This window comes from Cyrtonyx montezumae, unplaced genomic scaffold (genome assembly GCF_038088225.1).
Source record: "Cyrtonyx montezumae isolate F1298 unplaced genomic scaffold, pur_monq_1.0 scaffold_3, whole genome shotgun sequence".
NCBI classification, from domain to species: Eukaryota; Metazoa; Chordata; class Aves; order Galliformes; family Odontophoridae; genus Cyrtonyx; species Cyrtonyx montezumae.
The window spans coordinates 90,332,208-90,393,155 of NW_027072034.1; the positions used below are offsets into that span (position 1 = coordinate 90,332,208).

General features: G+C 38.7%; 2 protein-coding genes across 4 annotated transcripts; one reads left to right on the plus strand and one right to left on the minus strand.

Moving 5' to 3' along the window:
- Positions 1 to 31,661: 31,661 nt before the first annotated feature.
- Positions 31,662 to 40,190, minus strand: KLHL42 (kelch like family member 42). Its single transcript, XM_065742299.1, has 3 exons — positions 39,302 to 40,190; positions 34,498 to 34,691; positions 31,662 to 32,284 (listed from the first exon to the last, which is right to left on the minus strand). Exons 1-3 carry the CDS (start codon positions 40,168 to 40,170, stop codon positions 31,842 to 31,844), a joined length of 1,506 nt encoding a protein of 501 aa, XP_065598371.1. The 5' UTR covers positions 40,171 to 40,190; the 3' UTR covers positions 31,662 to 31,841.
- Positions 40,191 to 52,324: 12,134 nt separating this feature from the next.
- Positions 52,325 to 59,318, plus strand: MANSC4 (MANSC domain containing 4). Of its 3 annotated transcripts, XM_065742301.1 has the most exons (4): positions 52,325 to 52,536; positions 52,648 to 52,738; positions 57,525 to 57,659; positions 58,492 to 59,318. In XM_065742301.1, the coding sequence occupies exons 1-4, from the start codon at positions 52,510 to 52,512 to the stop codon at positions 59,172 to 59,174; spliced, it is 936 nt and encodes a 311-aa protein (XP_065598373.1). In that variant the 5' UTR covers positions 52,325 to 52,509; the 3' UTR covers positions 59,175 to 59,318. The 3 variants fall into 3 exon arrangements, with proteins under 3 accessions (XP_065598373.1, XP_065598372.1, XP_065598374.1); XM_065742300.1 differs by having other exon boundaries at positions 52,325 to 52,738; XM_065742302.1 differs by lacking the exons at positions 52,325 to 52,536; positions 52,648 to 52,738 and adding an exon at positions 56,708 to 56,972.
- The last annotated feature ends 1,630 nt before the right edge of the window (positions 59,319 to 60,948 follow it).

Below are 60,948 nucleotides of genomic sequence, written 5' to 3' on the forward strand. Positions count from 1 at the left end.
TGAAGATAGCTACTGAGCCCTGAAAACATGACATCACTTTGAAACAAAACTAAGTCAGTGACAATAATAAAAAGAGGTTAAAAAGAGTTAAGTTCTTCCAAACCTGTATGTAACTTTAAACCAAATATTAACAGAAAAAACCTGGCATTGAATTTGGCACTTAGCTCTAGTTAATGAGGAGTTCAGATTTCCATTCTAACCCTCTTTTTCTGTTGCTTGTAATTTTCTCAAATAAACTCCATTTTAGGCTGAAATTTTCCATGCTTGAGATTTTTTTTTTTTTTGAAAGTTTATACAAAATTGGTTAAGCAGTTTATTTATGTTAGCACTGAAAATAAAAAAAAAGAGCCACACAAAAAGAATTCAGTATATGTTCTGATCAGACATTTTCTGCTCAATGGACTCAAAATCAGACACAGTAAAAATTTTGGTTGTATGCATCATTGATCTCAATGACTTTAGTAAAACAAATAAAGCAAAATAAAAACCTCATGCCAAATCTGGACATTGAAAAATCTAGTGTTATAAGTTTTAAATTTCATCTACAGGATTCAACTATAATAACTTAAGTCTTTGAAGATCTAGCTTGAAAATTTATAAATATTCAGAGTCATCAGCATTAGCACAACAATTGTCATAGGATCTGTTCATACAGTTCTAAAAAGCATTTTAAATAGTCTATTATCATAACATGCCTTACATCCTGCCTTTATGGATTGCATATTCTTTTCAAACAGTTTGCTTAAACTTACCTGAGAGCGCACTAACTAGTCTTGTTGACCTAGACAAAGGTAGGAGCTGTGCATCACTCTGTGAGCTATCTTCTAAGCCCATAAATCTACTTTCAATTATCTTAACATCACTGATTTCAGTGGAAAAATATGTGGTGCAGTAATGGAAGTTCTCATGGAAGTTCTCCATAGCTCTACTCACAGCAGCAGCAAGTCTTCTCATATGTCAGTAACTTCTCCTTGGTGTGAAACTGTAAGCAAAGTTAATGTACATAAAGTTCAGTGTGATCCTGTTGGAAGAAAAATAAATAAGTTATTATTTGTTCAATATATTCATCAAGATATTTAAATGTGTGCATAATGACATACGTATATATAATACATACATATAATTATACATAAGATATATATACTTGCAATATGTATAATTAAAATGGCTAATGTAACTCATTGGAAGCAGTCCTTTTCTCACTGAAATGAGAAGGATGCCAAGATATAGTCTAGCAGAGATTTTTGTACTGTAAACACAAGACAGCAGCTATGCAAAGCACTTCAAATATGTGTGACATTTCCTAATGTGAACAAACAACCAAAGCAAGATAAATCACTTTCCCCACTAAAAATGTGTAATATCCTTTGTTTTATTCACTACTAACAATTTTGTTATTAATGGCTGGATATATTCAGTATGCTTTTGAAGAATGTATTTTAATCCCTTTGATGAGTATCTAGACATGGACTAAATATCTTATTTCCACTGAGAAATCTTATTAGTTATTAAAAAAAAAAAGAGAGAAACAATAGGGGGAAAAAAGATGTCATTACTTAAAACTTTCAGTAGTCAGGAAAAGTTCACTTCCTTTGTGTTGTACTTTCTTAATGCAAATATTTTATTTCTGGAAAAAAGAAAAATCACAAGCATTTTTCTCATAAATGAAAAAAAAATTATTGAATTGTAGACAAGACTAAATGAAGTTTCTCTTTTTCGTTCATTTGCCCCATGATTAAAGCCTCACTTTATCAGTAGGAATATTGAACCAAAACATAACATTGGACAGAATTCACAGTGTTACTGCGTCACAGTTGCACAAAGTGAATCAGTGATAGTACTTCTGCTGTGTAAAACACAACCTTGGTGCTAGTTCAGCTAAATAATTAAGCACGTATGTAGTATAAGCACAGGCATTTTTGCTCAACTCTTCTACTCATGCTGATATTCTGTTGTTTTTAACTAGGAGTCCTATTACAGTATGTCTTTGAAGAGTTTGGACGAAAGCTACAGGGGAATGGTGCTTGCTGTCTTTCGGTAACCTGCTTTTACAGTGCTAGTAAATAAGTGATGTTTGGCAAGATGTGATGTGAGGGAAATATATTAAAACATAAAAAGCTCCTGTAAAAAAATCCATATCAACATATTTTGCTGCCTTTAGAGAAAAAAAAAAAGGAAGCAAAAGCAGGCAGACAGTCTGAACCACAGACTCCCCTCAGTCTCTGAAGCCCACAGACACACACTTTGTGCAAATATATGATCTTATATACAGACTTGCAGATACTTCTCTGCTTCCTCTTGCTGCCATACTTACTCAAAGAGGCTATATGTAGGCTTTACATAGTAAATACGGACATTATAACATATCTTGGCGCACACAATAGAACATTGGCACAGAAAAAAGATGAGGATGAATAGTGGTCCCTAATATCCCTGAAGCCAAGTAGTGAGTAATACGTGAAGAAAAAGGAGAAAAAGAAAAAGAAAAAAAAAACAACAAAACCCAGCAACCACTATATTCTCTTTATGTTAATACCACTTGACACTTCCAATGGGATCTCAAATCAAAGAAACCAAAACTTTCTCAAAGCACAATGAAAATTTCAAGACACTCATGTTTTCTTAATAAACACCATCAGTTCCACTGCACAAACAGGAAAATTGAGGAGCATGATAGTCAGGGTAATCAATTTCCCTCTCACTGCAAACAAGCAAATGTCAGGGCTGGAACTAGGGTATAGGATATTCTATGTTCAGTCTCATGCCTAGATGGTCTCCATGGTCCAATGGCTGCCTAAATGCAGGTTTGAATTACTGCAATACATGACAGTTGTCTTCTTGCGGCACAAGGTTCACTCAAGCAGGTGTTAAGTACACCATGGGCAGCAGTAAGTGCAGTGAGTAGGAGGGAAGAGGAATTTTGCCAATGGATTAGCCAATCTCTGAACCACAAAGCTTCCTTTCCTCTACAGTTCACCCCAACCTATGCCAGCCTCTAGCATGGACTGAATGGTAAGAGGAAATACCTCTTAAGAGATTGGAGGAAGCCCAAAGGAACTGGGAGAGAGACTGGGAAGGACGGCATCCCACATGTAGGGGCAATTTTGTTCAACTCTGCCCACCTAAACTGCACTGCTAGAGACCTACTAGATAGTAAGTTGTAAAGAGTAAAGTGTACTGTGTTCCTTCCCCACATACTCTAGAAAGCACAAGCTTCTGTTCACCCAGATTTCTTCTTAGCCTTGGTTTAAGGGAAGGTCATGGAGTGGATCACCTTAAATGCAATCATGTGGTATGTGTAGGACAATGGGATCAGGCCAAGCCACCACTATTCATGAAAGGCGTGTCCTGCTTGATCAGCGTTATGACAGGTGACTGACCTCATGGATGAGGAGAAGACTGTGGATTTAGTCTACCTAGACATTAGCAAAGCCTTTGACTCTGTTTCCCACAGTATTCTCCTAAAGAAGCTGGCAGCCTGTGGCTTGGACAGGTGTATTCTTCAATGGGTAAAAAAAAAAAAATTATCTGGATGGACAGGTCCAGAGAGTGGTGATGAATGGAGTTAAACCCAGCTGGCAATTGGTCCCTAGTGGTGCTCCTCAGGGGCCAGTCCAGGTCCAGCCCTGTGTAATATCTTTATTGATGATCAGGATTAGGGGACTGAGTGCAACCTCATTAAATCTGTAGATGTCACTAAGTTGGGAGAAAGTGTCAATTTGCTTGAGGATAGGAAAGACCAACAGAGAGATCTGGATAGGCTAGATCAAAGGGGTGAGGTCAGTTGTATGAGCTTCTACAAACCAAGAAACAGTGTAGCTAGCAGGACTAGGGAGGCAATTATCCTTCTGTACTTAGATGCACCTTAAATACTGAGTTCAGTTTTGGGCCCCTCACTACAAGAAAGACATAGAGGCCTTGAAGCATGCCCAAAGAAGGGTAGTGATGCTGGTGAAGGACCTGGAGTACAAGTCTTACAAGGAGCAGCTGAAGGAACTGGCATTGTTTAGTCTGAAGGAGAGGAGGCTCAAGAGAGACCTTATTGCTCTCCACAACTACATGAACAGAGGTTGTAGCAAGGTGAAGGTCATTCTTCAGTTGACTAGTGAGAGGACAAGAGGTAATGGCATTAAATGGTACCAATGAGGTCAGGTTGGATATTAGGAAACGTTTATTCTCAGAAAGAGTGGTCAAACACTGGCACAGGCTGCTCAGACAAGTGGTGGAGTCACTGTCTGAATGTTTTCAAGAGAAAGATAGATGTGGCACTCAGTGGCATGGTTTAGTGAGCATGGTGGTGAAGATTGACAGTTGGATTAGATGATCTTAAAGGTCTTTGACAACCTTAATGATTTTATGGTTTTATGTATGTTGAAAGACATGTCAATTTTGGTACCAGGTGAACAACATACAGTAATGACAAATTCAGGTATTAGTTGTTCTAACACTGTTACTAAGCAGCATCTTCCATCACCAACAAAAAAATTGGACCAATTTTTTTTCTCGATCAGATTTTTAATTCTATATCAAAACTTAAGAGTTGTAACATAGAGTATTACATTTAAATATGTTTTTAACGTTCCTTAGTGACCCACTGCAGTTCTTTTGTTCAACTCCCTTTCTGCCAAAGATTTTCTTCACTACAACTTGGATCAGGAGTGGGAGAGGCAGTATTGCCAGCTCAGAATTTACTACAACATCTTGGCAGAAACAATGTGCTGGTAGCAAAGATGATATTGCAACAAAGACAGTGAGCAAAGTATGAACAGTATGTTCTGATCAAAGTACGTTCTGATCTAGAAGATTGGAAGTTCAGGCAGAAGAAGCCTATTACTCATCATTGTAAACATTGCTTTGAGTTTCTCTGCACAATAAGAAATAAAAAATAAAAGTTAAGTTGATAAAAAATAAAAGTCAGATTGTAAAGTAACAAACTTGAGTAGATAATAATAAGTCATTCTGCTTCAGAGGAAGTAAGTTTTTTCCTTCCTCCATTCCCTTGTTGAGGAAAGTTTTACACACTGACCAACAGAATGGCTGTACATCAACTGCTAGAGGTGGTGATCTATTACTAAAACACAGTATCTGTACCACTTACTGATACATAAATGAAATCATTCTGGAGATAGGAATTGCTGCTTAACTCCGAGTATGCAAGTAGCCCAGAACAGAGAAGGTAAACCATCATACTGACACACAATTCCTGTGGTAGTTCTAGAAGCTATAGGATTGCTACCCACCTTTAGTCTGATATCTGGCCTAATTTAAAGGATTACATGTACATTTCAGTGTAAGGCAAGTCATAATTTAGGTACTGAGACAACAGTTCTCTTTATAACAGCAAATAATTGCTGTTATAAAATGATTGTATATCAGTGGGTTATATAGTACTTAAAAACTGAATAAGCCAGATATCATCTATAGCTCTAAACAAGATCAACAAGAAGTACACTGAGATCAGACATTACAAGCATCTAGTTTGTTAGTGTGTTTGTAGAGATGTAGAGCTAAGCACATGGCTAAGTCTTCAGGACTAGATCTAAGATGCTGCAATCTCATCAAAGCTGAGGGGTCAGCACAGGCCACATCAGAGTGTTACCATCTGAAGTCCAAGAACAATAAAGGCAAATCCTGCTATTTTGGGATCCCCACTGAAGTCTGTGCTCCAATGCAGTCAGATGAAAATTTTGCTCACAGGAGTCCTGTCACTGGGATGAGACTATGACTACTCAAACTTAAAATAGGCATTCTTGTGTGTGAGTCTATTTTGGTTTTAATTTGTTTGTTTGTTTATTTGTTTTTGTTAATTTTGTTTAATTTGTTTAAGGATGGAAATCCATAGTGTCACAGAGATCCTCAGTGTTCCTTGGTGTAACAGGCAGTTAACTCCATATTACAAGAAGTATGCTTGGAGACTTGGGGTCAACTTTCTTGTAAATGCTGAATGTTTAAGTTATGATTAAGTCATGTTTACCCATTAATTGTGTAGTAAATAAAGCTGTGGCCTTAACCTTCTAGTCACAGCATGGCAGAGTGTTAATTAGAACTGAGGGATTGGCAGCCTGCCAAAGCTGTGCTGTATGGGAGGTTGAGAGGTACAATTTTGTTATCAGTTAAGTTGACATGTGCTGAGCAGTATGTGGTCACACTGCATACCCAACAGATCTAGCACTAACTCTCCCAGTTATGAAAGGGCTGCTGTTTGAAATATTTGGCTCTCAGTCAAAGACTCCAAGTTTGAAGATCAAGAGTTTGTTGTTTTGTTGTTTTTGGTCTTTTTTCCCCCTCTCATTTCTATTAGATTTTATAGATCCACTTTTCCACTTAGAAGGGGGGGGGGATTTGGGGAGGTTGCACAGGGAAAAATAGATTGACTCATATGGCAACAGTGCATGAAGCAAGACTGTGGGGAGAGGGAAAAATAGAGTACAAAGCCTTGACTTGCAGTTCTGTATCTATTTGCCCTTTTCCCACTACTGCTAACCTCAGACATTTAACATATTTGCTGCAAAGTCCTAAGATGGGCCTTGAAACTTTCCCACGAGTTGAACCTACTTGGATTTGGAAATCTGTTCATGAATCACTTACCAAAGCCATCTACTTTCAAGGTCCAGAGATGTTCCTTGGACTTTGTTTAGAAATACAGTATAGAGACATGGAAGGGACAGATAATCAGGAAGCATGGGGAAGACAAAGATGTGAAAAACAAAGTTGGTTGTTCATAGGAACATGCCTGAAAAAAAATTCCATCAAGGCAGGAGAAATCTGACAATTCTTGTGCAAATTCTGTTGTTTGCATTTATATTTTAAATTTCTTCAATTTCTGCAAGCTAGCAACTTTTCTCTGCACTTCCATCCACACAGAACAGCATTTTTCTTGTGAACTTAACAGCATGCTAACACATAGCAATACTGTCATCTGTTAGAGTAGCAAGGCAGTTACTGAGTTCAGATCAGAAACTTCAAATCTAAGGAATTTTTGAAAGAAAAAGGAATAATTAAATATTTCCTTGGTAATGAAGTTTTTTTAGAAGCAACAACAGCTGAGGTAATGCAGTCCTGAAAACACACTCAAGAAAAACAAATTTGTTTTTCTCTTCTGATGCCTTATGTAAATTCCTGCCTGTTGTCCTCATTCTCAATATTGTTAGAGAATCACAGAATGTTAGGGATCAGAAGGGACCTCAGAAGATCATTTAGTCCAATCCCCCTGCAGGAACACCGACACCAGTAATATACAGGAATGCATCCAGGCAAGTTTTGAATGTCTCCAGAGAAGGAGAGCTCGCAACCTCTCTGGACAGCCTGTTGCAGTGTCCTGTTACCCTTACTGTGAAGTTTTTTCCTCATATTTATGTGGAACCTCCTATGTTCCAGCTTGCACCTGTTGCCCCTTGTCCTATCACTTGATGTCACCGAGAAGAGCCTGGCACCATCATCCTGACACTCACCCTTCACATGTTTGTAAACATTAATTAGGTCACCCCTCAGTCTCCTCCTCCAAGCTAAACAAATCCACTCCCTCAGCTTTTCCTTGTAAGTAAGATGCTCCACTCCCTTAATCAACTTTGTTGCTCTGTGCTGGACTCTCTCAAGCAGTTCCGTGTCCTTGAACTGAGGGTACCAGAGCAGGACACAATATTCCAGATGCGGCCTCACCAGGGCAGAGTAGAGGAGAAGAGCCTCTCTTGACCTACTAACCACACCCTTTCCAATACACTCCAGGATGTCATTGGCCTTCTTGGCCACAAGGGCATAGTGTTGGCTCAGTCATCCTGCTGTTCACCAGGATCCCCAGGTCCTTTTCCTCTATGCTGCTCTCCAACAGGTCATTACCCTGACCTATTGTTACAAACATTGTAACAGTATTTGTTACAATGACTATCAATATTACATAAATTTATTGAAGCACAGATTATCACATTATACTGTTCACAGAATATGAACAGTATGAAAACATTAAATCCAACTGTCCATTTTTCCATAAACACATAATTTCTGTCAGAAAAAAAAAAAAACAAACAACTAATCTATTCTCTACTTATGTGAAAGACATTTGCTTTCTTGTTCTTCCAAAGGCAAATTACCAAATACTCCACACTATTTGTGGAGTAAAGAATGGGAGTCTATACAGTTGATCCTAAAGCAACAACAAAAATGTATATAACTCATTCTAGCATAAAAATCATGTTTCTTGTAAGAGGTTATTATCAAAGCCTATTCTCCAAAAACTTACAGAATTAACATAAAAATGCTAACTGTGCCATTCAGATGAGAACATCCGTATTAGGTGTGTGGCAATATCAACAGTAGAAATAGAATTCATACAAAGTTCAAATCAGCAAAGGGAGCATTCAACACCTTGCCTGATCACGCAATGAGGCTATTGACTTAGATTAATTAGAATAGAATGTTCTCTAGTTCGTTTATCTGTTCTTAATCCATTCAGTCCTGTTGGCCCAGAAACTGCAAACTGGATATTTTTTAATTTATTACTTTTTAAATCAGTCATAATAGGGATATTTTGGTCTCTTTCAAGATAAAGCATGAAAACAACAAGAAGTTCTCTTTTTATTGTTTATCTGTCAAGAATATAATTTTTGTAGGACAAATTCCATGGACTGCTTTTTGAATTACCATGGGATCTATGCAAAGACTGAAAATCGATTTCTCATCCCCCAGGTGCATCTCCATACATGAGTTCACTAAATTAAAAGGCTTGAGGTGAAAGTTCTCTTTTACTTCATCTGAGTACACCTCTCATTATTTGAAAGATATTTTGAAATATCTCATGTTTACATGCAGTTGCGCATGAGAGGTGTAGACACTACTTTAATTGGCCCCCAGGACCTTGCTTTGAAATATTTACTCACAAGGAGTATTACGTTGAGCCAACTGTGCCATAAAAATGTTAAGTGTGGCTTAAAACAGTAAAGGTTTTATTATCCTGTTCACTTCCTGTCATGAAGCATTGCATTAAATTGTACTGTTAAGGGATTAATGACCTATTTGCTTTATTCCATGCTGCATTTGTGGTTATGAAAGTTATTAAATGCTGTGTTATCAACACCAGTTTTAATGAAGATATTGGAATAGCAGTCAAACACAAATATATTTTAATCCATTGCATTAATCCAATTCCTTTCCTCAGGAGAATTTTATTATTCCTTGATGACCTTGCAGCATTGTAGCTATTTTGTGGGCACAGTCAGGAAAGTTAAATGTTTGAGAGAGGGAAAACAGGGAAGCAAAAAACTGAGTGGATGTGATGCAAGCCTAAAACTCTCCCACTTCCCATACAGAAGCATAGAAAATATATCAACATAGACAACAAATAGCGTGATGTGTCACTGCCACAGACAAAAATAAATTCTAGAATATGAGAAGCATTAAAGATTTTTATTTTCCTTGTTTTAAACAGGCACACTAATAGACTTAAAACTACTCACAGACAGGACTACATAATCTGTTCTGCAAAATAATGACAAATTCTTACTGATTTTGCTTTTAAATAAAACCAAGTAGGTTGATTTCTTTTTTTATTATTATTATTTTTTTATTTTTTGGACAAATAGCTTATTCACAGAATAATGTAGTTCTGGGAAGGCTAAAACCAGTTCAGGAGATTGTGCTGAATTTCACAAATATTTTTGACTAAACAAGAAAAATCTTGGAAAACTGCAATGTTTTGCTCTGACACTAAATGAAACATTTCAAACTTTTATTTCAAAATCATACTTTTTACTTTTAGGCAGAAATTGTAAAGAGAAGTTAGACATTTCAGGAAGATCAGAAACTGCATTACTTTTAGTAGTAATCACAAATAAACTGAGAAATCCACTGCTTATATATCTTGTTAGCACATTTTTTTTTCTTTTTACAATTTTTTAACACTATCTAGAATGCCTTATGCTGATGTTCAGATTCTTTACAGTTCTGAACAAATAGACTGATGAAACATTACTTAAAATCACTCTTCATTTAACACCAACAGAAGACATGCAATAGTGGAAAAGTGGACAAGGAGGATTAAAAAAAGAAACACCCTCCCCCTCCAAAAGCAGATTAAGTCCTGCCTTGCAATACAGGAGGAAGGTGATTTAGCTCCCAACTCCCTCTTTATTTGGTTATTTTTACCTCTGCACCCTGACATTCTTTCCTGGAGGGGGATTGTCACCAATGTGGGTTCTGAGGCTCGATAATTTTCTTAAGCCCACATGGCTGCTCAGAAGGAGAAGGTACATGAGAAATCAGCTCAGGCAGTTCCCAGTCTGCTCACTCATCAATGGATCTATTACCTATACAATGCAGTTTTTAACAGCTTATATGAAAGACGCATACATATTAATACACATGGCACACTATTTATTTACCTCAGAAAGGTGAAGAGATTCAAAAATTCTGACTAGTAAGTAATTTGTGCCAAAGTAAGGAAACAAATGTGAGCTTTTCATCCTTCTAGGTTATCTTGTTACTTCTCCTGATAGCACGTATCGTTAATGACAAGAAAACTTAAAAGCAACTCTGCAAAATGTCAAAAAAAAAAAAACCCAAACCAAAACAAAAAAAAAAAACCTAGCTGAATTGTAAAAAGAGACATCTCTAATAAAAAGTTTATGATTAATAGATCATTCCTTACACATCGTAAAAGCTCTGGGGTTGCAGAGCTGACAGGCTGCATTGTACGACAAGTTTTCCACCGTATTTCCTGTTTTGTGGAGAAACCAAGCATGGCCTAATCTCAGTGGGCCTGAATAACCAGGGCAGGACAAGCATCCACATAGTAACCCCTGCGCTTCCCTTGAGGGCACCCATATTGTGGAGTGTCAAGGGTGTTTCTACCTCCAGGCTGGCCGCTTTCATCATACAAACAACCTGGCTATCCCAACACATGCTACAGCTGACCTTCAGAATCAGTAGGAATTGAAAACATCTGCTCCTCAGCCATCACTCTCATAGTCCTCACTCTTCTGTCTTGGTAAGTTTCTATTACCTTCCAGCAAAATTGACACCTCTAATTCAGAAGAGAATTATAATACGCAAAGAGAGCTACATCCTCAATAATCTGCAATTTAGAAAGAGTGGTTCTGTCAGATATGATATTTGCTAGCCAAATTAGTTACAGTGAACCAGAGCAAGGCTTCTGAACTGTGGGCTGTACATACATGTTTGATCAATTTTACTCCACGGGTAATGGTCATAGGCTATTTAAGGAAACCTGCACAGGCTCAAAACTTTGTTTAATATTCCATTAGCACAAAAAAAAAAAAAAAAAAAAAAAAAAAAGTGAGAAGAATTTACTGCTCCCAAGGTTAACAGTGGTGCAATTTACAATCACCTTTGTGTGGCTTAAAAACAGATTGATACTGAAGAATATTATAAGCAGCAGTATATTCATTAACTGAACTAGCTCCTCAGGTTTGTACATTCTCTTTATTTCTCCATTTCTTTCTATCTATTTTTTTCTCTTCTCATACCCTCTTTTTTTTAAATAATAATTTTTAGTTTATTTCATTTTTTGTCTTTTCTTGATAACTTTTATTCTCTCCCTACTGCACAGTTATTGCTCCCTCTTCCTTAGTTTATTCAGACCAATAAGTCTGGGATATACAAGTTCTTCATTAGGCAATTGCATGCATAGGAAGCACTGACTACCAGTGAAGAACAAATTTCAATAGACAGAACACCAAAAGCAGACACCATTCCCATTTCCAAAGGTTGGATGTAGACTGTCCAACAAATGATACCAAGCTTTACTGACATAAATATTGATACAGGTTGTCAGTAATTTGCCAGAAGTTTTAGCTCTGTATAATATGAGTTGACTAAACACAAATTTGAAAACTATTGGAAACAGAAACCTATATATGCATTACACATTTAAAAACAAACACAATAGTTTATGAGGGAATGCTCTGCAATTGGAAGCTTTCAGAGATGTTATTAGACAAAGGCTTTTGCCTCAAATTTCTAGGGTAATCCTAGGGATATATTTTTCAATACACTCTTTTTTATAAATTCTGTATGTTATATCCTCTAAAGATCCTAAGCAATCATGAATTTCTCAGGTTTTCAGTCAAGATGGAAGTGGGAAAAAGAGACATAAAATACATGCCCACAGCCACAGAAAATCTTTGGGAAACGCATATAGAGCATAAACCATAGCACTAAAAAATTCCTACCAGATCAGCTCATCTAGTATCAATTAAACTAAAGCAACTCAAGATTTATTATTTAATTACAAGCACTTAGGGGGATGTTTCTGCATCTGATACTGTATTTCTCAATCACTCTCATACATTTAATATATATATAAAAATGAAATAATTTCACGAACAGGAAGAACAAGGGTAAATACAAACTGATTTAATACTGGCTGTTGATTCTGATTGACTGTTGTGAAGTAAGGCCACATAAAGAGGTTGAAGTTTAAAAGGATTTTAAAATTAGAAGTAGTGTTTCTGAGCGTAGCACAGAAAAACCCTGACATTTGCAGTGGAAGGAGCAGGCTATGAGAGGGATTTCTATCCTGGTTTCCCACCCAGAAGAATATATTTACTCTTCAAACATTTTGAGGCAGGCACCCATGGAAATCAACGGGAATTCTGCCATTGGTTTTAATGGGAGCAGAATCTGTCCCTGTGTGTAAATATGCAGCAGTACTTTTTTACTCTGACTGTTAAAAACCACCATCATAACTGGATGGAACCTGGTTTAAACACTCAGACATGGGGCCTCTTTACTGCAGGAGTCCCCAATGATGTCCATCCTTAACACTACACCAGCTGCCAGTTGAAGGTTCTGAAATGCTGATTTTAATCAAAATCTTTCCTTTCAAATCTAGCTTACAGTTTACTCATAGTGCAAAAGTGCTTCTCAGCACTGGAATTTCCAGGATGCGATGTTGAGCCAAATACTGCAGGCACAGCTTGCTCATAAGACAGCAATCTTGTGGCCCACCTTGGAGGCTGTAATAGGGCTACTGTACTCAGCCTCCCACCCTTGGTGAAGCCCTCTAATAACATCTGTTTTATAGCATTCACTCCTGCAACCTGCTAGCTCCTTGGCTCTCCCGCTGTCATAGAGAGGATGTGCTTTACTATGCTGCAGGTCTGGTGGAAATTTGTCAGACTTCAAGCCAAATGTAAAAGCAGCCAGTGCTGAATAAATGACTTGAAGTGCTTTCTCCAGGGACCCCTTCCAGGTCCCAGATAGGCAGATTTGGCCGGTGTTTGTAGACAGTCTTGCTCAGAGGCAAATTAAAAACCAAAATACAGACACTGTTTGAAAAACATCGAAAGCTAGACTCAAACATCCAACATGTATTAAGACATTCTTATATAAAAATAACCACAAGGTTGCAAATTCATATTTTCCTACTTGGTGAGACCAACTGTAACCAGGAATAAACCTGGAAATGTGTGGGGCGGACTGCGGCACTGCCATAAGAGAAAGCATAAAACTGGAGGCTGAAAGCTGGAGGGATTAAAATAAGGCACAGTGAGACAGGCAATGGAAGGAGCAGTGGGTGGCATGGGGACAGGCCCCCACCTGCACCAGCCACATGAGATGCCCTGCTCAGGCAATGGAAGCCAAATGAATGCCTAGGCTTTAGCAGTTTAAGCCCAGTATGAAGGGGTAGGGCAGCACAGGGGGAGTGCAGAAGAGTTGATTGAGACAAGGGGGGAGGAGAAAAAACTTCAAGCCAGTTTTACTACCAGATTTTATCTCAAAGAGCAGCAGCCTCAGATAAAATAGGGTAGCCATCTCCCAAACCCCCTAGCCCTCTTTTTTTGTAAAAGATTTTCTGATCTTTGCAGCATTGCTAAACAAGTGTCTTTTCAGCACAACTAAGCACAAAGTGAGATGTGGCACAGAGGCTGGAATGTGCAGAAAAGTCACAAGCCAGAACACCAATGTCTTGACAATAACAGACCTCAAGCTGTGGCTCTACGCACAATTTTGACAGCAACTCTGTCTTCTCCAGACCACACTCTCAAGTGCTCAGTCATTCCCTAGTAACACGCAGCCTGACACTTCTTAAATCCACACCAACTCATGCCAACATGAGAACAGTGGTAGTCAGGGATGGTTCAAAGAAATCGTGTAATTCTCACCTTATAGTATGTTTACAGCTACCACTTCCTGCAACACAAAGAAATAAGTTCAGCAAATAGCTTTATGAATCTCCTTTTACATTCTTCTATTCCCCTTTACTGCTCATCTTGACCTACATCAGGATCAGATGGCACAAGACATTTCTCTTCTAGTGTACTATGTTATCACTGCAAATATTTAGCAACTCAGAAATTACTGTCTCTTCATGTTACCCTAGTTGCTACTTGGGACAAACATTCTTCAAGAAAGCTAACTGCCTTGGCAGTATTCAGATTCAGACAATGTTGGCTCACAAAAGAAGTGTCAGAAGAGCTTAACTATATCAACTGCAAAAAAAATGGCAGCAACAACAAAATGAGAAACAGAAATATTTCACAAGCAGGAATATGCCCACTGTACAGTTAATCTTACATCTCAATGCACAGGCTTTGTAAGCAATGTTATGCAAAGCAATACATTCTTGTGCTGAGCATGACATGGGTAACAGTGTACTTACTGCAAGATACTTTGGCAAAATGCTCTGTCAGGAGTCTTTGATAATCGGGAAGCATGCAATTAAAATGAGATTGGGATTACAATATTCACACCCAAACAAGTTTAAATACAAAACCTTGACTGTGAAAAGAATTATCTAACTGCTCTTTGAAGTAGATTTTACTGCTTCTGTTGAAACCTGGAACTCCAAGCCCAAAAGCTTGCCTACTTCTTCCAGCTACGTTAAATAATGGAAGATATCCACACCTATGAATTCTGTTTCCATAATTTCTACAGGGCTTTTTCACTCCCTTGAACCCTTTCTTTCATTATTCTCCATAATTTTTCCAAAAGTTCCATAGCATCCTGATGGAGCACTTTCATTTTTACCTTCCTTTTCCATTCCTAGCTTAGATACCAGTGTGTTATTTACCCTTTTACATTCAGACTTTTCAAATCACAGTAGTTAGTGCTCTTAATTATTGGCATAACAATCTTGCTCAAGAGCTCTTCTCTGGGAAGGACCCACTTTAAAAGCCTGTTGAATTGAAGGAAGCAGTCCATGCATGCATTGCATAATGATTACTCACAGAAGATTGGTTTGTTTTGCCTTAAGCAGAACTGAACATCATACAGAATTACCAGAGCAGCAGAACCAAATAGAATGTTGGTTCTCCAGTCCCTGAAGAAATAAATTCTCAAGTTTCCTTCACCAAAATGGACAATATTGCATGGAGAATAACTTGATTCTTTTTTAAGATTTCTATGGACATCCAACTACCTGTTTCTGACATGGAGAACAGAAAACTTTGTCAAAAATTCTGATTTAAAGTAATATTGAAGTACTAATGAGATCCCCTTTCTGAATATAGCAAGAGACTGCAAACTTCCGATCACAATGTATACATTTCTTCACACTTGAACTGATCCTGATTGTTAGATTATCTAGTAGAAAATTATTTGTTTGTTTCATTCTTGGCTACGCATATTTCCTTACAGAAGGATCAGCAGAATACACTTTTCAGCACAATATTTATATTATATATAATATATATATATATATATATATATATATATATATATATATATATATATATATATATATATATATATACATAATATAATATAATTATTATAGACCTGCTTGCTCTCACCCTCATGCTCTTCATTCTTGCTTCTACTGTCAGAATAGCTTCTGGGACACAAATTTTGCAAAATATTCCAGCTTAATTTAACTTTCTTACTGCTGCTAGCATTTACTCTTTGTATATAGTCTCCATTACAAGAGCTGGAATTATTCTGAAACCCAGGAGTTTCCAAAGTTCTACTACTGCCTTGTTGCTGAATGTGGTTTGCACATTAATTTTGGTCATCAGCTTATCATTACAAACCTATGGCACAGTCACAGCAAATGTCACAAAGAAAATCTTCTGCCAGCCACCTCCTGACCAGCAACACCATCTGCTTCTTCTTACTCAGATCATTTTCTCCTATATGATCCCAGTCATGGTGATTACATTCGGTTATATCTGGTTAGTTCGTTCCCTGTACAGAAGTCCCATGATATTTTTGCTGAGTTACAGAAACACAGAGAGCCTCTTTAATGATACTTCATGCCACTGCTACCTTCTCAGTATGGCATCTTCTGCTGAATATCCTAGAGCTATGTATCTACTTGAGAAACTGTTATCATGATGATGTTTGGGATACCTTTCATTTCGTCTTCACTCTTCTTCACTATTTTCATCCATGCACCAATCCTATTTTGTACATCCCAGTGACACAGAACTAGCAAAACAAAGAGGATCCTATGCCTCCATACCTTAACAGAATCTCTAAAACACTTAACACCTCAAAGTTAAAATCTTAGATAGATTTTTACAGAGTGTATTGCTTGTACAATTATTATAAGTGTTCTCCCATTACCTAGATTTGGGAATAATTTGAAATGTGCCATAAATGTTACTGAGGAAAAAAAATATCTGCTAAGCAGAGAGGAAAAGATCAGAATGTTGGTCATGTTTCCAAATTGATATTTAATATAATCTTCAGTCGACTCACATCTCCCACTGAGACAGTATTTGTGTAAATTGCTTGCTATCAAATGGAAAGTTAAATTCTGACCTACAACATCACAGCTTCACTACGATGTAGTGGTTGCAGGAGAGTTAATCCGCAACAACAAATAATCCATCAAAATGTGATACCTTTATCTTTCTTAAAAAGACTTTTCCAAATTGTAACAAAAAATAAAAAAAAGCTTCTCAAACCCTTAGCTCATAAAAAAGTTTGCAAGCAATCACAGACGCAAGGAGGATTTCTTCATATGCTCATTCAAGGAGAAATTGCTTAAAAGGTTACAGATGAAAGTCCTTTCTTCAAGAAAGTGATTGAGGCTATAGTCAACTCTGGGATCCCTTTATTGTTGAAAAGAACTACTGATGTTTACTACTGCACATCTAATTTGTTGTCACAATCAGTTCAAAACCATGCAATTATGTTCACATTAAAACAAGCTAGTAAGGAGGTAAGAAAAATTGAATGACAAGGATGTCAGAGCTCAGGGATTTGTACCTGACTCATTGGGAACATTTTCAAATTGCACAGCATCAGAGAGAACAAGTTCTGTAGGCAAAAGCATAAATTGGAATAAGCATAAGAGTTAAACAGAGTATGACCACACCTGTGTGCATTATTTTGTATCTTAAAGGAGCACTGTTATCACAAGTCCCTAATCACATCGTGATAAAGTTGCAAGTAAACACATCATATTTTTGCAAGTGATCAATGAGTTTGTCTCTGGAATATTTTGACTGTAGGGGAAAAGCAAAGTCACTCTCCCATCTTTGACAGCTAAGAAGAGATGACCTCTGAATTTCCTTCAAAGACTCTACAGTCCATAAATAAATAAATTTCATGAAATGCTTGTACCTTTAGCTGAGGAAAATCAAATTCCTCATTTTAAGAGGTGGTATAGAAACACAGGGCAGGGAGAGTAGAGATATAGCAGAATACAGCCACAAAGTAGATAACACGAGTACCAAAACACCAACAATGTATTGGCTTGAGAACGTAAGATTTGAGATGCCACATTTTACTCTGTACCTTGCAACTAGCAGCATATTTTAGTGCAGCTACTATCTCCTTGCACAGAGCATCCTTACAACTACTGCAAGGCCTAAGGAAAGATATCTCCATCATGATCAAGAGCTGCACAGACACACAATTGAAATAAGATCACCAAAGCTTTTTATTTCATAAATAACCAGAAATAACCTTTTAACTAAGGCAAAACCACATATTTATTCTAGATAACAGGCTCTTTCAGCAATGAGGCACCACTACTGCAAAAGCAGTAGCAACATCTAGCATCAACTTCCCCCTTACCCCTGGGGAAGTCTACATCTGTGTTGGAATAAGTTATATGACTAAATATTTACTGAAGGAAATGTATTATATGACAAATGTTTATAGAATACAAAGTATGCTTTTTCAAAACTAGTACAGTTAAATCGTGGAATAGGTGCATAGGGTTTATCCTAAGTGCATGAGTTTTATTTCTGGAAATGTTCCTAAGCAACACAGAATATGACTTTTTATAACACCTGATAGATTAGAGATTCTGTTAAAACTACATGTAGAGTTGAAAGCTCATGTGAGACAGACAATGAGGAAATAATGTCTCCCATTTTCTTGTGTTGGTCCACAATGCCAGAGGTGGATGTTGGTGGTATGGCAGCAGATAATCCCACTGACATTCTGTTACATTTTTTTTTTTTTTTGCTGTACAACAAGTGGCAGAAGAGGTGAAGTCTGGTGAAATAATATCTGACATGTAAGTGGGTACAAAGCAAAGGTGTGGAACTGAATATATACATGAGGAAAAAATTTACACTCATTGACATTCACTGACATTTGCTGAACATTTATGGAGTCCAAATGGTGGATGTGAGCACAGTGAGGTGGTGAGTGGTGCCTTTCAGCAGTGGTGACAGTGATGTGAAAGACAAGCCATGTTCCAGACAACTATGCAGATTTTTACAAGCATGGCATGCAGGCTTTTGTTCATCACTGGCAAAAATGCACACTTAAATGTGGTAACTATGTTGAAAACAAAAGTTACGTAGTTGAGAATTTGCTCTATCAAATAGTGTTGTACTCTTTGTATCTGTTGTAATTTCCATGGAAATAAATAGGGGGCATTACTTTTGGAGTGACCTACATACATATATCACTAAGAAATCATTAAACCCATCTTACCTAGAGTGCAGAACCATATAAAATTTGCTAATTTAACTTTTCATTTTTCAAATAATTAGATTATTTTAGCTTCTCTGCATTTTTACATGCTGAAACTGTTAAGTTTGTAATTAGGCATTCAAAGTCAGAACAAGTCAGAGTGGCTTTTTGGAAAAGGAAGTTCCAGATCTCTTTTAGAATAAATTTCTCCTAAATTTAAAGTAAAAGCTTTGCAGAGATAACAGTGTAAGAAAGATTTCTGGAGTAACAACCTGCCTCAATGTGTATAAAAGCTCGTTTGTATACATATATACAGACCAAATTAACCAGCAATGAATTACAACCTTCCTTCAGACCATCAACAGCCGTACAGATTAAGCTCTGACAGATTCTGCCACAAACTGTACTTTGGCACCATGGCCAAGCAGAGCTGGCTGAAACTCATGCAGAAAAGAGGAGTTTCACTCTTAGCTTCAGTTTGCTGTTACCACTAACAAAGAGTAAGTCCTTTCTGAGCTTGGAGAGTAACTTTCTTTTTTCTTTTAAACAAAGAAAAGAATGCTACTCAGGATAGATTATCAGCTACCCAGAACAAGCCCACTGTGACACACTGACAGAGTTGTAGGAATGGAAAACATATTTGCCTCTTTCATCTAGCCACTTTCTACTGCTTTAGGAATTCCATGGCATAAATGAATAATTCACAAAGAGACTTCTGCTGTGAAGTTCTTGCTGTCTCTTAAATCATATCCCTGCACAACATGGAGACCTGTAATGATTTTTCCAAGATCACGAAAAAATACTTCGTATTAATCGGCAACCTCCTCTTGATAGCAAACCATCAGCTAAATAAATTTTACAATTGGCAATTCTGAGAATCCAAGAGTCTTATACTTCATGACATTAGAACTGATATTAGCTCTACAAATCTGATACAAAAACAAACAGATTTTTCTTCCAACAGAATCTTATATTTTACATGACTGACAGTTAAATGTGCAGTAAAGAAACTGGGTCCTAACTATTCCCTATCAGTTGCAGCTGTCAGAAAATATTGGAGAGACGGAAGTGCAAGGCTGCCCCCTCTTCCAAAAATCATCTACAGCATGCACAAAATTTCCCTGCCACAGAAAACATAAGGGGATGGAAAAGGAAAGGGTTAGGAAAGGAAAGAAATCTGTTAAAATCAGATAAAAGAAACTATAGTTTATTATTTAAACTTCTTTGTTAAAAATAAAGAAACTGACCAACAGAGAACCAGACTCAGAGGACACAGCATTAACAAAAATCATTTGAATACTGTAATAGCTGAAGAAGATTTAGAGAAAACCAACAAAAAAAAATGTGCATCTAAAAACAAAAGCTTGCTTATTATAGTATTTTTCAGATAATTTCCAGCTACTTCTGTTTCTATGCCTGTCCTGTCACCTAAGTACGAACTCCCTTTGTTGCTTAGCTTAATGCTTAACTACATCAATGTTGAGCAGTTTTCCTACGTCATACTATTCATACAGTACTTGTTTACTGATTACTGTTCCATAGCTCTTAATATACACATACAATATATTTTGCAATCTCTTATCTAGAATACATTGCACAGAAACTGGAGATTTGGTCCGGAAGAATTTTTCTTCCACACTGGAAGTGAGGCAAGTTCCCCACTGTTTCTGTCCAGATAATGTGACTTGAGGGAGACTACACAACTGAATATTTTTCACTGAGCAAATAGGTGTTTTACCAACAGTGTTTTGCATGTTGTAAAGCATTCATGAGAGAATGAAAATGAGAAATCTTGAGTAAAATTTACAAAACAGGCTCAGAGTCATTGACTATGAATTCTAACATACTGAAAGACCTCTACACATTTTTCCTAATTCTATGTATATCTGTGTCAATTGAGCTGTATCTACATGTGAACCCAAAGATAATGACATACTCTGTACCCCAATTCATATCTTCTTGGCACCAAAACACATCTTGGATCTCTGACTTCATTTGATTTTAAAGTAAAAGTGCATTCTAATTCTGACAAAAAGTTAAATTTTACTACTGCTTTTTACCGCCCATGCTTGTTATAGAGACTGGAACTCAAATCCCAAACTTGCTTCCTCTGAAAAAAAACTCCCACAGAAATCAGGAAAGAATTAATGGGCTGCTGAGTTCCTAATATATCTTACCCTATGGCACCTGAAGGAAGCCATTGCTAGATCAACAGAGAACATCTTGACAGAGTGAGTACCCAGCCTTAGTAGAAAGTCCAGAAGCCAAGAGAGACTGTACCCTATTAAAATCCCCCTGTAGGGAAGAAAGCCTGACAGAAAACAAGTGATTTTTCTGGCTCTTAGTGACTTAGAGTCCTTGCTCCCAGGTGGGAGGGAAGTATTACCTATTTTGTTTATTTCATAGGTTCATAGGTTCATTAGGTTGGAAAGGACCTACAAGATCATCTAGTCCAACCATCCTCCTATCACCATCCCTACCCACTGAACTACTAAATCAAATCCCCTGATTGGTAAATGGTAAATATTTGACTTCTATTTACCATTGGAGGAGAGTCAGCAGAATGCTGGACCCAGAAGGAGTGAAAGAGTCTATGTTCCTCTAAGTTTATTTTGGACTTCAGGGGCCATACAGAGCGTGGAACTTCTCATGAAAACCTGCTAGCAGAACATGACTGCTGAATTGAAGATGCTTGAAGATAAATTGATCAGTTGAAAATCCACAAGGGAACAATGTCAGAGTACCTCCTCCATTACAAGTGGTGTTCCACAGGGTTCTACCCTGGGACAAACATGATGGGATTCAGTGCACCCTCAGCAAGTTTGCTGATTACACCAAGTTGAGTCATGCAGTTGATACAGCAAAAGGAATGGATGCTATCCAGAGGGACCTTGATAAATTTGAAAGGTGGGCCCTTGTGAGCCTAACGAAGTTTAACGAAACAAAGTGCGAGGTTGTGTTTGGGTTAAGGTAATCTCAGATACAGAATCATAGAATCACCAAGGTCGGAAAAGACTTACAAGATCATCCAGTCCAATCGTCCACCTGTCACCAATAGCTCTCACTAAACCATGTTCCTCAACATTATGTCTAAATGTGTCTTGAATAACTCCAGTGTTGGTGACTCCATCACCTCTCTGGGTAGCCCATTCCAGCATTTGACCACTCTTTCAGAGAAATGTTTCCAAACATCCAGTCTGAATCTCCCCTGGAGCAACTTGAAGCCATTCCCTCTCATCTTATTACTAGTTACAAGAGAGAGGCTGATCCCTAGCTCACTACAACCACCCTTCAGGTAGTTGTAGAGAGCAATAAGGTCTCCCCTGAGCCTCCTCTTCTCCAGACTGAACAATTCCAGCTCTCTCATAAGGCCTGTGCTCCAGACCCCTTGCTAGCTTTGTTGCCCTTCTCATATGCCTCAGGGCATTGATATCTTTCTTGCAGTGAGGGGCCCAAAAACATAGTACTTGAGGTGTGGCCTCACCAGTGCTGAGTACAGGGCAACAATTACTTCTCTGTTCCTGCTGGCAACACTATTTCTGATACAAGCCAGGATGCCATTGGCCTTCTTGGCCACCTGGGCACCCTGCTGGTTCATGTTCAGCTGAGCGTTGTTGTGGCCCAAGAGCAGGGCACAGCACTTGGCTTTGTTGAACCTCATCCCATTGGCTTCAGCCCAGCAACCCAGCCTGTCCAGATCCCTCAGTAGGGCCTCATTACACCCAGGTAGATCATCCAGCTAACCTGGTGTCATCTGCAAACATACTGAGGGTGCACTTAATGCCTTCATCCAGGTCACCAATAAAGATATTGAACAGGGCAGGCCCCAGTACCAACCTGGGGAACACCACTTGTGAGTGGTTGCCAGCTGGATTTAACTCCATTCACCACCATCCTCTGGGCCCAGCCCTCCAGCCAGTTCTTTACCCAGGAGAGTGTACCTGTACAAGCCAGGGACTGACAGCTTCTGCAGAAGAATGCTGTGGGAGACAGTGTCAAAGGCTTTGCTAAAGTCTAGGTAGATGACATCAACAGCCTTTCCCTCTTCCACCAGAGTGGTCACTAGACCATAGAAGGAGTTGGTTGGCTCATCAAGCAGGACTTGCCCTTCATGAACCCATGCTGGCTAGGCCTGATCCCCCAGTTGTCCTGCACATGCCATCTGATCTCTCTTGAGACAATTTACTCCATAACCTTCCCTGGCACTAAGGTAAGACTGACAGGTCTTAGTAGTTGGCCTGTAGTTCCCCTGATCCTCCTTGTAGATGGGAGTCACATTGGCAAGACTCTAGACTTCTGGGACCTCACCAGTCAACCAGGAGTGCTGACAGATGATGGAAAGTGGCTTTGCTATCACCTCCACCAGCTCCCTCAGCACTCTCAGATGAATCTCATCTGGCCCCATAGACTTGTGGCAGTCCAGCTGGAGTAGTAGGTCTCTGACTATTTACTCCTGAATCGTGGTGTCTTTATTCTGCTCCCCAACCAAGACTTCCAGGTCTGAGAGTGGATAACTGGTCTGGCTTTTGAAGACAGACATAAAGAAGGCATTGAGAACCTCAGCCTTTTCCTTATCCTCAGTGGTAACGTTTCCAGCCTTTACATTTACAGTAAAGAATGGAGATTCTCCTTGATCCTCCTCTTACTGTTGATATATTTGTAAAAGTTTCTTATTCCCTTTTACCCCAGTGGTCAGACTGAGTTCAAGCTGGGCATTTGCCTTTCTATTTTTTTTCTTCTCTGTACTCTTTCCAAGTTGCCCATCCCTCCTTCCACAGAAGGTAGATTTTCTTTCTCTTCTGAAGCCTCAATAAAACCTCCCTGTTCATCCATGCTGGTCTTCTTCCCCACTGGCTCATTTTGCAGCTCTGGGGGACTGCCTGCTCCTGAGCCTTTAAGACTTCCTTCTTGAAGAGCAGCCAGCTGTCCTGGACCCCTTTGCTCTTCAAGACTGAATCCCAGGGGACCCTCCCTACTAGTCTGAACAACTCAAAGTCTTCCCTCCAGAAGTCCAAGGTAGCAGTTTTGCTGTCCCCCATCCTGGCTCTACTGAGAATCAAGACCTCTACCATTTCATGGCCACTCTGTCCAAGCCAGTCCCTGACCTCCATATCTCCCACCAGACCTCTGTTTGTGAACAGCAGGTCCAGAAAGACAACTCCTCTGGTAGGCTCCCTCTTCAGCTGCAGAAGGAAGTTATCTTCCATACACTCTAGAAACCTCCTGCACTGTTGCTTCTGTGCTATATTATATTCCCAGCATACAAACTGGGAGAACTCCTTGAGAGTAGCCCTGTTGAGAAGGACTTAGGGGTCCAGATTGATTAAAAACTTCACTTGAGCTAACAGTGTGCACCTGTAACCCAGAAGGCCAATGGTATCCTGGGCTGCATCAGAAGATAAGTAGCTAGAAGGGTGAGGCAGGAAATAATCCTCTCTACTCTGCCGTCATGAGGCCCCAGCTGGGGTACTGTGTCCAAGTCCTCCAACACAGGAAAGTTTTTTACTGAGAGGGTGGTGAGGTGCTGGAAAAGGTTGCCCAGATAGGTTGTGGATGCCCCATCCCTGAAGGTGTTTAAGTCCAACTTGGATGGAGTCCTAGGCAACCTGATCTAATACAGCAGCTAGAAACCCTGTCTTTGGCAAAGAGGTTAAAACATGATGATCTTTGAGGTCCCATCCAACCCAAGACATTCTATGATTATGCTACTCAGAAAAGGGATATTCTAGAGGCATCATGGCTACACTGGTTAACAACAATCATTCCTTAACAGTGAAAATAGGCTCTACAACTTATCTTGAATAGCAAGTTCCACAATTTGACCAACTTTCCTTAATAAAACAACACTTCCAGTAAAGCTCATGCCCAGTTCCTCGCCAATAGATATCAATAGAGCAGCTTGTAGGACAGAGGGAGATACGTTTGTTTCATGAGTTGACTGGTAAAAGCATGTCACTGAAGTGAGTTGCTCTCAAACTTTTCATGGAACTGTTTCACCTTACATGGTTTTCTGCCAAAGTTCCAATCCTTCTGCAAATAATTTTTTTGTATTACTGACAACGTAAATCAAAAATGATGGGTCTCTGTTCCAGTCTATATTTTATGGTGTATGGAAGAACTGTAGCACATGACAGATCCAACTACTTATATACAAGACTTTTTTCCATTTATTTTAACAAATAGACATTGTAGAAAGGAAAAAAAACCACAATCTCATAGCACTGTAATCTAAAACAAAACATGTTCACCAGATATGCCCAGGAAAAATACTTCTCCTGAATATTTAGAACCAGTATATTTGAAAGACTTGTGTTAACAGAGATAAGATAAGACACAGTGTAGATGGGGGATATCAGAAATCACACTGTAAGAAAACTCTCCAAGCCTTCAGTCTATATCTCTTCTTTTATCAGCCAATTGCACAATTAGCATCTTTTCAGATTCTTTCACAATTAATTAATTCACTGAAATATATGCCAAAGTAAAAGCTGGTTATGTTTTATTATCATCAAAAGGCTTTGGATCCAACCCTATTAAAAATGAAATAAAAAAGCCTCTCTACAAGTCCATTGTGCATTCACTCCTAAAAATACAATAGGGCTACTGTGATTCCTCTCTTTGCCACATCTATACTTATTACACCTGTTAGGAGATAATATGTCATGAAGAAGTCATAAATATCACTCGAATAGATACACTGAAGCTGAAATTAGGTTTCTGAGCCTACCAAGCAGCAGATCCAGTTCTGATCACATTCCCAAGAGCAGTGCATTCTTACCTCATCACTAACATTTTCTTCCAAATGTACAGATGCCTTACCACAAATTATTGTGGTTGCAGGGGAGAAAGGGGAAGAGTGAAATGGGAGTTGTTATTTTAAAAGCATTCAAAACTTCTTCTACTTGCTTCCACATTAAAAAATTGCTTATGCCTAGAATTTAGAGAATGGCTATTCCTAAGCATCTGTTTTCTGACTTCATATTTATCCCCACCACCTGAAATCATGTTTTTATGGGCTTCAGAGCAGCTATGAATTGTTAATTTATAACAGCAAAACACACATTTCAGATGACAAAGCACTAGCCTTCACAATAAATCAAGGCCCTACCTGTTTAAGGGCAAAATTTCCCTTACAATTGACGAAAAAGGCAATAGAATGCTATACCAGTCATATGTAGTAAACCCAGTAGAAAAAGAAAACTACAATAAAAATTTCCAAAGATGAAAACAGAGTCTCTCCGATATTACTTCCAAATGGCTGTTTGGCAATAAATTTTCTAATCTCAGTAAATGGTGTAAATATTGAAATTACACTAAGTTGCAAAGGAGGATAAGTAACATCACTTTTTTACATTTCAAACCATATGTAACTGAAGCCTTCTTCTTGTAGAACCACAGATAAGATCCTACTATCTTTACTCTGCATAAATCCCTTCTATACTATGACCATTCAGTAAGTATAATAACATATTCAGGATTCTACATAATTGTGTTTCAAAGCATGACAAATAACCTATAAACTTTCTGGTTATCTTGTTAGTCATTTTGAAAATGTTAGAACATTTAAGTTAGGAAGATTCCTGGAAGGAGGATTTTAGATTAAACCAAAACCTGTATAGTATTTATGAGTAAGATTCACAAGAACTTCCGACAGCAGTGGTATTTTTAATCACTTGATTCTCTCATACTTACAGAAATCTTGAACAGAAGGGCTAGAAATAACTCAAAATGAGACAGCAGCTAACAGCATATAGAAAGTTGACAACTTCATAAGAAATCTTATGTCAGCAGTGATTTGTGGACCAACAGTATCTCTTAACTCAATGTTGAGTATTATAGGATAGCACTGAATATAAGGTTTACCCTGGTAAAGTATTTATCCAGCCACAAAGGCTGGGTAAAAATCTTCTTAGGCCAAAACTGGTGGGTAGAGTAAACTACTTTAAATTTGAAAAATTATTTATAAAGGGTGTCTTATCATAAGGCACACCCTTAGAAACATTTGGAAAATATCAAACAGTGGAAAATCAACAACAGATCAAATAATCATAGATTTCAAACAGAAAATGAAGTGAGGGAGTGAGGGAATGAGGATTCAGAGTTTGCATTTATTCTACCATTATTTGATTTAACAAATGCCATCAAATAGAAAATGCTCAAGAGCTGAAATCTCTCCTATCAAAGCTTATATTACTTGAAAATGTACAGAATATAATATAACTGAATATTCTAAAATGGGATATTGTCTAATCTGCCTTCCACTAGAAGGAGACAGTAATTGCAGTGACTCATTTTCTTTCTATAAAAGATAAACAGTCTGTACTTCAGAAATGAAAACTTTCTACTTATAATAAAGGAACTGAAGATTACTTTAGAAAATACTGATATGCTTAGGACATAAGACATGTTATTGGTAATGTCAATTGGCTTTAGAAAAAAAAATCATAAAGAAAATATAATTGGGATAGCAAGTTTAAAGATGTGGATGAATTGGAAGGCATTACCTAAGTAGTTCACAAAATCCAGACTCCTTATCCAAACTCCACCCTTCTTTCAGTGAAAACAAGACATTATTACACTAAAACAGACTGCAAGTTGATGAGAGGAAACACACACTGAGAATCCTAGTACTGTAGAGAAAACTGTTTGACCTTTCTTTATCTCATATCTTTTACTCTGGTTCATATGTAGGTATAGGGAGCCACCCTTTGGTCATTATTGTAAATGCAAAATCAACTATACATCCTATGGATGCTGACAGTTTCTGCTCTGAAAGAACTTTTGGTAAATGCTTCTAAGTTCACTGGTAACACTGACAGGATTCGCGGGGATTGTCACTGGTTTAACATCATTTACAGTATGTACCTTATCCTACAGGGATGACTGTGGTGATAAATCTCTGCTCTTACAGGTCTTTGAGCATGTTGTATGCTAAATTTTATCACTGTACTCTGTGCCTTCTGTTCTCTCACATTACTGATACAGGGGAATTTCCAGAAACTCTGAATCAGTAGCATCATTTCTCATTTCTCTAGAATGAGGATTAAGTGAAAAAAAATGTAGCTTAGTACACTTAATTTTCGAAAGCTAAGAACTGAATAAATGAAATAATACTTGAATTACACATTACTTTTTCATCTCAGTCTTTTCAACTCAGACTATCACTGATAGTCACAGACCAGTGAAAAAGAGACTAGCAAAAAGAAAAGGCCAACAAAGTCTTAGCACATGATTTCATCCAAATAGCCTGGACACTGATGTAGGACAAAGCTCTCACAGAACGGAAAAAAATATTCAGGCAAAGAAAGTTCAGCTGACGGGGCAGAAAGAAAAATTTATGGAAATTGGCCAGGGAGATTAAACTTAAGCTCCACATAACTCTTATTTCACATTGAAAACCACAAACCATTCCTGGAAAGGAAGAAACTATTATGCTCTCTCTTAGGCTTGATGTGAGCAACCTTTCTAAACACTTCTGTATTTTATGGGAAGGGACTAAATTTCCCAGAGTTTTCCATTTACTTCTCCCTCAGGACTTCAGAGGCTGTTGTTCTTCCTGTTGTTCCTTCTTTCAACTTGGGATTATCCTCTACTATGATCAGCTTTTACTGGCTAGTATCAAGCAGACTCAGTCCACGAAGATAAAAAGTGGATATGCAAGCACTGGATAACCAAGACATGGCAGGAAAGCAGCAGTTCTAAATTTGGATACAGACTTGAGAACACCAACACTAAAATCTAGGCAAACTGTAAGCTTGTAGGTGACAGAAACAAAAGAAAAAGATAGGAAGTAGCCACCAGTTCAAAATGAAGACAACTAGTAATCCCATTTTGGTCTCTGCTAATTGTCTTCTATCTTGCCACTTTCCATCAAGCAATTTTAATAACCAAGTGAATAGTTACAAGAAGAATATTTGTTCTTCAGGCTTTCAAGAGATCTCACAAATACTGCCACATCAGAAAAACCATTTGTGACCCTGAACAAACAGCATTCCTACTCGTGTTGTCTCAGGGAATAAAGACACAAGCAGGTAGACTGATCTCTCCAAGGCCATGTAATAACTTAGAATGTGGATATCACTATCAAGATAACACTGAAAAATTTTGTAGCTAGTAAGATAACAAGGACCATTGCTCTAAACTCCGTCATTGTTTGAAAGAAGCTTTTCTGTCCACAATATGTTTTTCCCAACCAAGAAAGGAAGCACAGCACACTGAATCACTGAGCAACATTTCCAATAGCTAAAAAAAGCAGCTTTTAAATTACTCACCGCTTGTGACTCTCAACCAGTTTTCCTTGTCAGAAGGGCAAAAACTGCTCAGCAGCATCTTATGCAGAAGATTAACATGTTGGAGAAAAAATAAGGGCAAAGGACAGTCATTACAGGTTGTAGGAATTTTTTTTCTTTTTTGCACACAACACCATGTTAGGAGAGAGTGTTCATCTGCCAGTGACTGTAGTGATTCTAAATCACTACACAGGGAAATGGATAGACTGGACCGATGGGCTGAGGTAAACTGCATGAATTTCAATAGGGCTAAGTGTCCAGTCCTGCATTTTGTCACAACAACCCCAGCAACCCTACAGGCTTGGGGAGCAGTGGCTAGAAAGCTGCCTGACAGAAAAGGACTTTGGTGTACTGATGGACAGTTGGCTGAATATGAGTCAGCGGTGTACCCAAGTGGCCAAGAAGGCCAATGGCATCCTGGCTTGTATCAGGAACTGTGTGGTAAGCATGACTAAGGAAGTAATCCTCCCTCTGTACTCTGCACTGGTGAGGTCCCACCTTGAGTACTGTGCACAGTGTGCACAGATCTCAAAACAGAAAGGACACTGAGGTGCTGGAGCAGGTCCAAAGAAGGGTAACGCTGGTGAAGGGCCTGGGGGATATGCCCTATGAGGAGCAAGTGAAGGAGCTGGGGCTGTTTAGTTTGGGAAGAGGAGGATGAGGGAGAAACCTTACTGCTCTCTTCAAATACCTGAAAGGTGATTGCAGTGAGAGTGGGATTGGTCTCTTCTCACGGGAGACGGGACAACTGGAAATGGCCTCAAGCTGCAACAGGGGAGGTTGGATATGAGGAATAAACTTCTTCACAGAAAAGGTTGTTAAATGCTGGAATAAGCTCCCCAGGGAGGTGGTTAAGTCACCATCCCGAAGTGTGTTTAAAATCCATTTGGATGTGGTACTCGGGGACATGATTTAGCATGGGTTTGTTAGAGTTAGGGTACTATGGTTAGATTGGACTTGATCATCTTGAAGGTTTTTTCCAACCTGAGCAATTCTGTGATTCTAAGATTCCTGATTTACAAAGAAAATCCATTGCATATTTTTTCTGCAATTAATTTTGCTTATAAAACTATATTTATTTCAGCCTTAGTTATACAGTTAGTATAGTTAATTCAGTTAGCTTAGTTTCACACTACTTAATACAACATCAGTTTTAAACTGAGACTGCAGCACTGTTAACTGTCGTTACTGATAAATTTGCTCCACAGATTGACAAAGGAGTCTGATTGCATTTACAATCTGAGCTGTTTTCTCTTCTACATTGGAGCAGGTTCTCCACATTTCTACACGGTCACCTGACAACCAGAAGCTGAAACCAACACATATATAATTCCAATTCACAAGGGCCTCTCATAAAAAAGATCACATTTTTAACAGCAACAGGACCAACACAACAAGACAGTGTTACAAAGAAGGCAGTCATCCCTTAAATGAGGTCTAAGAAGGGTTGAGCCAGGCTCCACCCCTTCTAGTCACACAGGTGAATTGTTTTCATCTGTGCTCCCAGGGCTGACAGGGTCTGTTCTCCAGGTGCTCAATCAGTGGTTCAGGCTGTAACTCAGCAGTTACCATATAACATTAAAAGCATTGAAAAAACATTGAAATGAGATACACTAAATTCAAAATCTGGAAATGTGAGTTCTTAACAGTTAATTTGCCAGGTGAGAGAATGCTACAACTCATAGATATCATTTCCTCCACCAGTATTAATCTGTGTTAATTAATGGAGAAACTAACAACTTTAACTAGCAAACTGGTAAGGAAGTTGTTTACACAAATGAGCCCCCCCACATTAAGAAGGGATTCAGCCTCCTCTTTCACCCTAGATGACTGTTAAAAAGCAGCAAGCGCCTGATGCAGAATCACCACAGTGTGTACTCATTTATATCTTCCTACAACGTAGCATCTGGTTGTTTCTATAATTTGATTTTTAATATTCAGTACTGGAGAAAACAACAGGATAACTAAAATTGAAAACCTTCTGCAAGATGAGTAAACTTCTCAACTTGAATTTGCAGTATTTTATCTCTATCACAATGGCAACCATAAATACTGCTAACTGCCATTACAGCAGCCATATCCAGCCAGAAACTTTCAGCCTCCAGGTAATTGTTTCCAGTCTCTCGTGAAGCATTCTATGACACATAATTCAGGGGAATACACGTTTTTGGTGATATCTAATTGCTGGCACCCTTGAAACTCTCACTTGTGACTGTAGAAGAGAAAATAACGTTAAGAGTGTAAGCAATTTTAAACACTATACATTTGACAGAACACAGTTTGTGTGAAAATTATATTTTAAAGAATCATTCCTTTTGTGATTTCTCTTAGACATATTATTTATTTTATTGAATTATATTCATTATCACCATGTACACTCTATCACTTCTATGTTTTCTATAATGATGGAGAATAAAATGAGAATAATTAGTTTTGTCTTTGGAACTCTACCCTTCACTGGTTACCAACATAAAAATTTATGTTTAAGTTGTAAACAATATCTGGTGAAACTCAATACAAAATAAAAGAAAATGAAACTGTTTCTAGAACCATTTCTCTTAATATTGGATTTTGAGACTTAAAAAAAAACAGAAAAGGATCAGTATTTTATGCCTATGTTACGCAACTACATTATATTCAGAAACTGGAATTACTTGGAGTAATATTTCTTTTGAGAATGATTAATGAGCTGCAAAGAAAAACCTGATGCCATTACACATCTCACAAATCAGGCAAATACATTGAACAGATCAGCATGTTTTGTCCAAAGGCTGGAAAGCGTCTTAGTGATTCCCAACTGTCTGTAAATATATTATACTTCAGAAAAACACGGTGCTCCAAACTCGTAGATAAAGTAATATCCCTACTCAATATATAAACTCCATCATTGTGTAGAGTGCAAGTCAAGTTAAGACCTGACTTCGATGTGTTCTCTTTGAGGTAGAGCCATTCTTTGGTAGCAATGTTGTAAGACTGCACAGTTAACACATCCTCACTTTGGCTGGATTTTTGGTTTGGTCCAAGTTCATGAATACAACCTCCTACTAGATAGATTGTTTCTTCAACAGAGACCATCTGTTGCTTACGAACATGGACATCACAGAGTTCAAAGTTGGTCCAGGAATCAGAAGTAGGACAGTACTGCAAGATGTTCATATTCCTATCTGAAACAGAGAAGAGAGAGTTACAACTAAATGGCACTCATGGAGGAGTATTCTTTCTACGAACTTTATTAGGCATTATTACATATGGTGCAAAAGTATAGCAGATAGGAAGGACATATTGATGGCTGAGAACTTTTGAGTTTTTGCCCTGATGATACACCTAGAACACTTTATTCAGGAACAGCAGGAACAATTAATGTGCTCCTGTCCTATTAAATGATAAACTGTTTACATGGGTTGATAGTGATAGGACAAGGGAGAATGGCTTTAAGCTATAAAAGGCAGGGGAGATTCAGGACAGATGATAGGAGGAAGTTTTCCACTCAGAGAGAAGTAACACACTGGAACAGGTTGCCCAGAGAGGTTCTTGATGCGCCAACCCTAGAGGCATTCAAGGCAAGGCTGGATGTGGCTCTGGGCAGCCTGGTCTAGTGGTTGGCAACTCTGCCCATTGCAGGGCGTTGAAGACAGATGATCTTCGAGGCCCTTTTCAAACCAGGCCATTCTATGATTCTATGATATGATGCAATTGGTCTGGGAATGTAGATTTTAGCAGCATAATTCCTACCTATTACTTAATAATTTTAATTGTGTTTCTGATACATGCAAGGTATTTTTTTATGAAAAGGTGAATTGCACAATGTTCGTTTTTCAATGTTGATCACAGATAAATTGAATTATCATGAACACAGTGTGCTTCCTTAATGGCTGTCAAGTGATGATTTATCATCCAAGCTTAACTTTGCATTTCACTCCACAAATCAAAACTTCAGGGAATAAAATTCATAGAGCCAGTTACATTGCAGCAAGTGGCATGGATGACCTAAGAGTACACGTTCAGTACCTCATAAAGAGATAAATACACAAGGTCAAACTCATTTAAACATCAGAAAATCCATGCAACAGCACTAAATAAGAGATATAAAGAAAACCTGAAGCCCTATCTATGCTTCAGCTCCAACTCAGTGGATGCAGGTTATTTGCAACACTGTCACTCTGTGAAACTGTTACACTATCTCCCTGTGTTATGGTGCAGATCCTTCCCCTGTGAAAGCTTCACTAAATAAACAAAGAATGCACATAAGTTTTTAGTTAGTAAATTAAGTTTCAACTTCTGGAGACCAGAGCTTAAATACAAACCCAAGTGACAAGTGGTAACAGGCTTGCAGACTCCAGTTTGGTCTTTCAATAAAATCTGCTCTATATTACAAGTCTACTCTGCATGATGATCTCCAGATGAACTCTCAAGTGCAACAGCAGATGGTGACAAACTAAAAAAGTTATGTCAGAGCACAGGTATAGATAGCCATAAATATAACTGAACTGACATAAATGAAGTGCACAGCAGCGTGGCTTTTGTAATGACTCACTGTAATGACTTTTGGTCATTGCTTATTACTCAGTGTCATTTTCCTGTACACTTAATCCACATTAAATAAAGAAAAAAATAGGAAACACATTTGCAATGCTGTATAAAAATGCTAATCAAAACTCCACATATAAAAGATCTTTGCCTATAAAAAAAAATGAACAATTACCTGACTCACTAGGGGGAAAAGAATCCCAATGTTCATAGAAACATTAAGTTTCTATATCCTACCTTAGGAGTAACCTTCTAAGGAAAAAATAAGAGACAAGGCATTTGAAATGGAAGTCTGTTGTGATGTAGCTCTCATTTTCTCAGTAAAAAGCCCTTTTATATATATATATGAAGAGGAAAAAAACAAAAGCACAACCTGCAATAACTTATATGAACTACAACATATATGAAAAACACGATATAGACTGACTTTTCAATAATTTTCCACAAAGGTCTACCTGCTGAGGCCTTTCTTTCTACCATATGACCAAAATTTAAGAGGAAGAGGACTAAATCTGATTCTGAAGTACCCACTTGTCTATTTCATCAGAACAGCAGAGCTGCAGGTCCAAATACCAGTTAATCATATGGGAAGTTACAGACAACTATCTAGTTTTCAAGAGACTAAGTTCAGCAGGCAGAATTAGAGACCCTAGGTATAAGTTCTGAAAGAAAAAAAAAAAAAAAGACACAACCTGATGCCAGAATGACAGACCTAATTTTATTTCATTTCATGGTTTTCTTTCATCAAATCAACTGAAAATATTCCTGAAAAATAAAATGATCTGGTCCTGAGAAACAAATAAGGAAGGGGGAAGGGAGGGGAAATAAAAAATAAAGAAAAGTTTTCTACCTCGTGTAGTGTATCCTCCAATAACATAGATCTTGCCCTTGCACTCGCAAGCTGAGAATTCTGCAAGAGGATTTGGCATGGATGCTACAAAATTCCACCAGTCATTTTCAGGGTTATAACACTCCACGTTGGAAAGTGATTGACCACCAATGGCATAGAGCTTTCCATTTACAGCCAACAGCTTAAAATTTGATCTGAAAGACAAAGATTGCAGCACTGAAACAGGTTAAATAAATGTACAGAAAAACATAGGAAAGAAACATCTTCCTAATAAAGTGCCAACTTATTCATCATCACTTCGTACCAGTTCATAAATTAAAGAATCTGAAGTCTTCGGTGCATGTTCAAAATTCCATAATTACACTTTAATTATTCAGGACAGCATTGGTGACATTCTGATATAAATGATGCTGATACTCAGACTGATTAATATTTTATTTTGGATTTCACTCTATGGCAGTTTGAGCTGTAATTGTTCAATTAATTCATCTATTTGGTAGGTGTCTCATTTTTATTAGGTTTTACTGAAGTACCTTCAGTACAGACAAAATATGCATGCACAGTCAAGGAGATTATTTCAGTTAAAATTACAGAAATTTCTAACAAGACTATCAAGTCTAGCAATGTGTACACATCCTAGTCTGTTACATGGTTTCTTTAATAACCTTAATAAATAGAAATTTAAAGAGGTACACACTGAATTACATTCTACATTAGAGAGACAAGAGAAATTCCTGTACCTTATTTAGCATTAATTTAGGTACTCTCCATCCAAATGAAGCAAGATGCATCTGTAACTTAATGTTCCATTCACAGCTGAACAAGATACACTGCACTCCATAGACAATGGTCTGCTCTTTTATTTCTTATTCTACTCAATTATGTTGTTATATTTTATACATCACAAAGGGTAACTTCCCAATTACTGAAGTACAAGAACCCTTACATCTTACAGTTTTAAGGCTGTTTAGAAATGAATAGTCTGTGAATATTAGAGTACAAGTGTGGAGGGTCTGAAGTTGAATCTATTCCTCCTGGCAATGGAATGTGGTCTAATAGGGTCTCCCTCTCTTCAGAAACAGTCCTACAAGTCTATGCAATCACCGAAGCAAGATTATTCCTTCTGTACTGCCCATTTCAAGCCAAATCTATGAGATTTTACCACACAGTATCCTGATTAACTAAGTGTGTGAAAGTCATTGGTGTGCAACGGATCAGCATAAAAACAAATGGGAAATTGCATTATAACTGTAAAACTGAAGTGGTGCTTTAGCATTGCATTGGCCTGCTGGGCTGTAAAGAAAATTTTATTCTGCATGAATCCGAGATTAAAAACTTACCACCAGACAGCTCTGCAGGATTTTGTTTCAACAAAAGAACCTTATCTATCTGCAGACTGTTCCACAATTTCTTTTCATTAAATGTATTCAGTAAAAAAAAATAAATTGTTTCCACTTGGAATCAATTTGTTCTAATCACACAGATAAAGCTTTGAAAACTAAAATGCTCCTTTGAAGAAATTAACTGCTTTTTATTTTACTTTTTTTTTTAACTGACATTTACAATTTGGTCACACTGTTCATCTCCTCTGTACAGCAATTGTTTTCCATACTAGAGAATAAACATGGTGATCAATAGTGGGTGTGAAATAAGGATAATTACTTGAAAAACATTATTATTTTCTAAGTATCTCTTGTAAAACTTATGCAAGAAAAAAAAAAAGTCCATAAATTAGCAGATATAAAAGAACAACAAACAAACCAACAACAACAAAAAAACAAAAACTCAAACCACAGTACAACTTCATTTTCCAAGCATACTAAAATTGACATTAGAATGCCCACAACATTGTGTTTATGATGGAGACGGTACAGGATTGTAGATAAAATGAGTTCATATGCACAAAGACATTTGTGCATATTTATTATATAATATTATCTGTGCAGATTTATTAACACAAAATCTTCTAGTAACCTTTAATATAGAAGCTGCTCCAAAAATAATGCCTCCTGCTTATTTCTTTGGAATTATAACAGATGAAAAGAACACAATAACACGATACAGCAAATTCTCAGCTACCGAATACTGTTTTTCAATACACTCACCACCATTAACTATGCACTTGACATATGAACAGGACCATGCATGCTGCATGTATAAAAATCTGCGCCAAAAGAGGTGACACTGCTGCTAACAACACTGCTGAAATGTACCACTCACTGCCTCACTGGGATAATATCCATTGTTTGGTCTCCATATGTTCAGTAAGCATTAATGAATGTCAAGTGGTGTCTTTTTCTTCCATGTGGAAGAATTCAGTTTCACACCATCGTGTCATAGGCACTTCCATGTCAGATGCCACTCTGTCAGACTGCTCCCCTACTGCCAACTGCCACGTGGCAACAAAATGTAATGGCATATCAGCAGGAATGTTCAACCTCTACTGCCATACCACCAACATTTGCCTCTGATGTTGCGGGCCAACATAACAAAATATGAGACATTGCTTTCAGAGTAGCACTTGCACACGCTATAAGTTCTGGTATAGAAGGCACAAAAAAAAAAACAAGAATGGAGTGTCCAACCACAAAAGATTTCACATTTCCTGATTGACACTTGCTTCTCTAGTAAGCCAATAATTTTAACTTCTGGTTGAGTCATTTAACCACTTCCAACATTCATTAAAATGGATGACAAATCAGTATCTCAGATTTATGGGATATGTCACTCAAAACTGCAACAAGTATCCATTAGCACACTTTATGTGAATGTTCAGACAACGGCTCAATAGATTATGAAAAACTTCTCCCATTCACCTTTCCACATCAGTAACAGCAGGTGTATTTATGGAGAGTGGATATTAGGAAATATTTAGTGTATTTTTTACAATCTTAATGTGTCAAAGCTGCTGGAAACAACAAAAACAAACATGGAGCAACCGGCCAGCTCTCCACAACTAACAACTGTTCCATTGACTACAGTTTGGAAACAACAGATCTTTAAGCATTTGTCAAATTCAGCTGTGGGCGGTAGCTCCACTCAGTTATGTGAGTTACCTAAACTTGGGGATCTGAAGTACTTTAGAAGCACTAGGCCTAGCGCTGGCCAGTGCCTATCCCTTCTTGTCGGAATATGGCTTTGTTTTCTGGTCCATCTGGCACCAAAGAGTTGAAATGTTAGGTTAAAAAAAAGTTAAACTTCAGAACAGAAACTATGAAGATGTTGAAGTCAACAAAAAGTTTTAAGATGGTATTAGCTGAGTGGAAAAAACTTCCCCTACTCATTATTCACAGAGCCATATACTCATTAGCTGCCTTCCCAGACTAGAAGAAGGCTGGTCTCAGCCTGCCACTGAAATGTAAGACTTCTGACTACTTCCAAAATATCTATTTGCATGCTCCTTTTCTGGCATAAATTGCCAACATGAAATCCCATGCGAAGTAACACCTTGCCATCAGTTGTTGTGGGCTTGAAGACTCTGTTAGTAAGGTAGTGCAGATGAGAACACTAGTAAAAGGAGAAAATAATCATTTATTTATTTCATATATAATGACTATGTATCCTAGGAAAAATGATAAAGTGTGGAAGTATGAGGCTCATCTAGAACTTGAACAGTGAGGGAATGGTGGAAAAAAAAAAAGGGGCTTAAGAATGGATTTTTAAAACCCCTCTCAATTTCCATGCTGCAATTATTTCACATCTCTACCTTGCTATGGATGTAACACAAACCAATACCAAACTTCAAAATTTGATCAAAATTGGACTTCTACAGTAGAAACTGATTGGTTTGATCTGTCATTCTTTTCTACTGATGCCAGTGTGCTCTCAGCCATTTTGAGAGGCAACACTGCATAAGCCAGGCCTGTCAAAACAGCTCAGTCCTCAAAGGTGCCTCTAGACTACCAACAGGCTGCAAGAAATATACACACTAAGAGAGGTATTCACAGTGCTCAAAAGCTAAACAATTTATAGAGGTATTCTGTAGTGCCTTTCCAGAAGAATTTTTAGGCTGAGCGCTAACTAGGTCCAAATATTCTCATGAACTGACAAATTTCTAACAACCTTCCTGCTATTTTTCCAGTAAAGATTTCACCAAAACACAGGCCTACAAAATATTTGGATTTTTATAAGAGTACAAACCAATAAAAAAACTTTTCAGCAATCTCTAGCTCTGATAGACTGAACATCTTCACTGTGATTAGTAAAACTTCTTATTACAGAGTACTGGAGTTAAAACTTATAAAAAAATAGTAAAAAGACCTTTTGTTGTTCTTGAGTTTTTTGTTTTTTTTGTTTTTATTTTAAAAAGAATTTCAACTATCAGTACTGACAGCTGTTTGGAGAGACTGGCTTTATAGACTTTCTAGAACACTATGATTTAAAAGAAAAATGGGAACCCACCACAACTTTACACAGAAGTGAATGACCGCATCTGGCAGAGGTCAATAGCACAGTCCTCTGCTGGTGCCTAGCTCCCAATTTTGCAGAGATGTGGCCTTAATCATCTGCATTTGCTTCTTCTCCTCACCCTTCCTACAGCAGCTCCCTGTGCCACACTCTGGGGCCACCAAGAAACAGAGAGGCTGTAGGGCTGCGCCACAGGTGGGGGGCTACTGCTAGCAAAGCCAAAGCCTTTAGGCTGCCATGCTACTACCAAGCACTTCAGTCCCTCCCATCACATGGTCCAAGAGACAGCTCTGAATCATTTCTTGTAACGTTGTGTCCATTCAACTCCAAGTGACTCAGCAGGCTCTGTTTTGAAAACAGACAGGGACAGGCATGCACATCAGGAAGTAGAGGTTACCTCTTCTGGTTCATTGAAGCCAGCTGACTCCACTCATTTAGACAAGGGTTGTAACAATGGGCAGCTGAGATCTCCTGACTGGTGGTGATCCGGTACCCCCCAGTGATGAAGAGGTAGTTGTCCAGCATGGCTGACCCGTAGCCTCGCACCTTCACCAGATCTGGAGGGAGGTTGTTGGCCAGGGGTAGCCACTGCTCTGCTTCTTCATTGTACCTCAGCATGGACCACGGGGCCTCTGCTTGTGGGTGACAGCCCAGGGATGAGGTGCCCACAAAGTCCCCAATAGCCACCAGAGTGGCAGTGCCTCTCATCCGCCTCTCCTTCAGGTGCTGCTGGAGAGCATGGGGCAGGTGGAGGTGCCAGTGGGTATCAGGCCTGCGCAACACCTGGTGGTAATGGGAGGCCATGAAGTCCAAGCAGGCATCGTGCAGGTCCTGCAGGCCGTAGACCTGGGCCAGGTGGTGCAGCTCCAGGCAGTTGCCCAGCCGCACCTGGGACAGCAGAAGGCGCAGTAAGGGAGTGACCTGCAGGTAGGAGGCGGCCTCCACCAGCTCCTCCAGCAGCGGGGGCTCCTCCTCACCCTCCTGCTCCAGCCAAGCTATGCAGGAGGTGTTGATGAAGTCCAGCACCAGCTCTAATCCCAGCGCACTCAGCCCGCCGCGTAACAGCTGTTCCTCCTGACCCTGCCCTGCCTCTCGCATGCCCGATCGGTACAGGGCTCGGAAATAGTCGCTCTGCTCGATCAGCTTCCTCTTGCACACCGGGTAGCACTTGTCCCCCAGACGGATCTGAACCACTTCCTCCCCGCCGCCGGCCCCAGACCCTTCCCCCTCCTCTTCTTCCATTCGCTGCCGCTCCGCAAAGGACATCGCAACCCTCGCGACCCAGACAGCTCCGCCCCTGCCCCGGGGATCGCTGCCGGGTAGGAGGAGCCGAGCTGGGAGGAAAAAAAAAAAAAAGTTAAAAAAAAAAGCCCTAAAAAGGGAAGGCTGCGGAGCTCGGCTGTCTTGTTCCGCCCTAGCGGCGGTTTGAGGGTGCGTGGCGGGGGTGGGGAGCGGCTGCCCAGTTCTTCTTCCTCCTCGCGCTGCCCGAATTGGGCTGGTGGTGCGGCCCCAGCCCGCTGCCGTAAATGTCCCTGTGAAGTCCCGCAGCGGGGAATGTTCTGGAACGTGGGAAGAAATGTGTGTGACCCTGAACAGCTAGAGGGAGGCGGCAGCGCGGTTCCCTGCCGTTCCGTGTAACGAACACAACGAAACGGAGTGTCTTTCACGTCTAGCACCGGGGATCAATAACTCCTACTATGATTCCTTCTTCCTCTTGTGCATGTACCAGCTCCCCATTTGCTATATACAGATACTAATACCCTTTCTGCTACTCTCTCTTGTATTTTAACTAAGTTCCGGGAATAGGAAATAAATGTTATTCATCAGAGTAATCTACGTAATGGGACCCTGATTTTATTTGGCACAAGTAAGTAACCGTGGAGTTAATAGGTGAGCATCTAGCTTCATGTTCAATGTGGCTGCCCTGGTGATGGATTTGCTGCATAATGGAAGCACGATGGAAGTGTTTTGTTTTTCTTTTTTAAACTGAAACAGATGATGCTGTTATACGTACTCTTACAAATGACAATTGTTATAAAATATGCAACATAAAGACTTTAACACCCTCTCCTTTTTAATTTTCACTCAGACTACAGAATATTTTTTCCCCTTCAATGTTAACGTGATTCAGCTCCACTTAACTGCAGATTGTGTAGTTTTCAGATAAATCCCTACTTCTCCTGCTAATTTCCCCCAGTTAATAGAACTCATCTTAATGTCCAGGTTTTGATTGGTTGATTGATTTTGGAGAGTGTTGTGTTTGTTTTATTTGTTTTAGAAAAACAGTTGTTTTCTTTTTAGAGTCTCCTTTGGGAAATAAGCCTCTCACGTGAATATATACATATGGAAATTTATATATATATATATATTATATATCTGCAGCTTTTTTATTGTAGTCCATACAGATGATATCAATGCCAGTCTCAGAGTTAACTTGTTATTTTCTGACAACTTTTACAAAAGCATGTGTTGAGGGAGTGTAGTTTTCTCTCCATTTTTGTTTTCCAGCTCACTTCCAAAGTAGATGATGCAAGTGCTTTAAAGGGCCCATTTTGTGTTATGAAATCCTTTTAGTTCTAAAGCAGTTTCAGCAGCTTCAATGATATCATGCACAACAAGCTAAGGTCCTAGCTGTGCTAACTCCCAGAGCCAGACCTTTCACATTGTTGTATTGTTTACAGAGAGCTCATGCTTGTTATGGACATTAAGATTCCCACTGGAATACGGTGTGACTGCCAACATGTTGGTATGTTTGCCATCTTTAGACATCTGGTTTGGAATCTCGTATGTTTGATGTACTGGCAAGTTAGCTACTAATTGGTGAATGATTTTTTCCATGTAGTGAGTTATGATAAGTTCTGTTCCCTCCAAGTATTAACACCAGCACTATAGATAGAATATTTCTGTTGCTCCCTCATTGTCTTCCTGTGACCTGTGTACTCTACCAGAGTACTGTACTCTGCCAGAGATTTCAAGCTCACCTTCCTCACATTTCACAAGGTTTTTATTAGACTGCATCAGTTCTGTAATGTACTAATAGATAGGAACATTTTCTTCCCACCAACAAACTTTCGAGTGTTGATTTCTGTAGCACTCGTCACAGGAGCTGCCATATGCACTCCTTACTGAGTAGCCACTTTTGCAGAAAGCCTAAATCTGTTTCCTCAACCTGTGTTTTTTCATAGACTGATTTTCAGCTACTTATGTTTTATCCACTCAGGTCTGGACGATTGTGTTAAGTCAGAGCATGCTGACAGGGTAGATCTACTGCTCTCTTACTACATTAATCTGCATGCTGTGCTTACATGGCACTAACGCTGCAGTTGCATCAGGGTAAGGACTACCTTTTTGTTTCTTATTTGTACACACAATTTAATCTGTCTCCCAGCCCACAGCTGTACTGTGGTATTGGATAATTATAAAAACTTGCATGATCTTTGAAACAAATATGAAAGACGATCTGTAACTCTTTAAAAACATGTTGAAGCATGGAACAATGTGAAAACAAATTTGTATCATGGTAAATTTTAAACAAGTGTGTGTAAAAAGAACATGTCCTAAAGAACAAGGCTTTTACACAGAGAGGAAGACAAGGTTAATTATGTTTAGCTTTTTAATACCAAGCTTTTGGATTTGGACTTCTGGAGTGAAATTTTCTAGCTTGTTTTAGATACTTCAGGTATCTGTCTACAGTGTGTAAGAGACAAATTTATTTCTATAAAAAAATAATGCTCATGCGCCAGTAAATGAAAAAGGAAGGTACCAGAAATGCTCTGTAAGGGCTCTCACTCTGGAGATGAGACGGCCATTACTGCTTGGCATTCACAAGCCAGGAACTTTTTCTTGTGTACAGTACCTAATCTGTTCTCCTTTACTTAATGCCTAAATTGTTTCCAGGGCTGAAAAAAGATCACTCCTTTCTATTAGAAATATGCAGAAATGGAAGAAGCTCCTTTACACAGCAGCCATTGTAACAGGTCATTCAACCATGATACGGAATAACTAAGCTTCTGATCCTGACTGTGCCTGGGCATACATTCTTACAGTCTCTGACTTTCCTAGCGTAGCAAAAGTAAGGAAAGAGAGTTAGGAGGAATTGCTGCTACAAATCAAAACAAAGCAAAGACAGAGATAACAACAGAGAAGCAATACTTGTGCATGGCTCCCTGTTTTAAACATTCACAGAGGGCGTGGGGGCGCAGGACAGCTATAAGGCCAGTACACATCTGCTCTGTCTGCTTAGACTGTAGCCTGCTTAAACTTTTGAGTCTCTTCAGGTATTTAACACTGCTTCAATGTACTTAGTAAGATTATGGCTACTTGTTTTTCCTCAGCAAATTACTTGATTTTGTGTGGCAAGCTGGATAAGTCTCCAGTCCGTTTCTCTGTGATGTCTCAACGAAGTACCAGCAACTGAAGTAAGTTAGAGAATCAGAATGACAAATGCTTTTCTTCACAGAAAACTTTGTTTACATATGCATGAAATACAGCCTAAGGTGATTGAGAGAGTGAGAGTCCCTCTCTGTTTTGCATTTGTGAAGCAACATATGGTGTACTGCATCAAGGTCTGGGGCCCCCAGCACAAGGGAAGATGTGGAGCTCTTGGGGATGCTTCAGTGGAGGGCAATGAAGGTGATCAAAGAGCTGAAGCACTTCTCCTATGAAGACAGGCTGAGGGAACTAGGCTTGTTCAAGAAGAATGTGGGGAGATCTTACTATGGCCTTCCAGTATTTAAAGGGAGATTATAAATAAGAACATCAAGTTTTTACAGGAGTAGATAGTGATTGGACAAGGGTGAATCATTTTAAACTAAAGAAGGGAAGATTAAGATTAGATGTCAGGGGGCAGTTTTCTATGGAGGGGTGATGAGGTGCTGAAACAGGCTGCCCAGAGGCACTGTGGATGCCTCATCTATGGAGATGTTTGAGGCCAATCTGGAGGCAGGCCTGGGCAATCTGAATTAGTACTTGATCTAGCGGTTGGCAACCCTGCCTGTGGCAGGGGGCAGTTGGAATTTGATGATCATTGAGGTCCCTTCTAATCCATGTCATTCTATGATTTTTTTGTGGGTCTAGCCCAAAATTGCACAAAAAGTCTGCAGCAGTGGAAAACACCAGTAAAGTGTCTAGAGGAAAACTGTACTGTTTTGTATATGTTTTAAGCAAACCTTGATTTAACAGAGACACTGGGTGATACATAGGAATTAGTAAGAAACATCAACCTGATTGCTTTAAGGACCAAGCCATGAAGAGGGCAAAAAAACCCAACAAAGTAAAATATGAATTCCTTTCACCCATGTCAGTCTGAAGTGTGAGTTGGAATCAGGGGTTGTTTAAAGCATAAATGCTACCTAATGTAAAGTGCTACATTTTTCCCTCTAAGATGCCAGGGAATTGTCCTGTATTGCCAGGGAATTGTATATTAAGAAATAGTAGAATTACTCAGGAGAGGAATTAGTCTTTGGAAATGGCTCACAATCTGTTGCCATTTTTTAGTATTTTCCTTGTCATAGGATTGAAAATAAGCATCTGTGGAACATAGGAAATATCCTGCATTATTTCAGCATTAAAATTATCACTGTTTTAAAGTATCTTGGCATTTCTAAGAGAATCTGACTGGAGCATAATTTTGTTTCAACTGGGATCTTTGTTATTTGTGAAGGATGAACTGCTAAACAAAGGTGTTTATTTTTTTCAGATTTGTAGCAAAAAAAAAAACACTTATACAATTCCATTAACAATATTATTAAGGAAAAAAAAACACCTCACACTCATTTTAATAGCACATGTTGATTTTATTCCCTATTCTTTTCTGTTTAATTTTTTTCTGCTCTGAATGTACTATTTAATATTTATTTATTTATTGCTTGCGACACAAATATTTTGTAATTGTATTGAAAAAAAGCTTGTAGGAGTTTATAAATAGTTAAAATGCTAGTTAGTTTCTTTGAACAAATACATTGGGCATGTCCAGGCCAGAATTTTCTTGCATAGCACTGTCTAGTGAAGCAACATCTGGTGTATTGCATCGAGGTCTGGGGAGTAAACTGGGAGCTTTTAAAACATCACACACAATTAAATCCTCATTGTAGACAGATGGAACCAAATTTGAGTGCAAAACAACTGGGTTAGATAAATAGTATTCTGCATGGAAGCAGAATCTGAGCATCCCGCAGTATAAAATATTTTACAGTATTGAAACTCCATCCCTTTTAATTAGTTTTATGTTCTGACATAAATAAATATTCAACAGACATTAGAAAGTTTGCTAAACATTGTGCCGTTTTATTCTAAACCTTGGCTCAAGTTTATATGTATGCTAGTAGATTTATATTTGTATAATCTCTAAGCTTTGTGTTACTTTTCGTTTGAACACCAAAAACTGCAGTTTTCATATTGAAGCTTTACCAGAATTAGTTTGAGGCTAAGCTCTGAAAGAATATTAGGATCTGGCAGCCCCTTGGAAACAATGTTTAAAATATGTTTTTTTTTCTGGTTTTTTTTTTTTTTTTCCCCACAGTGTATTGAGGATAGAAATGGTAAAGTTTTACCTCTTTTTACCATGTAGAGAAATGTGTTTGAATTGGGGTCTTGAATCCAACTATCCCAAGATTTGGAGAAATTTAGATTTATTAAAAGTCAATACATTGTTCTGAACCAAAATCTGATTGCTAATAGTTGTTTTTGACAAAAGTTATCTCAAGAAATTTAGTGCTTTTTTTTTTTTTTTTTTTTACTTAAAACACTTCACAGGTATGTTTTGATTTCAAGACAAATTGAATGTAAAAACGGTGTTATCCAATAATGTCAGAGTGATTTTATATTTGTGTCAAAGTATTTATATTTCATTATTTCATGATACATCAACAACTCCTACGACTTTTATACTTCAAGAGTTGCAGTGATATATTCTGGCAATATCAAAATACTTGGCCTTAGATAATACTGTGGTCTTATCACTGCTGTAGTAAAATAAAAAACGTGTACATACTTAAGTTAAATGAGAGGAAGATTTCAGTCTTGCTTCTCAGCTGGCAATTACTAACTTTCAGCAGCTGTATCAGCTTATAACACAGATGAATGAGGCAGGCATGTCCAATCAGCGGGCTGTGTGCAGCACTGCACAACTTGTAGTGTGGCCCACCATGTTCTCAGCCATAATGGCTGCAGCTCTGCAACACTGAGTGGACCTGGCCAGCTCCTGAGCACCAACCACACATCAGTGTGCTGTTAACCCCATCTGGGCTGAAACGTGGGCACAGACCTCAGTGCAGCGCCAGTTCAAATGATGGTAGATAAGTTTATGGATTTTGAGACACTGGCTGAACACAGTTCTGTGCTGCAAAAGTACATGCAACTGTGCTTTCCATTTTGATACAAGAATTTGAGAAAAAGTTCCAGGACTGCAAAAAAGTCATCTGTTTGCAGCTCCATTTTCAGTCAACATAAATACGCTATCTGCAGATCTTCAAATTGAATGTATAAAATTATAGTAAAAAATTTGATCATGTCTACCAGACTTTTGTAAGATGTCTCTTACCAGACAGAAATATCCCTCATTTCATAGTCACGCCTTATTCATGATAACGCTTTTTAGCAGTACATACATTTGTGAACAACTGTTTTCAGGAATGAAGCACAGAAAGAGTAAAATTTCATCATAAATCCCTACTGAACAGCTTGAGAACTTAAAAAGAATTGTAGCCATTGAATCAGACTGGTATGTTAGTTTCACAAAAACAAGGTCAAATATCCTTCTTTTTTTTCAGTTTTGTTGCTCTCTTCCGCATATGCTTTAATAAACTAAATTAAAAGTTAAAATAAGTTTTGTTGCTTTATGTATGCCAACTATATTATATACTTTATGAGAGCTGCTCAGAAAGTAACATCCTAACTTATGTGGGAATCAGAGATTGATTTTGGTGGGATGGCAGTAGAGGATGAACCTTTCCAACAATATTTCATTGCATTTTGTTGCTGTGTGACAGATGGCAGCAGAGAGGCAATGATAAAATGGCATCTGACATGAGTATGAAGCAAAGGTGTAGAATTGAATTCCTCTGTGCAGAAAAAATTGCACCCACTGATTTTCATCAATACCTGCTGAGTATATGTAAATATATATAAACACCTAATAGTGGATGTTAGCACAGTGAGGAGGTGGGTGGTGCATTTCAGCAGTGGAGTGAGCAACAGTAGGTCACCCCTGCTGGTAGATTTTTACAGAGTATGTTGGCTCTTGTTCATCACTGGCTAAAAAACATAGATAATGGTGGTATTTTTCAATTATGTTGAAAAATAGTGTTTTGTAGATTAGAGTTTTCTTTATCAAACAGCATTATTGTGCTCTTTGTATCTGTTATCATTTGCATGGAAATAAATAGGAGACGTTACCTTTGGAGCAACATACATATATGTGGCCCAAGACAATTCCTCTTTACTCAGTGCAGCCCAGGCAAGACAAAAATTGGATACCCATAGTTTAGGCTAATGTGCATGACTTCAACTGCAGTAGAGAATATTCTCCTTTAATATTCTCCTAATATATACTCCTTTATATATTTAGCAGTGTTCAGTTCTTAAGCCCAAAACAGGCTGGGTCTTTGTTTGCAAGAATAATTTATGTACTTGTGTATCAACATGGCAGCATCAAGGAGTAATTCTTGGCTGCACGGGCATTAAGAGTATCTGTTTCCTCTCCTCCTTGGTACAGAATAGGCCCAGACATGAGGCACACCTGTTCTGTCTTGTCTAGCCTGCGTCTACAAAGTGGATGCATCCATCTCTCATTCACGTCTGGTTTAACCACCACTGACAGAGAAGAAAACAGGAAACTTTCCAAGAAAGGCCCTAGTATTGGCTGGGAAAGAGAGACAGATATTTGAAACTATAGGTGGAAAAGGTGTCTGCTTTTATTTAAATCTGGCAAAAAAAGAGTTAATGCCTGATGAATCCTTTGTACTAGTAAGCTTTTGGATTGTGCCACTATTCGTGCCAGCCCAGGTGGAACTTTTCAGGTACTGTTTCTGTTTACAACAAAAAATATCATTCTTTTCCTTTGTTCCAGGTACACTTATATCTCTTTTAATGAAAGATCTGCAAATACATCTGTGTTCTTACAGAAAACAGGTAATGTCAGTTTGTTTTCCAGGATGAAATTTGAGAAGAACGGCGAAAAGAATTACAAATAGCATGAAGTGCTAGCTTGATACCAGTCAGAGACTCCCTACTAACAGCAAAAGTCTCTTGATTCCTCATTGCAGAGCACATGGAACAGTTGGATACTGGTTTGCAGGTAAGATTCAGATACCTCCTTTTTGCAAGAAGTTTTAATTAAATTTCAGTATTAAATATGCATTTTCCATCCTAAAGTGGAAGTGCAATTATGGGCAAGCTGGCAGAAGACTCTAAACTTTAACAGACAAATCTTTTCAGTGTTCAAAGGAAATTGTCTGCATCATTTATTCATTTATTTCAATATCTGTATAATTCTTTAAACTAAGTGTTTTTGTGCATCTGTTCCTGCTCTCATAATGTATTCGGAAATAGAGAAGGGAGAAAGAATTACGAGTAATGCAAAAGAATAAAGGCTGCTTGAAGCAGATAGCAGAACAGAATTAAATAGTGATGTTCAGGCAGAGATAAAAACAAAAGTAGTGCACAACAGACTACTAAATAAATAAATAAATAAATAAAAAGTAAAATAACAGAAATACCAAAAGCTTATTTTCAGCACAGATGCTTAAATAATTACTTATGTAGGCTCCTTTTAATAATTTAAACAATGCTCTCACAACAGACATACAATCTGTATGAAAGCATAGTAATATGAAGGCTATTCAGAAAGTGATGTCTCCTATTTTATTATTGGTCCATAACATTGGAGGTGGATGTTGGTGGTATGGCAGTAGAGGCTAAACCTTCCCGCCAATATTCATTTACATGTTGTTGCCTTGCAACAGAAGGCAGCAGAGAGGCAGTCTCACAAAATGATCTCTGATATGGAAATGTGTATGAAGCAAAACTGTCACTGAATTTCTCCATGTGAAAAAATGGCGCCCATTGGCATTCATCAGCATTTGCTGAATGTTTATGGAGACCGAACAGTGGATGTGAGCACAGTGAGATGTTGAGTGGTGTGTGGCACTATAACAGTGCCAGTGGGTCACCTCTGCTGGTGCAGATTATTACCAGCAAAGCATGCTGGCTCTTGTTCATCACTGGTGAAAATGCATAGTTAATATGCATAGTGCTTACTATGTTGAAAGATAGTATTCTGTAGCTGAAAATTTGCTGAAGCGGTGTTATTATTCACTTAGTATTTGTTGTAGTTTCCATAGAAATAAATAGGAGGCATAACTTTCGGGGTGACCTACATATATATTATGATCATAGTATTTTAGCTGAAGAAATGGTTTGATCTTGCAATTGGAGCAACAGGAGTTAGCCAATGCTGAGCTCCATTGCCTGAAGAGTTAAAATGATTCTGAAGCTCTCTATCCATATCATAAGTCTATAGTTTACATGGAACTGAGGGAATTCACTGATCCTAATCTTGAGGAAAAGAATTCCAGTATAAAACACTGTTGTCTGTTCCACACATTATCTTTATGGCAGACAACTGTATTTATACCTAAGTCTCTCAGCATCTCTAAATGGCCCACTGAGTGTATATGAAGACATGTATTGTATTATTTTAAATCCTTTCTGCATGCTCTGTTGCATACAGCAGTGGGAATCAGAGATCAGACTGCATCCTTTTAAGAAACAATACACACAGGACTTTCTGGTTTCAGACCAGGTGCTTGAAAAGTTGCCTTCCTATATGCTGTCTGTACTTTCTTTCTTGCACTTTCACAGGCTTCTTCCAAGCTTTAACATAAGCAGAAAAATTACAGAATCACACTGAATTGCAGATCTGCAGGAGCTGGAAGGGACCTCTAGACATCACCTATTCCAAATTCCCTGCTAAAGCAGGTTCCCAACAGCAGGTTACACAGGAAAGCATCCAGGTGGGCTTTGAAGATCTTCAGAAAAGGAGACTCCACAGCCTCTCTGGGCAGCTTATGCAGTGCTCTGTCATTCTTAAAGTAAGGAAGCTTTTCCTCATGTTCGTACGGAACTTACTGTGTTCCAGTTTGTCCCTGTTGCTCCTGACCTGTTGCTGAGCACCTCTGAGAAGATCTTGGGCCCATCCTTTTGATACCTGCCTCCTAGATATCAGTGAGCAGTGATAAGATTCCTGACTCGGTTACCTGCTATTATGAAACCTACTTAAGTCATCCATCACAAGATAGCTTAACTATTTTTTATATAGTCCCTTATCAATTAAGATTGAACCACCTGATAACTATAAAGTCAATAGATAAATACTCTCAGAAGTCAGTACTTCTTAGAATATACTCCAGTAAGCTGGAGTTTTAGCCTGCATTTTTAGTTACTATAGACATGTTATATGTTACATGTTATTTTGACCATGCAAACCATTCAGTATTTTTAAATGTGTGGAAGACATGTGTGGTAGGACTGCAATTACTTCCCTAGTCTGGAGACAAATGTAGAGGACAATCTGGGAAACTACAGGCCAGTGTGCTTCACCTCTGTCCCTGAAAAGGTAATGGAACTTGTTCTGTATACCATCTCCAAAGTTTTTGGAGTTTTTTCCAGTTTTTACTCCTGGAAAATAAGGTTTTCAGGAGTATGGATTCAACAAGTGGAAATTGTGCTTGACCAGCCTGATAGACCTCTACGATGTCATTACTTGCTGGATAGATGAGGGGGAGAGCAGTGGATGTTGTGTGCTTTGACTTCAGTAAGGCCTTTGACACTGTCTCTCACAGCATCCTTGTAATGAAGCTTAGAAAGTACAGGATAGATGGGTGGATGGTGAGGAGGGTTGAGAACTAGCTGACTGGCAGAGCTCATAGAGTTGTGATCAGTGGCATAGTATATCTGGAGGCCTATAACAAGCAGTGTTCCCTAGGAGTCAATGCTGGGTCCAATTGTGTTAATCAGCAATCTAGATGATTGGATAGAGTCCACCCTCAGCAAGTTTGCTGATTATACAAAGCTGGGAGGAGTGTCTGACATTCCAGAAGGCTGTGCTGTCATTCAGCAGGACCTGGACAGATTGAAGAGTTGGATGGAGAGGAAACTGATAAGGTTCAACAAAAGCAAGTATAAAGTCCTGCACCTGGGGAGAAGTAACCACATGCATCAGTACAGGTTAATGGATGACCTACTGGCAAGGAGCTCTGCAGAGAAGGATCTGGTGGGTAACAGGCTGGCCACAAGCCAAGCTTTCCCTTGTAGCCAAGAAGGCCAATTGCATCCTGGGCTGCATTAAAAAGAGTAAGGCAAGCAGGTCAAAAGAGGTGATCCTCCCTCTCTACTCAGCCACAGTGAGGCTACATCTGCAATACTGTGTCAGGTTCTGGGCTCCCCAGTTCCAAAAATACAGGGATCTCCTAGAAAGAGCCTAGTGGAGTCTGACAAAGATGATATGGGGCTTGGAGCATCTCCCATTTGAGGAAAGACTGAGAAACCTAGGTCTGTTCAACCTAAAGAAAAGAAGACTGAGAGGGAATGCAGTTGATGTTTACAAATATCTAAAGTGCAGGAGACAATTGCACAAGTCCAAACTCTTTTCAGTGGTGTATAGTAGTAGGCCAAGAAGCAATGTCCAAAAACTGGAACTAGAAAGTTCCACACAAATATGTAGAATTTCTTTACAGTGACGGTGACAGAGCACTGGAACAGTGTGGTTATGGAGTCTCTTCTTTGGAAATATTCATGACCTAGTCTGGTCACATACCTGTGTGACCTACTGTGGGGAGCCTCTTTAGCAGAGGTGTCGGACTTTATGATCTTTGGATATCCCTTCCAACCCCTGCAATTTTGTGATTCTGTAGGTTGCAGCCTTCTCCAGCCATAGTAATTTACTGGTAGGTCCTTGCAAATAAAATCATACTACTTTTACAACCAAAGCAGAGTGTGGAAGAAGAACAAATTTTGGCCTCTAGCTGGCATGCTTCAATTTTGTTACTCAAGAAGGAAACTACATTTGCAACAACCATGCATTAAGAAACTAAATGAAGCTGTTCTTTCCATATTGAGAGTAACAGTGAGGATGAACTAAGTGGCAGACGCACCTACTCTCAAATGACTGGGCTCTATACTTTAAAAGCTGAGGTGAAACTGTATGCTGTGTTTACCATTATTCATCACATACTAGGGCTGTTTGCATAGTTTGGTCTTAGAAGGACATAAGACACAAACATGAGATTACAGAAGCAAGATCTCTGAATGACTACAAGCAGTACATGCCTGTTATCTCTCAAAAACTTTCTCCAAATAATGTAGAGAACAATAATAATTATTATTATAATCATAATCATGTGTAGCTCGTAAAATGGCTGCTTCCTTCCAGCAGCTGGACAAACAACATCATGAGAATTGTTTGGATAAAACATCTCTTGACTCCTTTCCCTAGCAGAATTGGTAGCATCTTCACCACTCAAGAGAATGTATCTTAAAATGCTGGTCCAAATTTCAGCACATCCGTGAAGGAGAAAGCACACTCACTAAACCAACTACACTGAAGAGATGCTTCTGCTGGTGGCAATATCAGAGGTGCTGTTGGTTCTAGGGTTACTGCTGGAGTCAGATTCTCTCTGCACACCCACCACGTTTTACAAGAACTGCTGGATCCGACGCTTTCCTGGTCTTCTGATTGACCTGCAGGAATCACAGAAGAGAGGAGCCCAGGTGCTGAGGATTTATACAGAAGTCTCCTCCCAGCAGTGCAGCAGAACCTGCTGCCTTCAGAGGAATGGTGAGTGTTTATTATAAAGACTGTGGCATACATTAAAAAAAAAAAAAAAAGGATATTTGTAGTTTAGTTTTTGAGGGAGGAAAGCAGAGGCTTAACTTCAATCCCATAGCATTTGCTTACCTGGGATTTTTGGAAGTCCACACTTGGAACACACAAAAATTTTAGGATCTGCTTTGTCATTTTACATCTCTATTACAAAATTTTGTAGGCAATATTAAAACAACTTTTCAATATCAGTCACCACCTACTCTTGTACAAAAAAATTCTACTCCACTGTAAATTGACATATTTTCTCCTTTTCAGACATGAGACTAGCTATGTAATGAAGGTGTAAAGGTAATTGGAACCTTGTTTTTATAATCTTACACAATCAAATGCAGATTTGTTACAACCTTAACTGAAATACAGAGATTTCAGATGGCATTTCATAAATATGTTTTAAATCAGATTGTGATTTTCATGCAGTCCCAAAGAAACAGATGTAGTCTACCACAGATATTACCAATGTCCTAATTAATACTTCAAGAAATACTGACAGTTGATAAGACAGTCTTCTTGATGGATTCTCAGTAATAGTACAGTTACTGAATCATAGAATCACAGAATGTCCTTGGTTAAAAAGAACCTCAAAGATCATCTAGTTTCAACCTCCATGCCGTGGCTAAGGTCACCAACCAACAGACCAGGCTGCCCAGAGCCACATTCAGCCTTGCCTTGAATGCCTCCAGGGATGGGGCATCCACAACCTCTCTGGGTAACCTGTTCCAGTGTGTCACCATACTCTAAGGGAAAAACTTCTTCCTAACATCCAACCTAAATCTCCCGTCTTAGTTTAAAAGCATTCTCCATTGTTCTATCACTACCAACCCATGTAAACAGTCATTCTCCCTTCTGTTTATAATTCTCCCTACAAGGCCACAATGAGGACTCCCCAGAACTTTCTCTTCTCCAAGCTAAACAAGCCTAGTTACCTCAACCATTCCTCATAGGAGAGGTGCTCCAGCCCTCTGATAATCTTAGTGGATCTCCTCTGGACCTGTTCCAAGAGCTCTGCGTCTTTCTTGTGCTGGGGGCCCCAGGCCTGAATGCAGTACTCCAGAAGGGGTCTTAGAAGAGCTGGGTAGATGGGGACAATCACCTCCCTCTCCCTGCTGGCCACTCATTTTTTAATGTAGCCAGGATATAGTTGGTCATCCAGGCTGCAAGTGCTCATTGCAGGTTAATGTCCAGTTTCTTGTCCACAAGGACTCTCAAGTCCTTCTCTACAGAGCTGCTTTCATGGAGTTCTTTCCCCAGTCTGTATAAATACCTAGGATTTCCCCAGCCCAAGTGCAACTTGGCCTTGTTGAACCTCATTATGTTCACACAGGCCCACTTCTCCAGCCTGTCCAGGTTCCTCTGGGTGGCTTCCCTTCCCTCCAGTGTATCACCTGCACCACTCAGCTTGGTGTTGTCTGCAAACTTACTGAGGGTGCACTTAATGCCATCATCTATGTCATTGATAAAGATGCTGAAGAGTACCAGTCCCAAGACTGACCCTTGGGTGACACCACTTGTGACCAGTCTCCACCCACACATAGAACCATTGATCACAACCCTTTCACTGCAACCAGTCAACCAGTTCTTAATCCATGAAAGGTAATCTTATAAGATAGAAATGAAATTTAAAAACAGTGGCATAGCTGGCTTGTACCTCAAGATTCACAGAATTGTAGGGGTTGGAAATACCATCCAGAGGGACCTAGACAGGCTTGAACAGTGGGCCCAGGAGAACTTCATGAGGGTCAACAGAGCCAAGTGCAAGGTCTTGCACATGGCTCAAGACAACATCTACTATCAATATAAGCTATTGACTACAGCTCTGTTGAAAAAGACCTGGGGATACTGGTGAATCGGAAGCTGGAAATGAGCCAGCAATGAGCCCTTAGAGACCAGAAAGCCAACTGTATCCGGGGCTGCATCAAACAAAGCGTAGCCAGCAGGTCAAAGGAGGTGATCCTTTCCCTCTACTCTGCATTGGTGAAGCCTCATCTGGAGTAGCGCATCTAGATATGGAGTCCTCAATGTGGGAGTGACAGAGACCTGTTGGAGTGTGTCCAGAGGAGGGCCAGAAAAATAATCCAAGGGATGGAACACCCCTCCTACAGGGACAGGCTGAATGAGCTGGGGCTGTTTAGCCTGTAGAAGAGAAGGCTCCTGGATGACCAAGTTAACAGCCCTTCAGCGTCTAAGGGTGGGCTATAAGAAGGAAGGGGACAGACTCTTCAACATGGTCTGCTGTGGTAAGTCAAGGGGAAATGTTTTCAAGTTCAAAGAGGGTAGATTTAGGTTAGATATGAAGAAAAAGTATTTTTCAGTAAGGGTGGTGAGGCACTAGAATATGTTGCCCAGAGATGTGGTAGATGCTCTGTTCCCAGAGACTTTCAGGCTAGGCTGGAGAGGCTGGCTCTGGACAACCTGATCTAGCTGTGGATGTCACTATCCCTTCAAACTCTAAGGATTCTATGATTTTATTCTATAATTTTCTGAAGTGAAAAGCCTTGAGAACCGAAGTCAGTATCAGAAAATTTTCCTTCGATTTTTAAATAATTTACAGTATTTTCTGCTGTTGAATGTGTCATCTGCCCTGCCAATACTTTTTCTGTAGTCATAAAAATTCAGGTATGGAGCCTACATTCAGGACAAATGAAATAAAATAAAAACTAAAAAACTTCATGTGACTAAACCAAAATTAACACTGAACCTACTCCAAGCACAATGATATAAAATAAAATCAACTTTTGACTTGATATTTTGACGAGTATAACATTTACCTTGAGGATTGAAGCATATCACATAATATAACATTTTTCAAAAGCATTTAATTAAATTGACTTCTAAAAGCCAATTTTCATGCTTTCAGCTATCTTAAACCACTAGGATTTAGGTATTTATATAGTTTTGAAAATTAGTTTTCAGTGATGCTTTCTTCAGGTGGTAAGAGAGGTGGTTAGTCTCCAAATACAGATGATGAATTGTTTTGAATATTATATTCACAGAAATAAATAGCCGAAAGCCAAACAAGATAAAGCAAGGCAGGATGCCAGTTACATATTGTAGTTCAGGATATGCCATCTGATGATTGTTTAGTAGTCTGAGTGAAATAAATGTTTGCTTCCAGTTTCAAGTAGACAGATATCCATTGTACGAAGTCAAACACTTCAAACTTATACTAACAGCTTTACTTTTAGAAATAGTCCAATCACTGCAACAAAAGTTGATGAAGGAAGGAAACTGGTAAGAGTCCTGCAGGCTACAGCATAATGGTTTTATTTATTCGGAGAATTTAGAATTCACGCAGCTATTCTTTTCATCTTCTCCAGGTGTAAAATATGAGTATAGTTAAAAGTCATTCTGCTTTTATGACTGGGCGCTTAAGAAGTATGCATGATAATGAGAGCATCAGATTTTATTTACTATCTAGCTACTCAGTATTAGTGTTCCTTTCAGAGTTAAATAATGCATATAGGTCATTCTGAATGTAATGTCTACTGTTTATTTCCATGGAAACTACAACAAATACAAAAAGCACAATAACACTGTTTCATATAGCAAATGCTCAACTACAAAAGACTATTTTTTAACTTAGTCATTACCAGTAGCTATGTATTTTTGCCAGCAAGAGCCTGCATGTCATACTCATAAAAATCTGCACTTAGTGGAGTTGACCCACTCTTTCACAGCTGCTACAACAGTGTGATTGCTTAGGAAAATGTTGCCCATGCAAGCCATCTTTCATCAGCCAAAACAGATGGAATTCGGAATCTGACTAATCTGGATCGTACAGTGATATGGTAGGACAGTCCAGTCAAGCTTGGCTTTGTGCTCCATGATCTTCAAACTGGTACAGGGTCTATGTTACCGTGTTACGAGAGGAAGGTTGTCTCCTTCTATGCCATTTGGATGTTCAAGCCTTCAGCTTAGTCGGCATCATGATGTAGTGTTCAGAGTTTTTGGTTCCAGAAAAGCCAGTAGGATCCCTCCATTCCTATCTCAAAAGACTGCACACACCACTTTACCCACTGAGGACTGTGTGTTGAACTTCTTATTTGATGAGGAATTCACCACTTCGATGGAGAATGTCACCACTCCATGCACTGCTATTTTGACTCCAGCCCATAGTAGTGACACCACGTCTTGTCATCAGTAAAGATGCAATCCAGGAAACTATCATCTTTAGCCCTGTATTGGTTCAGTAAGTTCTGACAGACTTGCAGTATTCTTTCTATTCCTTGTGTGAGGATTTGTGGGACCCACCTGGTGCAAATTTTGTGATATTCCAACATTACCACTATCTTTTCCAATGCACTGAAGCTGGTATTTAGTTCCATACATGATTCCCCGGTTCTATTCTGCCAATTGACATGGATGAGCTGATCAAGAAACTCCTCATTTCGTGGTGCTCTGCATGGCTGTCTGGAATATGGCTTGTCTTTCACGTTACTGTCACCACTGCTGAGACAAACCACTACTGCCTTACTAAGCTAACATTCACCGTTTGGTCTCCATAAGCATACAGCATGTGTCAATGGATGTCAGTGCCATATTTTCTGCATGAAAGAATTCAATTCCACACTTCTGCTTCAGACCCATTTCCATGTCAGACTGCCCTCTGCTACCATCAGACACTGATGCTCAAGGCATCAGTGTAATCAAGGCATTACTTTCAGAGAGGCCCTCGTAATTACATGGAAAATGCAATGGTTGCTGTGCTGATAAATGAAGCTTTATTCTTTTTGTATTACAGTTTCCTGTAATGTAGCAGTGTTCTACCATGGAGCTACTAATGAAAATACGAATTGCTTGCATGTGTCTTGCCCAGCATTGGAAAGTTGCATACTAAAAACTAGAATCAACGTTGTTTTGTACAACATCACAACAGGTAATCAAGCATTGTGTGCATAAAGGCTGAAAACTATATATACAGTCAGTTGCTAAAAGGCCTTCTGTCGTAACTCACATGGCAAAATAGGATAATACTTTATTTTCTTTAATGTACATACTTCTTGGAATACTTCCCCACTCTTTCTTTCATTCAGCATTTGAGAAAGAACCTTGAAGGTGCACCCTGCTGCCAAAATTGGTTCTTTGAATATTTAACCAATAATGTTAAGGGAAAATACCATATAAGACCTGACAGATAGAGAGAGGAAAAGCTGTTGCTGCTCTATGCTCCTAGATTCACATACTAACATAGCTAAAAATGTATTCCCATTTGGCACATATCAACCACACATACATTTATATTGCATACATACACATGTATCACAGCCATCCACACAGGTAGTGCAGTGAGACACACAAAGCAGACACATAAAGGCAGCACCAAGAGCCATGTCCTCCATCACATGCAGTCACAGAGAGATCTGCTAGGGAACATACATATGTATATTTAGTAATAATATATAGTTTTGTATGTGTATATATATATTTTTATATGTGTGTATACACATGCATGATATGTATAATGTGTATGTATAAATATGTATTTAATTCATATGCAAAGTGTATTAAGCTCCAGCAGCTGGGCTCAAACACTCATTCTACCCAGTATCTGCCCCTGGATCCCAGTCTCCCACACTGCTGGCACCTGGATGCATGAGCCCCCAGGAGCACAGCCATCCTCCAGCTGCTGGTCAGTTGGACTCTTAAAATAACTCTTGTATGCAGATAAGCTTTTATGACATTAACTAATATAGTTTATGATTTAATAGGGATTGATCCAGACCTTCTTATTTTTGAAAACTTGAAGTTCAAGGAGACAAGTACTTACACCTCACCAAATAAACATGAAAGGCAAAACAGCACAAAGACCTCCGAGTGGGAAAGATGCCAGCATGGTAATGTTACATCAAGTTCTCTTCTGCTCCGAGCTCAATCCTCAACAATCAGCCACAGTACAGCAGCAAACACTTTCAACTCCAGTGCAAGCCTGATGGTTGTAAAAACAAAAGACAGCACATATTCCAGGGAATCAACTTCTCTGCTGGATGACCATTTGGCTAAGAGGACAAACACAACTGCAGGAAGTACTAGACCATTCACCAGCTCAGACAGGACTGAACACTCAACTTTGATATCTAGATCTGCAGAGGTGTTATCCCATATGCCCACTCCTCCTCGTCTGAACAGCAGCAAACAACAGATGAATGAAACCAAAGGCTACAGTGGCAGGAATTATACTTCTGATAATGAAGCTCCTGCTTGGGAAGCTGCCGCTCTGGGTGTCTGGCTGATTCCTGTTGTTCTCTGCTGTTATCTCATCTTCCTTTGCTTTTGTACTGTGGCTCCTGGAGCAGGGCGCTGCAGAAGTAGGAAAGGTCACTACCAACCCACACTGAGAAGAAGAACAAAGTCTAGGCAAATAAAATACACTACTGTCCAAGGTAGCTTGTAAAATACATTCACAACCCTTGTACTGGAACAAATAGGCTTTTAAAAATGAATCATGTTTTCGGGCCCAATTCTTTTGCAAAACGAAGAATAAGTTTCAGAATCATTCAGCTGTTAATTTCATTCTCACCAATTAAACACATTTCCACAGCCTCTTTGGGTAAGAAGTGCACACTCACAGCTCTCACTACATCTAGATCCGTTTGAGCACATTATGGTACACAATCTGACTCAGAATAATGCCTAACAAAAACAGTACACTTACCCTAACTTAAGAAAGTAGATTCACTGGAGCTTTACATGACCTCTGCCTGGACTTTGACCAGCCTTAGAGAATTTCAAATGCAATCAGTAAAAGTGATTGAAATTTTATATCATTAAAGATTTAATGGTAACAATTATTTAATTGCCTCAGATCTAGTTGTTTCCATAAAAACTGTATTCATTTCTTCTTGTTAAATTCTAGATTGTTTTTCACTAAATACCCCTAATACTGGAACAAAACAATTTAGCCAGCACTGTTTACTTCCTTGAAGAAAAATACCAATTTAAAAAATGAGCACCAAAAACTAATGAAATCCATTAACTCAAACATCTGATCATTCAACTATTTATGCTTTGCTTTCACCTCAATCTTCTGACAACAATAACTTCAACTGCTTTTGAAGCCTTCCTAGAACTACCATCAGACTTTTCCTGTTTTTTAAACTTAATTACTCTGTGATACACTGACAGATCCACTCTACTATCAGCTAAGGAAAGCACAAATGCAACTAAGAATTGTTCATGAACTGCAATTATGGTTGATTTGTATTGTCCACCTTGACTTGTTTTATTGTGCGTACACATATTTATCATTTACATAATTTGCTATTTTAAATACGGATATTTAATGTATGCTGCACAGAAATACACAAAAGATTTTGAAAGCTCTAGAAGTTAGCATTATAATTAAAAAAAATCTTTTTTGTTTCTTCATCCTGGGTACTCTCTTCATAAAACTGCTACTCCTGAACATAAATAAAGTGACTGCATCAACAAGGCTTGTTCAGAAAGTTCACTTAGCAAAGCAAACATTTTCAGTGGTAATCAGGAGTATTCTTTCTCTTTTTAATTTGTTGCTTTCTCAGAATTCCTCACTTTCTTCACTAGCTGTAAGAAGTATCTATTTCCAAGATGAGTGTAAATGTTATTAAAGGAAACAAACAACAATAAAATTGATTCTCTTATGTCTATGTAGAAAATAGTAAGGTTTATGTAAAGCTAGATTATTACAGAAAATCCCACGCATATCTAATTAGAGTTGAGCAGCTTGATTTCAGAGGAAAAGACCACCCTAAAATTGTATTTTAGAGCACACTGAGTAGCACTGCAGTTTTACGGAGCTGAAGTTTAAAAAAAAAAAAACTTTATTTTTTGATGGAACATATTTGTTAATTTATGTGTGACAAAAGAGAGACTGACAGAGTATAAGAAGAACAGTTTAAAGGAGTAGTGTTTCTTTGTGGGCTTCTCTTTTTTAATCAGTTAAAGCAATTCTGTCACCTTTATCTAGAATAAGTAGAACTACATAGGATTTGTTTTTAAGTGCAGTTCTGTGCATATCTGGAATAAGCTCTGGAGACATACTCACTTCAAGATGTTGTTCAAATTTGAATAAGCTGACTTTTATCATCAAATTGCACTTCTCTAATTCAAGTGGCTGAATCTAGTCCACCACTGAAGATACTCATAATGAAAAGTTCAACTAACAATGACAAGGCCCCACAAGTTCCTTA

Coding starts and splice junctions, on each gene's coding strand:
- MANSC4 (XM_065742300.1), top strand. CDS start 52,510: ATGCTTCTGCTGGTGGCAATATCAGAGGTGCTGTTGGTTCTAGGGTTA. Junction 52,739..57,524: donor CTGCTGCCTTCAGAGGAATG/GTGAGTGTTTAT, acceptor TTTGTATTACAG/TTTCCTGTAATGTAGCAGTG. Junction 57,660..58,491: donor TTTGTACAACATCACAACAG/GTAATCAAGCAT, acceptor ATGATTTAATAG/GGATTGATCCAGACCTTCTT.
- KLHL42 (XM_065742299.1), bottom strand. CDS start 40,170: ATGTCCTTTGCGGAGCGGCAGCGAATGGAAGAAGAGGAGGGGGAAGGG. Junction 34,692..39,301: donor GCTTCAATGAACCAGAAGAG/GTAACCTCTACT, acceptor TTTGTCTTTCAG/ATCAAATTTTAAGCTGTTGG. Junction 32,285..34,497: donor TGGAGGATACACTACACGAG/GTAGAAAACTTT, acceptor TCTCTGTTTCAG/ATAGGAATATGAACATCTTG.